Source organism: Azolla caroliniana, unplaced genomic scaffold (assembly GCF_043228905.1).
Source record: "Azolla caroliniana isolate FFs.n. ecotype wild unplaced genomic scaffold, voAzoCaro1.0.p SCAF_6, whole genome shotgun sequence".
Classification (NCBI taxonomy): Eukaryota; Viridiplantae; Streptophyta; class Polypodiopsida; order Salviniales; family Salviniaceae; genus Azolla; species Azolla caroliniana.
Genome location: NW_028230441.1, coordinates 23,616 through 95,704, shown reverse-complemented (window position 1 = coordinate 95,704; position 72,089 = coordinate 23,616).

Here is a 72,089-nt window from a genome sequence, read left to right as displayed (position 1 = left end):
GCAAATCGAAGCTAACAACGCTAGCTATGATATGGAATTAAAAAATCAAGATTCTGAAACTCAGGTCGAGAGACATGACGAAATTACCAAATTTGAGGAGTCAGTTGAGAGGAGTCCTTGAGTAAATTAAAATGTTCATACCTGGCTCGTGTGATATCGGATTTTTGTATTCAAACATGCGAATGGAAGCTAACAATGCTAGCTATCATATAGAATTAAAAAATCAAGATTTTGAAAATCAGCTCGAGAGACATGACGTAATTACCAAATTTGAGGAGTGAGTTGAGAAGAGCTAGTAGGTAAATTAAAATGTTCATACCTGGCTCGTGTGATATCAGATTTTTGTGTACAAACATGCGAATCGAAGCTAACAATGCTAGCTATCATATAGAATTAAAAAATCAAGATTTTGAAACTCAGCTCGAGAGACATGACGTAATTACCAAATTTGAGGAGTGAGTTGAGAGGAGCCCTTAAGTAAATTAAAATGTTCATACCTGGCTCGTGTGATATCGGATTTTTGTGTTCAAACATGCGAATCGAAGCTAACAACGCTAGCTATGATATGGAATAAGAAAATCAACATTTTGAAACTCAGGTCGAGAGACATGACGTAATTACCAAATTTGAGGAGTGAGTTGAGAGGAGCCCTTAAGTAAATTAAAATGTTCATACCTGGCTCGTGTGATATCGGATTTTTGTGTTCAAACATGCGAATCGAAGCTAACAACGCTAGCTATGATATGGAATAAGAAAATCAACATTTTGAAACTCAGGTCGAGAGACATGAAGAAATTACCAAATTTGAGGAGTGAGTTGAGAAGAGCTAGTAGGTAAATTAAAATGTTCATACCTGGCTCGTGTGATATCGGATTTTTGTGTTCAAACATGCGAATCGAAGCTAACAACGCTAGCTATCATATAGAATTAAAAAATCAAGATTTTGAAACTCAGGTCGAGAGACATGACGTAATTACCAAATTTGAGGAGTCAGTTGAGAGGAGTCCTTGAGTAAATTAAAATGTTCATACCTGGCTCGTGTGATATCGGATTTTTGTATTCAAACATGCGATTCGAAGCTAACAATGCTAGCTATCATATAGAATTAAAAAATCAAGATTTTGAAACTCAGCTCGAGAGACATGACGTAATTACCAAATTTGAGGACTGAGTTGAGAAGAGCTAGTAGGTAAATAAAAATGTTCATACCTGGCTCGTGTGATATCGGATTTTTGTGTTCAAACATGCGAATCGAAGCTAACAACGCTAGCTATCATATAGAATTAAAAAATCAAGATTTTGAAACTCAGGTCGAGAGACATGACGTAATTACCAAATTTGAGGACTGAGTTGAGAGGAGCGCTTGAGTAAATTAAAATGTTCATACCTGGCTCGTGTGATATCGGATTTTTGTGTACAAACATGCGAATCGAAGCTAACAACGCTAGCTATGATATGGAATTAAAAAATCAAGATTTTGAAACTCAGGTCGATAGACATGACGAAATTACCAAATTTGAGGAGTTAGTTGAGAAGAGCTAGTAGGTAAATTAAAATGTTCATACCTGGCTCGTGTGATATCGGATTTTTGTGTTTAAACATGCGAATCGAAGCTAACAACGCTAGCTATCATATAGAATTAAAAAATCAAGATTTTGAAACTCAGGTCGAGAGACATGACGTAATTACCAAATTTGAGGAGTGAGTTGAGAGGAGCGCTTGAGTAAATTAAAATGTTCATACCTGGCTCGTGTGATATCGGATATTTGTGTTCAAACATGCAAATCGAAGCTAACAACGCTAGCTATGATATGGAATTAAAAAATCAAGATTTTGAAACTCAGGTCGAGAGACATGACGTAATTACCAAATTTGAGGAGTCAGTTGAGAGGAGTCCTTGAGTAAATTAAAATGTTCATACCTGGCTCGTGTGATATCGGATTTTTGTATTCAAACATGCGATTCGAAGCTAACAATGCTAGCTATCATATAGAATTAAAAAATCAAGATTTTGAAACTCAGCTCGAGAGACATGACGTAATTACCAAATTTGAGGAGTGAGTTGAGAGGAGCCCTTAAGTAAATTAAAATGTTCATACCTGGCTCGTGTGATATCGGATTTTTGTGTTCAAACATGCGAATCGAAGCTAACAACGCTAGCTATGATATGGAATAAGAAAATCAAGATTTTGAAACTCAGGTCGAGAGACATGACGTAATTACCAAATTTGAGGAGTGAGTTGAGAGGAGCCCTTAAGTAAATTAAAATGTTCATACCTGGCTCGTGTGATATCGGATTTTTGTGTTCAAACATGCGAATCGAAGCTAACAACGCTAGCTATGATATGGAATAAGAAAATCAACATTTTGAAACTAAGGTCGAGAGACATGAAGAAATTACCAAATTTGAGGAGTGAGTTGAGAAGAGCTAGTAGGTAAATTAAAATGTTCATACCTGGCTCGTGTGATATCGGATTTTTGTGTTCAAACATGCGAATCGAAGCTAACAACGCTAGCTATGATATGGAATTAAAAAATCAAGATTCTGAAACTCAGGTCGAGAGACATGACAAAATTACCAAATTTGAGGAGTGAGTTGAGAAGAGCTAGTAGGTAAATTAAAATGTTCATACCTGGCTCGTGTGACATCGGATTTTTATATTCAAACATGCGAATCGAAGCTAACAACGCTAGCTATCATATAGAATTAAAAAATCAAGATTTTGAAACTCAGGTCGAGAGACATGACGTAATTACCAAATTTGAGGAGTGAGTTGAGAGGAGCGCTTGACTAAATTAAAATGTTCATACCTGGCTCGTGTGATATCGGGTTTTTGTGTTCAAACATGCAAATCGAAGCTAACAACGCTAGCTATGATATGGAATTAAAAAATCAAGATTCTGAAACTCAGGTCGAGAGACATGACGAAATTACCAAATTTGAGGAGTCAGTTGAGAGGAGTCCTTGAGTAAATTAAAATGTTCATACCTGGCTCGTGTGATATCGGATTTTTGTATTCAAACATGCGAATGGAAGCTAACAATGCTAGCTATCATATAGAATTAAAAAATCAAGATTTTGAAAATCAGCTCGAGAGACATGACGTAATTACCAAATTTGAGGAGTGAGTTGAGAAGAGCTAGTAGGTAAATAAAAATGTTCATACCTGGCTCGTGTGATATCTGATTTTTGTGTACAAACATGCGAATCGAAGCTAACAACGCTAGCTATGATATGGAATTAAAAAATCAAGATTTTGAAACTCAGGTCGAGAGACATGACGAAATTACCAAATTTGAGGATTGAGTTGAGAAGAGCTAGTAGGTAAATTAAAATGTTCATACCTGGCTCGTGTGATATCGGATTTTTGTGTTCAAACATGCGAATCGAAGCTAACAACGCTAGCTATCATATAGAATTAAAAAATCAAGATTTTGAAACTCAGGTCGAGAGACATGACGTAATTACCAAATTTGAGGAGTGAGTTGAGAGGAGCCCTTAAGTAAATTAAAATGTTCATACCTGGCTCGTGTGATATCGGATTTTTGTGTTCAAACATGCGAATCGAAGCTAACAACAATAGCTATGATATGGAATAAAAAAATCAACATTTTGAAACTCATGTCGAGAGACATGAAGAAATTACCAAATTTGAGTAGTGAGTTAAGAAGAGCTAGTAGGTAAATAAAAATGTTCATACCTGGCTCGTGTGATATCGGATTTTTGTGTACAAACATGCGAATCGAAGCTAACAACGCTAGCTATGATATGGAATTAAAAAATCAAGATTTTGAAACTCAGGTCGATAGACATGACGAAATTACCAAATTTGAGGAGTTAGTTGAGAAGAGCTAGTAGGTAAATTAAAATGTTCATACCTGGCTCGTGTGATATCGGTTTTTTGTGTTTAAACATGCGAATCGAAGCTAACAACGCTAGCTATGATATAGAATTAAAAAATCAAGATTTTGAAACTCAGGTCGAGAGACATGACGTAATTACCAAATTTGAGGAGTGAGTTGAGAGGAGCGCTTGAGTAAATTAAAATGTTCATACCTGGCTCGTGTGATATCGGATTTTTGTATTCAAACATGCGAATGGAAGCTTACAATGCTAGCTATCATATAGAATTAAAAAATCAAGATTTTGAAAATCAGCTCGAGAGACATGACGTAATTACCAAATTTGAGGAGTGAGTTGAGAAGAGCTAGTAGGTAAATTAAAATGTTCATACCTGGCTCGTGTGATATCAGATTTTTGTGTACAAACATGCGAATCGAAGCTAACAACGCTAGCTATGATATGGAATTAAAAAATCAAGATTTTGAAACTCAGGTCGAGAGACATGACGAAATTACCAAATTTGAGGATTGAGTTGAGAAGAGCTAGTAGGTAAATTAAAATGTTCATACCTGGCTCGTGTGATATCGGATTTTTGTGTTCAAACATGCGAATCGAAGCTAACAACGCTAGCTATCATATAGAATTAAAAAATCAAGATTTTGAAACTCAGGTCGAGAGACATGACGTAATTACCAAATTTGAGGAGTGAGTTGAGAGGAGCCCTTAAGTAAATTAAAATGTTCATACCTGGCTCGTGTGATATCGGATTTTTGTGTTCAAACATGCGAATCGAAGCTAACAACGCTAGCTATGATATGGAATAAGAAAATCAACATTTTGAAACTCAGGTCGAGAGACATGAAGAAATTACCAAATTTGAGGAGTGAGTTGAGAAGAGCTAGTAGGTAAATTAAAATGTTCATACCTGGCTCGTGTGATATCGGATTTTTGTGTTCAAACATGCGAATCGAAGCTAACAACGCTAGCTATGATATGGAATTAAAAAATCAAGATTCTGAAACTCAGGTCGAGAGACATGACAAAATTACCAAATTTGAGGAGTGAGTTGAGAAGAGCTAGTAGGTAAATTAAAATGTTCATACCTGGCTCGTGTGACATCGGATTTTTATATTCAAACATGCGAATCGAAGCTAACAACGCTAGCTATCATATAGAATTAAAAAATCAAGATTTTGAAACTCAGGTCGAGAGACATGACGTAATTACCAAATTTGAGGAGTGAGTTGAGAGGAGCGCTTGACTAAATTAAAATGTTCATACCTGGCTCGTGTGATATCGGGTTTTTGTGTTCAAACATGCAAATCGAAGCTAACAACGCTAGCTATGATATGGAATTAAAAAATCAAGATTCTGAAACTCAGGTCGAGAGACATGACGAAATTACCAAATTTGAGGAGTCAGTTGAGAGGAGTCCTTGAGTAAATTAAAATGTTCATACCTGGCTCGTGTGATATCGGATTTTTGTATTCAAACATGCGAATGGAAGCTAACAATGCTAGCTATCATATAGAATTAAAAAATCAAGATTTTGAAAATCAGCTCGAGAGACATGACGTAATTACCAAATTTGAGGAGTGAGTTGAGAAGAGCTAGTAGGTAAATTAAAATGTTCATACCTGGCTCGTGTGATATCAGATTTTTGTGTACAAACATGCGAATCGAAGCTAACAATGCTAGCTATCATATAGAATTAAAAAATCAAGATTTTGAAACTCAGCTCGAGAGACATGACGTAATTACCAAATTTGAGGAGTGAGTTGAGAGGAGCCCTTAAGTAAATTAAAATGTTCATACCTGGCTCGTGTGATATCGGATTTTTGTGTTCAAACATGCGAATCGAAGCTAACAACGCTAGCTATGATATGGAATAAGAAAATCAACATTTTGAAACTCAGGTCGAGAGACATGACGTAATTACCAAATTTGAGGAGTGAGTTGAGAGGAGCCCTTAAGTAAATTAAAATGTTCATACCTGGCTCGTGTGATATCGGATTTTTGTGTTCAAACATGCGAATCGAAGCTAACAACGCTAGCTATGATATGGAATAAGAAAATCAACATTTTGAAACTCAGGTCGAGAGACATGAAGAAATTACCAAATTTGAGGAGTGAGTTGAGAAGAGCTAGTAGGTAAATTAAAATGTTCATACCTGGCTCGTGTGATATCGGATTTTTGTGTTCAAACATGCGAATCGAAGCTAACAACGCTAGCTATCATATAGAATTAAAAAATCAAGATTTTGAAACTCAGGTCGAGAGACATGACGTAATTACCAAATTTGAGGAGTCAGTTGAGAGGAGTCCTTGAGTAAATTAAAATGTTCATACCTGGCTCGTGTGATATCGGATTTTTGTATTCAAACATGCGATTCGAAGCTAACAATGCTAGCTATCATATAGAATTAAAAAATCAAGATTTTGAAACTCAGCTCGAGAGACATGACGTAATTACCAAATTTGAGGACTGAGTTGAGAAGAGCTAGTAGGTAAATAAAAATGTTCATACCTGGCTCGTGTGATATCGGATTTTTGTGTTCAAACATGCGAATCGAAGCTAACAACGCTAGCTATCATATAGAATTAAAAAATCAAGATTTTGAAACTCAGGTCGAGAGACATGACGTAATTACCAAATTTGAGGACTGAGTTGAGAGGAGCGCTTGAGTAAATTAAAATGTTCATACCTGGCTCGTGTGATATCGGATTTTTGTGTACAAACATGCGAATCGAAGCTAACAACGCTAGCTATGATATGGAATTAAAAAATCAAGATTTTGAAACTCAGGTCGATAGACATGACGAAATTACCAAATTTGAGGAGTTAGTTGAGAAGAGCTAGTAGGTAAATTAAAATGTTCATACCTGGCTCGTGTGATATCGGATTTTTGTGTTTAAACATGCGAATCGAAGCTAACAACGCTAGCTATCATATAGAATTAAAAAATCAAGATTTTGAAACTCAGGTCGAGAGACATGACGTAATTACCAAATTTGAGGAGTGAGTTGAGAGGAGCGCTTGAGTAAATTAAAATGTTCATACCTGGCTCGTGTGATATCGGATATTTGTGTTCAAACATGCAAATCGAAGCTAACAACGCTAGCTATGATATGGAATTAAAAAATCAAGATTTTGAAACTCAGGTCGAGAGACATGACGTAATTACCAAATTTGAGGAGTCAGTTGAGAGGAGTCCTTGAGTAAATTAAAATGTTCATACCTGGCTCGTGTGATATCGGATTTTTGTATTCAAACATGCGATTCGAAGCTAACAATGCTAGCTATCATATAGAATTAAAAAATCAAGATTTTGAAACTCAGCTCGAGAGACATGACGTAATTACCAAATTTGAGGAGTGAGTTGAGAGGAGCCCTTAAGTAAATTAAAATGTTCATACCTGGCTCGTGTGATATCGGATTTTTGTGTTCAAACATGCGAATCGAAGCTAACAACGCTAGCTATGATATGGAATAAGAAAATCAAGATTTTGAAACTCAGGTCGAGAGACATGACGTAATTACCAAATTTGAGGAGTGAGTTGAGAGGAGCCCTTAAGTAAATTAAAATGTTCATACCTGGCTCGTGTGATATCGGATTTTTGTGTTCAAACATGCGAATCGAAGCTAACAACGCTAGCTATGATATGGAATAAGAAAATCAACATTTTGAAACTAAGGTCGAGAGACATGAAGAAATTACCAAATTTGAGGAGTGAGTTGAGAAGAGCTAGTAGGTAAATTAAAATGTTCATACCTGGCTCGTGTGATATCGGATTTTTGTGTTCAAACATGCGAATCGAAGCTAACAACGCTAGCTATGATATGGAATTAAAAAATCAAGATTCTGAAACTCAGGTCGAGAGACATGACAAAATTACCAAATTTGAGGAGTGAGTTGAGAAGAGCTAGTAGGTAAATTAAAATGTTCATACCTGGCTCGTGTGACATCGGATTTTTATATTCAAACATGCGAATCGAAGCTAACAACGCTAGCTATCATATAGAATTAAAAAATCAAGATTTTGAAACTCAGGTCGAGAGACATGACGTAATTACCAAATTTGAGGAGTGAGTTGAGAGGAGCGCTTGACTAAATTAAAATGTTCATACCTGGCTCGTGTGATATCGGGTTTTTGTGTTCAAACATGCAAATCGAAGCTAACAACGCTAGCTATGATATGGAATTAAAAAATCAAGATTCTGAAACTCAGGTCGAGAGACATGACGAAATTACCAAATTTGAGGAGTCAGTTGAGAGGAGTCCTTGAGTAAATTAAAATGTTCATACCTGGCTCGTGTGATATCGGATTTTTGTATTCAAACATGCGAATGGAAGCTAACAATGCTAGCTATCATATAGAATTAAAAAATCAAGATTTTGAAAATCAGCTCGAGAGACATGACGTAATTACCAAATTTGAGGAGTGAGTTGAGAAGAGCTAGTAGGTAAATAAAAATGTTCATACCTGGCTCGTGTGATATCTGATTTTTGTGTACAAACATGCGAATCGAAGCTAACAACGCTAGCTATGATATGGAATTAAAAAATCAAGATTTTGAAACTCAGGTCGAGAGACATGACGAAATTACCAAATTTGAGGATTGAGTTGAGAAGAGCTAGTAGGTAAATTAAAATGTTCATACCTGGCTCGTGTGATATCGGATTTTTGTGTTCAAACATGCGAATCGAAGCTAACAACGCTAGCTATCATATAGAATTAAAAAATCAAGATTTTGAAACTCAGGTCGAGAGACATGACGTAATTACCAAATTTGAGGAGTGAGTTGAGAGGAGCCCTTAAGTAAATTAAAATGTTCATACCTGGCTCGTGTGATATCGGATTTTTGTGTTCAAACATGCGAATCGAAGCTAACAACAATAGCTATGATATGGAATAAAAAAATCAACATTTTGAAACTCATGTCGAGAGACATGAAGAAATTACCAAATTTGAGTAGTGAGTTAAGAAGAGCTAGTAGGTAAATAAAAATGTTCATACCTGGCTCGTGTGATATCGGATTTTTGTGTACAAACATGCGAATCGAAGCTAACAACGCTAGCTATGATATGGAATTAAAAAATCAAGATTTTGAAACTCAGGTCGATAGACATGACGAAATTACCAAATTTGAGGAGTTAGTTGAGAAGAGCTAGTAGGTAAATTAAAATGTTCATACCTGGCTCGTGTGATATCGGTTTTTTGTGTTTAAACATGCGAATCGAAGCTAACAACGCTAGCTATCATATAGAATTAAAAAATCAAGATTTTGAAACTCAGGTCGAGAGACATGACGTAATTACCAAATTTGAGGAGTGAGTTGAGAGGAGCGCTTGAGTAAATTAAAATGTTCATACCTGGCTCGTGTGATATCGGATTTTTGTATTCAAACATGCGAATGGAAGCTTACAATGCTAGCTATCATATAGAATTAAAAAATCAAGATTTTGAAAATCAGCTCGAGAGACATGACGTAATTACCAAATTTGAGGAGTGAGTTGAGAAGAGCTAGTAGGTAAATTAAAATGTTCATACCTGGCTCGTGTGATATCAGATTTTTGTGTACAAACATGCGAATCGAAGCTAACAACGCTAGCTATGATATGGAATTAAAAAATCAAGATTTTGAAACTCAGGTCGAGAGACATGACGAAATTACCAAATTTGAGGATTGAGTTGAGAAGAGCTAGTAGGTAAATTAAAATGTTCATACCTGGCTCGTGTGATATCGGATTTTTGTGTTCAAACATGCGAATCGAAGCTAACAACGCTAGCTATCATATAGAATTAAAAAATCAAGATTTTGAAACTCAGGTCGAGAGACATGACGTAATTACCAAATTTGAGGAGTGAGTTGAGAGGAGCCCTTAAGTAAATTAAAATGTTCATACCTGGCTCGTGTGATATCGGATTTTTGTGTTCAAACATGCGAATCGAAGCTAACAACAATAGCTATGATATGGAATAAAAAAATCAACATTTTGAAACTCATGTCGAGAGACATGAAGAAATTACCAAATTTGAGGAGTGAGTTAAGAAGAGCTAGTAGGTAAATAAAAATGTTCATACCTGGCTCGTGTGATATCGGATTTTTGTGTACAAACATGCGAATCGAAGCTAACAACGCTAGCTATGATATGGAATTAAAAAATCAAGATTTTGAAACTCAGGTCGATAGACATGACGAAATTACCAAATTTGAGGAGTTAGTTGAGAAGAGCTAGTAGGTAAATTAAAATGTTCATACCTGGCTCGTGTGATATCGGATTTTTGTGTTTAAACATGCGAATCGAAGCTAACAACGCTAGCTATGATATAGAATTAAAAAATCAAGATTTTGAAACTCAGGTCGAGAGACATGACGTAATTACCAAATTTGAGGAGTGAGTTGAGAGGAGCGCTTGAGTAAATTAAAATGTTCATACCTGGCTCGTGTGATATCGGATATTTGTGTTCAAACATGCAAATCGAAGCTAACAACGCTAGCTATGATATGGAATTAAAAAATCAAGATTTTGAAACTCAGGTCGAGAGACATGACGTAATTACCAAATTTGAGGAGTCAGTTGAGAGGAGTCCTTGAGTAAATTAAAATGTTCATACCTGGCTCGTGTGATATCGGATTTTTGTATTCAAACATGCGAATCGAAGCTAACAATGCTAGCTATCATATAGAATTAAAAAATCAAGATTTTGAAACTCAGCTCGAGAGACATGATGTAATTACCAAATTTGAGGAGTGAGTTGAGAAGAGCTAGTAGGTAAATAAAAATGGTCATACCTGGCTCGTGTGATATCAGATTTTTGTGTACAAACATGCTAATCGAAGCTAACAACGCTAGCTATGATATGGAATTAAAAAATCAAGATTTTGAAACTCAGGTCGAGAGACATGACGAAATTTCCAAATTTGAGGATTGAGTTGAGAAGAGCTAGTAGGTAAATTAAAATGTTCATACCTGGCTCGTGTGATATCGGATTTTTGTGTTCAAACATGCGAATCGAAGCTAACAACGCTAGCTATCATATAGAATTAAAAAATCAAGATTTTGAAACTCAGGTCGAGAGACATGACGTAATTACCAAATTTGAGGAGTGAGTTGAGAGGAGCCCTTAAGTAAATTAAAATGTTCATACCTGGCTCGTGTGATATCGGATTTTTGTGTTCAAACATGCGAATCGAAGCTAACAACGCTAGCTATGATATGGAATAAGAAAATCAACATTTTGAAACTCATGTCGAGAGACATGAAGAAATTACCAAATTTGAATAGTGAGTTAAGAAGAGCTAGTAGGTAAATAAAAATGTTCATACCTGGCTCGTGTGATATCGGATTTTTGTGTACAAACATGCGAATCGAAGCTAACAACGCTAGCTATGATATGGAATTAAAAAATCAAGATTTTGAAACTCAGGTCGATAGACATGACGAAATTACCAAATTTGAGGAGTTAGTTGAGAAGAGCTAGTAGGTAAATTAAAATGTTCATACCTGGCTCGTGTGATATCGGTTTTTTGTGTTTAAACATGCGAATCGAAGCTAACAACGCTAGCTATGATATAGAATTAAAAAATCAAGATTTTGAAACTCAGGTCGAGAGACATGACGTAATTACCAAATTTGAGGAGTGAGTTGAGAGGAGCGCTTGAGTAAATTAAAATGTTCATACCTGGCTCGTGTGATATCGGATTTTTGTATTCAAACATGCGAATGGAAGCTTACAATGCTAGCTATCATATAGAATTAAAAAATCAAGATTTTGAAAATCAGCTCGAGAGACATGACGTAATTACCAAATTTGAGGAGTGAGTTGAGAAGAGCTAGTAGGTAAATTAAAATGTTCATACCTGGCTCGTGTGATATCAGATTTTTGTGTACAAACATGCGAATCGAAGCTAACAACGCTAGCTATGATATGGAATTAAAAAATCAAGATTTTGAAACTCAGGTCGAGAGACATGACGAAATTACCAAATTTGAGGATTGAGTTGAGAAGAGCTAGTAGGTAAATTAAAATGTTCATACCTGGCTCGTGTGATATCGGATTTTTGTGTTCAAACATGCGAATCGAAGCTAACAACGCTAGCTATCATATAGAATTAAAAAATCAAGATTTTGAAACTCAGGTCGAGAGACATGACGTAATTACCAAATTTGAGGAGTGAGTTGAGAGGAGCCCTTAAGTAAATTAAAATGTTCATACCTGGCTCGTGTGATATCGGATTTTTGTGTTCAAACATGCGAATCGAAGCTAACAACAATAGCTATGATATGGAATAAAAAAATCAACATTTTGAAACTCATGTCGAGAGACATGAAGAAATTACCAAATTTGAGGAGTGAGTTAAGAAGAGCTAGTAGGTAAATAAAAATGTTCATACCTGGCTCGTGTGATATCGGATTTTTGTGTACAAACATGCGAATCGAAGCTAACAACGCTAGCTATGATATGGAATTAAAAAATCAAGATTTTGAAACTCAGGTCGATAGACATGACGAAATTACCAAATTTGAGGAGTTAGTTGAGAAGAGCTAGTAGGTAAATTAAAATGTTCATACCTGGCTCGTGTGATATCGGATTTTTGTGTTTAAACATGCGAATCGAAGCTAACAACGCTAGCTATGATATAGAATTAAAAAATCAAGATTTTGAAACTCAGGTCGAGAGACATGACGTAATTACCAAATTTGAGGAGTGAGTTGAGAGGAGCGCTTGAGTAAATTAAAATGTTCATACCTGGCTCGTGTGATATCGGATATTTGTGTTCAAACATGCAAATCGAAGCTAACAACGCTAGCTATGATATGGAATTAAAAAATCAAGATTTTGAAACTCAGGTCGAGAGACATGACGTAATTACCAAATTTGAGGAGTCAGTTGAGAGGAGTCCTTGAGTAAATTAAAATGTTCATACCTGGCTCGTGTGATATCGGATTTTTGTATTCAAACATGCGAATCGAAGCTAACAATGCTAGCTATCATATAGAATTAAAAAATCAAGATTTTGAAACTCAGCTCGAGAGACATGATGTAATTACCAAATTTGAGGAGTGAGTTGAGAAGAGCTAGTAGGTAAATAAAAATGGTCATACCTGGCTCGTGTGATATCAGATTTTTGTGTACAAACATGCTAATCGAAGCTAACAACGCTAGCTATGATATGGAATTAAAAAATCAAGATTTTGAAACTCAGGTCGAGAGACATGACGAAATTTCCAAATTTGAGGATTGAGTTGAGAAGAGCTAGTAGGTAAATTAAAATGTTCATACCTGGCTCGTGTGATATCGGATTTTTGTGTTCAAACATGCGAATCGAAGCTAACAACGCTAGCTATCATATAGAATTAAAAAATCAAGATTTTGAAACTCAGGTCGAGAGACATGACGTAATTACCAAATTTGAGGAGTGAGTTGAGAGGAGCCCTTAAGTAAATTAAAATGTTCATACCTGGCTCGTGTGATATCGGATTTTTGTGTTCAAACATGCGAATCGAAGCTAACAACGCTAGCTATGATATGGAATAAGAAAATCAACATTTTGAAACTCAGGTCGAGAGACATGAAGAAATTACCAAATTTGAGGAGTGAGTTGAGAAGAGCTAGTAGGTAAATTAAAATGTTCATACCTGGCTCGTGTGATATCGGATTTTTGTGTTCAAACATGCGAATCGAAGCTAACAACGCTAGCTATGATATGGAATTAAAAAATCAAGATTCTGAAACTCAGGTCGAGAGACATGACAAAATTACCAAATTTGAGGAGTGAGTTGAGAAGAGCTAGTAGGTAAATTAAAATGTTCATACCTGGCTCGTGTGACATCGGATTTTTATATTCAAACATGCGAATCGAAGCTAACAACGCTAGCTATCATATAGAATTAAAAAATCAAGATTTTGAAACTCAGGTCGAGAGACATGACGTAATTACCAAATTTGAGGAGTGAGTTGAGAGGAGCGCTTGACTAAATTAAAATGTTCATACCTGGCTCGTGTGATATCGGGTTTTTGTGTTCAAACATGCAAATCGAAGCTAACAACGCTAGCTATGATATGGAATTAAAAAATCAAGATTCTGAAACTCAGGTCGAGAGACATGACGAAATTACCAAATTTGAGGAGTCAGTTGAGAGGAGTCCTTGAGTAAATTAAAATGTTCATACCTGGCTCGTGTGATATCGGATTTTTGTATTCAAACATGCGAATGGAAGCTAACAATGCTAGCTATCATATAGAATTAAAAAATCAAGATTTTGAAAATCAGCTCGAGAGACATGACGTAATTACCAAATTTGAGGAGTGAGTTGAGAAGAGCTAGTAGGTAAATTAAAATGTTCATACCTGGCTCGTGTGATATCAGATTTTTGTGTACAAACATGCGAATCGAAGCTAACAACGCTAGCTATGATATGGAATTAAAAAATCAAGATTTTGAAACTCAGGTCGAGAGACATGACGAAATTACCAAATTTGAGGATTGAGTTGAGAAGAGCTAGTAGGTAAATTAAAATGTTCATACCTGGCTCGTGTGATATCGGATTTTTGTGTTCAAACATGCGAATCGAAGCTAACAACGCTAGCTATCATATAGAATTAAAAAATCAAGATTTTGAAACTCAGGTCGAGAGACATGACGTAATTACCAAATTTGAGGAGTGAGTTGAGAGGAGCCCTTAAGTAAATTAAAATGTTCATACCTGGCTCGTGTGATATCGGATTTTTGTGTTCAAACATGCGAATCGAAGCTAACAACAATAGCTATGATATGGAATAAAAAAATCAACATTTTGAAACTCATGTCGAGAGACATGATGAAATTACCAAATTTGAGGAGTGAGTTAAGAAGAGCTAGTAGGTAAATAAAAATGTTCATACCTGGCTCGTGTGATATCGGATTTTTGTGTTCAAACATGAGAATCGAAGCTAACAACGCTAGCTATCATATAGAATTAAAAAATCAAGATTTTGAAACTCAGGTCGAGAGACATGACGTAATTACCAAATTTGAGGAGTCAGTTGAGAGGAGTCCTTGAGTAAATTAAAATGTTCATACCTGGCTCGTGTGATATCGGATTTTTGTATTCAAACATGCGATTCGAAGCTAACAATGCTAGCTATCATATAGAATTAAAAAATCAAGATTTTGAAACTCACCTCGAGAGACATGACGTAATTACCAAATTTGAGCATTGAGTTGAGAAGAGCTAGTAGGTAAATAAAAATGTTCATACCTGGCTCGTGTGATATCGGATTTTTGTGTTCAAACATGCGAATCGAAGCTAACAACGCTAGCTATCATATAGAATTAAAAAATCAAGATTTTGAAACTCAGGTCGAGAGACATGACGTAATTACCAAATTTGAGGACTGAGTTGAGAGGAGCGCTTGAGTAAATTAAAATGTTCATACCTGGCTCGTGTGATATCGGATTTTTGTGTACAAACATGCGAATCGAAGCTAACAACGCTAGCTATGATATGGAATTAAAAAATCAAGATTTTGAAACTCAGGTCGATAGACATGACGAAATTACCAAATTTGAGGAGTTAGTTGAGAAGAGCTAGTAGGTAAATTAAAATGTTCATACCTGGCTCGTGTGATATCGGATTTTTGTGTTTAAACATGCGAATCGAAGCTAACAACGCTAGCTATCATATAGAATTAAAAAATCAAGATTTTGAAACTCAGGTCGAGAGACATGACGTAATTACCAAATTTGAGGAGTGAGTTGAGAGGAGCGCTTGAGTAAATTAAAATGTTCATACCTGGCTCGTGTGATATCGGATATTTGTGTTCAAACATGCAAATCGAAGCTAACAACGCTAGCTATGATATGGAATTAAAAAATCAAGATTTTGAAACTCAGGTCGAGAGACATGACGTAATTACCAAATTTGAGGAGTCAGTTGAGAGGAGTCTTTGAGTAAATTAAAATGTTCATACCTGGCTCGTGTGATATCGGATTTTTGTATTCAAACATGCGATTCGAAGCTAACAATGCTAGCTATCATATAGAATTAAAAAATCAAGATTTTGAAACTCAGCTCGAGAGACATGACGTAATTACCAAATTTGAGCATTGAGTTGAGAAGAGCTAGTAGGTAAATAAAAATGTTCATACCTGGCTCGTGTGATCTCGGATTTTTATGTTCAAACATGCGAATCGAAGCTAACAACGCTAGCTATGATATGGAATTAAAAAATCAAGATTTTGAAACTCAGGTCGAGAGACATGACGAAATTTCCAAATTTGAGGATTGAGTTGAGAAGAGCTAGTAGGTAAATTAAAATGTTCATACCTGGCTCGTGTGATATCGGATTTTTGTGTTCAAACATGCGAATCGAAGCTAACAACGCTAGCTATGATATGGAATTAAAAAATCAAGATTTTGAAACTCAGGTCGAGAGACATGACGTAATTACCAAATTTGAGGAGTGAGTTGAGAGGAGTCCTTAAGTAAATTAAAATGTTCATACCTGGCTCGTGTGATATCGGATTTTTGTATTCAAACATGCGAATCGAAGCTAACAATGCTAGCTATCATATAGAATTAAAAAATCAAGATTTTGAAACTCAGCTCGAGAGACATGATGTAATTACCAAATTTGAGGAGTGAGTTGAGAAGAGCTAGTAGGTAAATAAAAATGGTCATACCTGGCTCGTGTGATATCAGATTTTTGTGTACAAACATGCTAATCGAAGCTAACAACGCTAGCTATGATATGGAATTAAAAAATCAAGATTTTGAAACTCAGGTCGAGAGACATGACGAAATTTCCAAATTTGAGGATTGAGTTGAGAAGAGCTAGTAGGTAAATTAAAATGTTCATACCTGGCTCGTGTGATATCGGATTTTTGTGTTCAAACATGCGAATCGAAGCTAACAACGCTAGCTATCATATAGAATTAAAAAATTAAGATTTTGAAACTCAGGTCGAGAGACATGACGTAATTACCAAATTTGAGGAGTGAGTTGAGAGGAGCCCTTAAGTAAATTAAAATGTTCATACCTGGCTCGTGTGATATCGGATTTTTGTGTTCAAACATGCGAATCGAAGCTAACAACGCTAGCTATGATATGGAATAAGAAAATCAACATTTTGAAACTCAGGTCGAGAGACATGAAGAAATTACCAAATTTGAGGAGTGAGTTGAGAAGAGCTAGTAGGTAAATTAAAATGTTCATACCTGGCTCGTGTGATATCGGATTTTTGTGTTCAAACATGCGAATCGAAGCTAACAACGCTAGCTATGATATGGAATTAAAAAATCAAGATTCTGAAACTCAGGTCGAGAGACATGACAAAATTACCAAATTTGAGGAGTGAGTTGAGAAGAGCTAGTAGGTAAATTAAAATGTTCATACCTGGCTCGTGTGACATCGGATTTTTATATTCAAACATGCGAATCGAAGCTAACAACGCTAGCTATCATATAGAATTAAAAAATCAAGATTTTGAAACTCAGGTCGAGAGACATGACGTAATTACCAAATTTGAGGAGTGAGTTGAGAGGAGCGCTTGACTAAATTAAAATGTTCATACCTGGCTCGTGTGATATCGGGTTTTTGTGTTCAAACATGCAAATCGAAGCTAACAACGCTAGCTATGATATGGAATTAAAAAATCAAGATTCTGAAACTCAGGTCGAGAGACATGACGAAATTACCAAATTTGAGGAGTCAGTTGAGAGGAGTCCTTGAGTAAATTAAAATGTTCATACCTGGCTCGTGTGATATCGGATTTTTGTATTCAAACATGCGAATGGAAGCTAACAATGCTAGCTATCATATAGAATTAAAAAATCAAGATTTTGAAAATCAGCTCGAGAGACATGACGTAATTACCAAATTTGAGGAGTGAGTTGAGAAGAGCTAGTAGGTAAATTAAAATGTTCATACCTGGCTCGTGTGATATCAGATTTTTGTGTACAAACATGCGAATCGAAGCTAACAACGCTAGCTATGATATGGAATTAAAAAATCAAGATTTTGAAACTCAGGTCGAGAGACATGACGAAATTACCAAATTTGAGGATTGAGTTGAGAAGAGCTAGTAGGTAAATTAAAATGTTCATACCTGGCTCGTGTGATATCGGATTTTTGTGTTCAAACATGCGAATCGAAGCTAACAACGCTAGCTATCATATAGAATTAAAAAATCAAGATTTTGAAACTCAGGTCGAGAGACATGACGTAATTACCAAATTTGAGGAGTGAGTTGAGAGGAGCCCTTAAGTAAATTAAAATGTTCATACCTGGCTCGTGTGATATCGGATTTTTGTGTTCAAACATGCGAATCGAAGCTAACAACAATAGCTATGATATGGAATAAAAAAATCAACATTTTGAAACTCATGTCGAGAGACATGATGAAATTACCAAATTTGAGGAGTGAGTTAAGAAGAGCTAGTAGGTAAATAAAAATGTTCATACCTGGCTCGTGTGATATCGGATTTTTGTGTTCAAACATGAGAATCGAAGCTAACAACGCTAGCTATCATATAGAATTAAAAAATCAAGATTTTGAAACTCAGGTCGAGAGACATGACGTAATTACCAAATTTGAGGAGTCAGTTGAGAGGAGTCCTTGAGTAAATTAAAATGTTCATACCTGGCTCGTGTGATATCGGATTTTTGTATTCAAACATGCGATTCGAAGCTAACAATGCTAGCTATCATATAGAATTAAAAAATCAAGATTTTGAAACTCACCTCGAGAGACATGACGTAATTACCAAATTTGAGCATTGAGTTGAGAAGAGCTAGTAGGTAAATAAAAATGTTCATACCTGGCTCGTGTGATATCGGATTTTTGTGTTCAAACATGCGAATCGAAGCTAACAACGCTAGCTATCATATAGAATTAAAAAATCAAGATTTTGAAACTCAGGTCGAGAGACATGACGTAATTACCAAATTTGAGGACTGAGTTGAGAGGAGCGCTTGAGTAAATTAAAATGTTCATACCTGGCTCGTGTGATATCGGATTTTTGTGTACAAACATGCGAATCGAAGCTAACAACGCTAGCTATGATATGGAATTAAAAAATCAAGATTTTGAAACTCAGGTCGATAGACATGACGAAATTACCAAATTTGAGGAGTTAGTTGAGAAGAGCTAGTAGGTAAATTAAAATGTTCATACCTGGCTCGTGTGATATCGGATTTTTGTGTTTAAACATGCGAATCGAAGCTAACAACGCTAGCTATCATATAGAATTAAAAAATCAAGATTTTGAAACTCAGGTCGAGAGACATGACGTAATTACCAAATTTGAGGAGTGAGTTGAGAGGAGCGCTTGAGTAAATTAAAATGTTCATACCTGGCTCGTGTGATATCGGATATTTGTGTTCAAACATGCAAATCGAAGCTAACAACGCTAGCTATGATATGGAATTAAAAAATCAAGATTTTGAAACTCAGGTCGAGAGACATGACGTAATTACCAAATTTGAGGAGTCAGTTGAGAGGAGTCTTTGAGTAAATTAAAATGTTCATACCTGGCTCGTGTGATATCGGATTTTTGTATTCAAACATGCGATTCGAAGCTAACAATGCTAGCTATCATATAGAATTAAAAAATCAAGATTTTGAAACTCAGCTCGAGAGACATGACGTAATTACCAAATTTGAGCATTGAGTTGAGAAGAGCTAGTAGGTAAATAAAAATGTTCATACCTGGCTCGTGTGATCTCGGATTTTTATGTTCAAACATGCGAATCGAAGCTAACAACGCTAGCTATGATATGGAATTAAAAAATCAAGATTTTGAAACTCAGGTCGAGAGACATGACGAAATTTCCAAATTTGAGGATTGAGTTGAGAAGAGCTAGTAGGTAAATTAAAATGTTCATACCTGGCTCGTGTGATATCGGATTTTTGTGTTCAAACATGCGAATCGAAGCTAACAACGCTAGCTATGATATGGAATTAAAAAATCAAGATTTTGAAACTCAGGTCGAGAGACATGACGTAATTACCAAATTTGAGGAGTGAGTTGAGAGGAGTCCTTAAGTAAATTAAAATGTTCATACCTGGCTCGTGTGATATCGGATTTTTGTGTTCAAACATGCGAATCGAAGCTAACAACGCTAGCTATGATATGGAATAACAAAATCGACATTTTGAAACTCAGGTCGAGAGACATGAAGAAATTACCAAATTTGAGGAGTGAGTTGAGAAGAGCTAGTAGGTAAATAAAAATGTTCATACCTGGCTCGTGTGATATCGGATTTTTGTGTTCAAACATGCGAATCGAAGCTAACAACGCTAGCTATCATATAGAATTAATAAATCAAGATTTTGAAACTCAGGTCGAGAGACATGACGTAATTACCAAATTTGAGGAGTCAGTTGAGAGGAGTCCTTGAGAAAATTAAAATGTTCATACCTGGCTCGTGTGATATCGGATTTTTGTATTCAAACATGCGATTCGAAGCTAACAATGCTAGCTATCATATAGAATTAAAAAATCAAGATTTTGAAACTCAGCTCGAGAGACATGACGTAATTACCAAATTTGAGGAGTGAGTTGAGAAGAGCTAGTAGGTAAATAAAAATGTTCATACCTGGCTCGTGTGATATCAGATTTCTGTGTACAAACATGCGAATCGAAGCTAACAATGCTAGCTATGATATGGAATTAAAAAATCAAGATTTTGAAACTCAGGTCGAGAGACATGACGAAATTTCCAAATTTGAGGATTGAGTTGAGAAGAGCTAGTAGGTAAATAAAAATGTTCATACCTGGCTCGTGTGATATCGGATTTTTGTGTTCAAACATGCGAATCGAAGCTAACAACGCTAGCTATCATATAGAATTAAAAAATCAAGATTCTGAAACTCAGGTCGAGAGACATGACGAAATTACCAAATTTGAGGAGTCAGTTGAGAGGAGTCCTTGAGTAAATTAAAATGTTCATACCTGGCTCGTGTGATATCGGATTTTTGTATTCAAACATGCGAATGGAAGCTAACAATGCTAGCTATCATATAGAATTAAAAAATCAAGATTTTGAAAATCAGCTCGAGAGACATGACGTAATTACCAAATTTGAGGAGTGAGTTGAGAAGAGCTAGTAGGTAAATAAAAATGTTCATACCTGGCATGTGTGATATCAGATTTTTGTGTACAAACATGCGAATCGAAGCTAACAACGCTAGCTATGATATGGAATTAAAAAATCAAGATTTTGAAACTCAGGTCGAGAGACATGACGAAATTACCAAATTTGAGGATTGAGTTGAGAAGAGCTAGTAGGTAAATTAAAATGTTCATACCTGGCTCGTGTGATATCTGATTTTTGTGTTCAAACATGCGAATCGAAGCTAACAACGCTAGCTATCATATAGAATTAAAAAATCAAGATTTTGAAACTCAGGTCGAGAGACATGACGTAATTACCAAATTTGAGGAGTGAGTTGAGAGGAGCCCTTAAGTAAATTAAAATGTTCATACCTGGCTCGTGTGATATCGGATTTTTGTGTTCAAACATGCGAATCGAAGCTAACAACACTAGCTATGATATGGAATAAAAAAATCAACATTTTGAAACTCATGTCGAGAGACATGAAGAAATTACCAAATTTGAGGAGTGAGTTAAGAAGAGCTAGTAGGTAAATAAAAATGTTTATACCTGGCTCGTGTGATATCGGATTTTTGTGTACAAACATGCGAATCGAAGCTAACAACGCTAGCTATGATATGGAATTAAAAAATCAAGATTTTGAAACTCAGGTCGATAGACATGACGAAATTACCAAATTTGAGGAGTTAGTTGAGAAGAGCTAGTAGGTAAATTAAAATGTTCATACCTGGCTCGTGTGATATCGGATTTTTGTGTTCAAACATGCGAATCGAAGCTAACAACAATAGCTATGATATGGAATAAAAAAATCAACATTTTGAAACTCATGTCGAGAGACATGAAGAAATTACCAAATTTGAGTAGTGAGTTAAGAAGAGCTAGTAGGTAAATAAAAATGTTCATACCTGGCTCGTGTGATATCGGATTTTTGTGTACAAACATGCGAATCGAAGCTAACAACGCTAGCTATGATATGGAATTAAAAAATCAAGATTTTGAAACTCAGGTCGAGAGACATGACGTAATTACCAAATTTGAGGAGTCAGTTGAGAGGAGTCCTTGAGTAAATTAAAATGTTCATACCTGGCTCGTGTGATATCGGATTTTTGTATTCAAACCTGCGAATCGAAGCTAACAATGCTAGCTATCATATAGAATTAAAAAATCAAGATTTTGAAACTCAGCTCGAGAGACATGACGTAATTACCAAATTTGAGGAGTGAGTTGAGAAGAGCTAGTAGGTAAATAAAAATGTTCATACCTGGCTCGTGTGATATCAGATTTTTGTGTACAAACATGCGAATCGAAGCTAACAACGCTAGCTATGATATGGAATTAAAAAATCAAGATTTTGAAACTCAGGTCGAGAGACATGACGAAATTACCAAATTTGAGGATTGAGTTGAGAAGAGCTAGTAGGTAAATTAAAATGTTCATACCTGGCTCGTGTGATATCGGATTTTTGTGTTCAAACATGCGAATCGAAGCTAACAACGCTAGCTATCATATAGAATTAAAAAATCAAGATTTTGAAACTCAGGTCGAGAGACATGACGTAATTACCAAATTTGAGGAGTGAGTTGAGAGGAGTCCTTAAGTAAATTAAAATGTTCATACCTGGCTCGTGTGATATCGGATTTTTGTGTTCAAACATGCGAATCGAAGCTAACAACGCTAGCTATGATATGGAATAAGAAAATCAACATTTTGAAACTCAGGTCGAGAGACATGAAGAAATTACCAAATTTGAGGAGTGAGTTGAGAAGAGCTAGTAGGTAAATTAAAATGTTCATACCTGGCTCGTGTGATATCGGATTTTTGTGTTCAAACATGCGAATCGAAGCTAACAACGCTAGCTATCATATAGAATTAAAAAATCAAGATTTTGAAACTCAGGTCGAGAGACATGACGTAATTACCAAATTTGAGGAGTCAGTTGAGAGGAGTCCTTGAGTAAATTAAAATGTTCATACCTGGCTCGTGTGATATCGGATTTTTGTATTCAAACATGCGATTCGAAGCTAACAATGCTAGCTATCATATAGAATTAAAAAATCAAGATTTTGAAACTCAGCTCGAGAGACATGACGTAATTACCAAATTTGAGGAGTGAGTTGAGAAGAGCTAGTAGGTAAATAAAAATGTTCATACCTGGCTCGTGTGATATCAGATTTCTGTGTACAAACATGCGAATCGAAGCTAACAACGCTAGCTATGATATGGAATTAAAAAATCAAGATTTTGAAACTCAGGTCGAGAGACATGACGAAATTTCCAAATTTGAGGATTGAGTTGAGAAGAGCTAGTAGGTAAATAAAAATGTTCATACCTGGCTCGTGTGATATCGGATTTTTGTGTTCAAACATGCGAATCAAAGCTAACAACGCTAGCTATCATATAGAATTAAAAAATCAAGATTTTGAAACTCAGGTCGAGAGACATGACGAAATTACCAAATTTGAGGAGTCAGTTGAGAAGAGCTAGTAGGTAAATAAAAATTTTCATACCTGGCTCGTGTGATATTGGATTTTTGTGTTCAAACATGCGAATCGAAGCTAACAACGCTAGCTATGATATGGAATTAAAAAATCAAGATTCTGAAACTCAGGTCGAGAGACATGACGAAATTACCAAATTTGAGGAGTCAGTTGAGAGGAGTCCTTGAGTAAATTAAAATGTTCATACCTGGCTCGTGTGATATCGGATTTTTGTATTCAAACATGCGAATGGAAGCTAACAATGCTAGCTATCATATAGAATTAAAAAATCAAGATTTTGAAAACCAGCTCGAGAGACATGACGTAATTACCAAATTTGAGGAGTGAGTTGAGAAGAGCTAGTAGGTAAATTAAAATGTTCATACCTGGCTCGTGTGATATCGGATTTTTGTGTTCAAACATGCGAATCAAAGCTAACAACGCTAGCTATCATATAGAATTAAAAAATCAAGATTTTGAAACTCAGGTCGAGAGACATGACGAAATTACCAAATTTGAGGAGTCAGTTGAGAAGAGCTAGTAGGTAAATAAAAATTTTCATACCTGGCTCGTGTGATATTGGATTTTTGTGTTCAAACATGCGAATCGAAGCTAACAACGCTAGCTATGATATGGAATTAAAAAATCAAGATTCTGAAACTCAGGTCGAGAGACATGACGAAATTACCAAATTTGAGGAGTCAGTTGAGAGGAGTCCTTGAGTAAATTAAAATGTTCATACCTGGCTCGTGTGATATCGGATTTTTGTATTCAAACATGCGAATGGAAGCTAACAATGCTAGCTATCATATAGAATTAAAAAATCAAGATTTTGAAAATCAGCTCGAGAGACATGACGTAATTACCAAATTTGAGGAGTGAGTTGAGAAGAGCTAGTAGGTAAATTAAAATGTTCATACCTGGCTCGTGTGATATCAGATTTTTGTGTACAAACATGCGAATCGAAGCTAACAACGCTAGCTATGATATGGAATTAAAAAATCAAGATTTTGAAACTCAGGTCGAGAGACATGACGAAATTACCAAATTTGAGGATTGAGTTGAGAAGAGCTAGTAGGTAAATTAAAATGTTCATACCTGGCTCGTGTGATATCGGATTTTTGTGTTCAAACATGCGAATCGAAGCTAACAACGCTAGCTATCATATAGAATTAAAAAATCAAGATTTTGAAACTCAGGTCGAGAGACATGACGTAATTACCAAATTTGAGGAGTGAGTTGAGAGGAGCCCTTAAGTAAATTAAAATGTTCATACCTGGCTCGTGTGATATCGGATTTTTGTGTTCAAACATGCGAATCGAAGCTAACAACAATAGCTATGATATGGAATTAAAAAATCAACATTTTGAAACTCATGTCGAGAGACATGAAGAAATTACCAAATTTGAGGAGTGAGTTAAGAAGAGCTAGTAGGTAAATAAAAATGTTCATACCTGGCTCGTGTGATATCGGATTTTTGTGTACAAACATGCGAATCGAAGCTAACAACGCTAGCTATGATATGGAATTAAAAAATCAAGATTTTGAAACTCAGGTCGAGAGACATGACGAAATTACCAAATTTGAGGATTGAGTTGAGAAGAGCTAGTAGGTAAATAAAAATGTTCATACGTGGCTCGTGTGACATCGGATTTTTGAGTACAAACATGCGAATCGAAGCTAACAACGCTAGCTATGATATGGAATTAAAAAATCAAGATTTTGAAACTCAGGTCGAGAGACATGACGAAATTTCCAAATTTGAGGATTGAGTTGAGAAGAGCTAGTAGGTAAATAAAAATGTTCATACCTGGCTCGTGTGATATCGGATTTTTGTGTTCAAACATGCGAATCGAAGCTAACAACGCTAGCTATCATATAGAATTAAAAAATCAAGATTTTGAAACTCAGGTCGAGAGACATGACAAAATTACCAAATTTGAGGAGTGAGTTGAGAAGAGCTAGTAGGTAAATTAAAATGTTCATACCTGGCTCGTGTGACATCGGATTTTTATATTCAAACATGCGAATCGAAGCTAACAACGCTAGCTATGATATGGAATTAAAAAATCAAGATTCTGAAACTCAGGTCGAGAGACATGACGAAATTACCAAATTTGAGGAGTCAGTTGAGAGGAGTCCTTGAGTAAATTAAAATGTTCATACCTGGCTCGTGTGATATCGGATTTTTGTATTCAAACATGCGAATGGAAGCTAACAATGCTAGCTATCATATAGAATTAAAAAATCAAGATTTTGAAAATCAGCTCGAGAGACATGACGTAATTACCAAATTTGAGGAGTGAGTTGAGAAGAGCTAGTAGGTAAATTAAAATGTTCATACCTGGCTCGTGTGATATCATATTTTTGTGTACAAACATGCGAATCGAAGCTAACAACGCTAGCTATGATATGGAATTAAAAAATCAAGATTTTGAAACTCAGGTCGAGAGACATGACGAAATTACCAAATTTGAGGATTGAGTTGAGAAGAGCTAGTAGGTAAATTAAAATGTTCATACCTGGCTCGTGTGATATCGGATTTTTGTGTTCAAACATGCGAATCGAAGCTAACAACGCTAGCTATCATATAGAATTAAAAAATCAAGATTTTGAAACTCAGGTCGAGAGACATGACGTAATTACCAAATTTGAGGAGTGAGTTGAGAGGAGCCCTTAAGTAAATTAAAATGTTCATACCTGGCTCGTGTGATATCGGATTTTTGTGTTCAAACATGCGAATCGAAGCTAACAACAATAGCTATGATATGGAATAAAAAAATCAACATTTTGAAACTCATGTCGAGAGACATGATGAAATTACCAAATTTGAGGAGTGAGTTAAGAAGAGCTAGTAGGTAAATAAAAATGTTCATACCTGGCTCGTGTGATATCGGATATTTGTGTTCAAACATGCGAATCGAAGCTAACAACGCTAGCTATGATATGGAATTAAAAAATCAAGATTTTGAAACTCAGGTCGATAGACATGACGAAATTACCAAATTTGAGGAGTTAGTTGAGAAGAGCTAGTAGGTAAATAAAAATGTTCATACCTGGCTCGTGTGATATCGGATTTTTGTGTTTAAACATGCGAATCGAAGCTAACAACGCTAGCTATGATATGGAATTAAAACATCAAGATTTTGAAACTCAGGTCGAGAGACATGACGTAATTACCAAATTTGAGGAGTGAGTTGAGAGGAGCGCTTGAGTAAATTAAAATGTTCATACCTGGCTCGTGTGATATCGGATATTTGTGTTCAAACATGCAAATCGAAGCTAACAACGCTAGCTATGATATGGAATTAAAAAATCAAGATTTTGAAACTCAAGTCGAGAGACATGACGTAATTACCAAATTTGAGGAGTCAGTTGAGAGGAGTCCTTGAGTAAATTAAAATGTTCATACCTGGCTCGTGTGATATCGGATTTTTGTATTCAAACATGCGAATCGAAGCTACCAATGCTAGCTATCATATAGAATTAAAAAATCAAGATTTTGAAACTCAGCTCGAGAGACATGATGTAATTACCAAATTTGAGGAGTGAGTTGAGAAGAGCTAGTAGGTAAATAAAAATGGTCATACCTGGCTCGTGTGATATCAGATTTTTGTGTACAAACATGCTAATCGAAGCTAACAACGCTAGCTATGATATGGAATTAAAAAATCAAGATTTTGAAACTCAGGTCGAGAGACATGACGAAATTTCCAAATTTGAGGATTGAGTTGAGAAGAGCTAGTAGGTAAATTAAAATGTTCATACCTGGCTCGTGTGATATCGGATTTTTGTGTTCAAACATGCGAATCGAAGCTAACAACGCTAGCTATCATATAGAATTAAAAAATCAAGATTTTGAAACTCAGGTCGAGAGACATGACGTAATTACCAAATTTGAGGAGTGAGTTGAGAGGAGCCCTTAAGTAAATTCAATTGTTCATACCTGGCTCGTGTGATATCGGATTTTTGTGTTCAAACATGCGAATCGAAGCTAACAACGCTAGCTATGATATGGAATAAGAAAATCAACATTTTGAAACTCAGGTCGAGAGACATGAAGAAATTACCAAATTTGAGGAGTGAGTTGAGAAGAGCTAGTAGGTAAATTAAAATGTTCATACCTGGCTCGTGTGATATCGGATTTTTGTGTTCAAACATGCGAATCGAAGCTAACAACGCTAGCTATGATATGGAATTAAAAAATCAAGATTCTGAAACTCAGGTCGAGAGACATGACAAAATTACCAAATTTGAGGAGTGAGTTGAGAAGAGCTAGTAGGTAAATTAAAATGTTCATACCTGGCTCGTGTGACATCGGATTTTTATATTCAAACATGCGAATCGAAGCTAACAACGCTAGCTATGATATGGAATTAAAAAATCAAGATTCTGAAACTCAGGTCGAGAGACATGACGAAATTACCAAATTTGAGGAGTCAGTTGAGAGGAGTCCTTGAGTAAATTAAAATGTTCATACCTGGCTCGTGCGATATCGGATTTTTGTATTCAAACATGCGAATGGAAGCTAACAATGCTAGCTATCATATAGAATTAAAAAATCAAGATTTTGAAAATCAGCTCGAGAGACATGACGTAATTACCAAATTTGAGGAGTGAGTTGAGAAGAGCTAGTAGGTAAATTAAAATGTTCATACCTGGCTCGTGTGATATCAGATTTTTGTGTACAAACATGCGAATCGAAGCTAACAACGCTAGCTATGATATGGAATTAAAAAATCAAGATTTTGAAACTCAGGTCGAGAGACATGACGAAATTACCAAATTTGAGGATTGAGTTGAGAAGAGCTAGTAGGTAAATTAAAATGTTCATACCTGGCTCGTGTGATATCGGATTTTTGTGTTCAAACATGCGAATCGAAGCTAACAACGCTAGCTATCATATAGAATTAAAAAATCAAGATTTTGAAACTCAGGTCGAGAGACATGACGTAATTACCAAATTTGAGGAGTGAGTTGAGAGGAGCCCTTAAGTAAATTAAAATGTTCATACCTGGCTCGTGTGATATCGGATTTTTGTGTTCAAACATGCGAATCGAAGCTAACAACAATAGCTATGATATGGAATAAAAAAATCAACATTTTGAAACTCATGTCGAGAGACATGAAGAAATTACCAAATTTGAGGAGTGAGTTAAGAAGAGCTAGTAGGTAAATAAAAATGTTCATACCTGGCTCGTGTGATATCGGATTTTTGTGTACAAACATGCGAATCGAAGCTAACAACGCTAGCTATGATATGGAATTAAAAAATCAAGATTTTGAAACTCAGGTCGAGAGACATGACGAAATTACCAAATTTGAGGATTGAGTTGAGAAGAGCTAGTAGGTAAATAAAAATGTTCATACCTGGCTCGTGTGACATCGGATTTTTGAGTACAAACATGCGAATCGAAGCTAACAACGCTAGCTATGATATGGAATTAAAAAATCAAGATTTTGAAACTCAGGTCGAGAGACATGACGAAATTTCCAAATTTGAGGATTGAGTTGAGAAGAGCTAGTAGGTAAATAAAAATGTTCATACCTGGCTCGTGTGATATCGGATTTTTGTGTTCAAACATGCGAATCGAAGCTAACAACGCTAGCTATCATATAGAATTAAAAAATCAAGATTTTGAAACTCAGGTCGAGAGACATGACAAAATTACCAAATTTGAGGAGTGAGTTGAGAAGAGCTAGTAGGTAAATTAAAATGTTCATACCTGGCTCGTGTGACATCGGATTTTTATATTCAAACATGCGAATCGAAGCTAACAACGCTAGCTATGATATGGAATTAAAAAATCAAGATTCTGAAACTCAGGTCGAGAGACATGACGAAATTACCAAATTTGAGGAGTCAGTTGAGAGGAGTCCTTGAGTAAATTAAAATGTTCATACCTGGCTCGTGTGATATCGGATTTTTGTATTCAAACATGCGAATGGAAGCTAACAATGCTAGCTATCATATAGAATTAAAAAATCAAGATTTTGAAAATCAGCTCGAGAGACATGACGTAATTACCAAATTTGAGGAGTGAGTTGAGAAGAGCTAGTAGGTAAATTAAAATGTTCATACCTGGCTCGTGTGATATCATATTTTTGTGTACAAACATGCGAATCGAAGCTAACAACGCTAGCTATGATATGGAATTAAAAAATCAAGATTTTGAAACTCAGGTCGAGAGACATGACGAAATTACCAAATTTGAGGATTGAGTTGAGAAGAGCTAGTAGGTAAATTAAAATGTTCATACCTGGCTCGTGTGATATCGGATTTTTGTGTTCAAACATGCGAATCGAAGCTAACAACGCTAGCTATCATATAGAATTAAAAAATCAAGATTTTGAAACTCAGGTCGAGAGACATGACGTAATTACCAAATTTGAGGAGTGAGTTGAGAGGAGCCCTTAAGTAAATTAAAATGTTCATACCTGGCTCGTGTGATATCGGATTTTTGTGTTCAAACATGCGAATCGAAGCTAACAACAATAGCTATGATATGGAATAAAAAAATCAACATTTTGAAACTCATGTCGAGAGACATGATGAAATTACCAAATTTGAGGAGTGAGTTAAGAAGAGCTAGTAGGTAAATAAAAATGTTCATACCTGGCTCGTGTGATATCGGATATTTGTGTTCAAACATGCGAATCGAAGCTAACAACGCTAGCTATGATATGGAATTAAAAAATCAAGATTTTGAAACTCAGGTCGATAGACATGACGAAATTACCAAATTTGAGGAGTTAGTTGAGAAGAGCTAGTAGGTAAATTAAAATGTTCATACCTGGCTCGTGTGATATCGGATTTTTGTGTTTAAATATGCGAATCGAAGCTAACAACGCTAGCTATGATATGGAATTAAAACATCAAGATTTTGAAACTCAGGTCGAGAGACATGACGTAATTACCAAATTTGAGGAGTGAGTTGAGAGGAGCGCTTGAGTAAATTAAAATGTTCATACCTGGCTCGTGTGATATCGGATATTTGTGTCCAAACATGCAAATCGAAGCTAACAACGCTAGCTATGATATGGAATTAAAAAATCAAGATTTTGAAACTCAAGTCGAGAGACATGACGTAATTACCAAATTTGAGGAGTCAGTTGAGAGGAGTCCTTGAGTAAATTAAAATGTTCATACCTGGCTCGTGTGATATCGGATTTTTGTATTCAAACATGCGAATCGAAGCTAACAATGCTAGCTATCATATAGAATTAAAAAATCAAGATTTTGAAACTCAGCTCGAGAGACATGATGTAATTACCAAATTTGAGGAGTGAGTTGAGAAGAGCTAGTAGGTAAATAAAAATGGTCATACCTGGCTCGTGTGATATCAGATTTTTGTGTACAAACATGCTAATCGAAGCTAACAACGCTAGCTATGATATGGAATTAAAAAATCAAGATTCTGAAACTCAGGTCGAGAGACATGACAAAATTACCAAATTTGAGGAGTGAGTTGAGAAGAGCTAGTAGGTAAATTAAAATGTTCATACCTGGCTCGTGTGACATCGGATTTTTATATTCAAACATGCGAATCGAAGCTAACAACGCTAGCTATGATATGGAATTAAAAAATCAAGATTCTGAAACTCAGGTCGAGAGACATGACAAAATTACCAAATTTGAGGAGTGAGTTGAGAAGAGCTAGTAGCTATGATATGGAATTAAAAAATCAAGATTTTGAAACTCAGCTCGAGAGACATGACGTAATTACCAAATTTGAGGAGTGAGTTGAGAGGAGCCCTTAAGTAAATTCAATTGTTCATACCTGGCTCGTGTGATATCGGATTTTTGTGTTCAAACATGCGAATCGAAGCTAACAACGCTAGCTATGATATGGAATAAGAAAATCAACATTTTGAAACTCAGGTCGAGAGACATGAAGAAATTACCAAATTTGAGGAGTGAGTTGAGAAGAGCTAGTAGGTAAATTAAAATGTTCATACCTGGCTCGTGTGATATCGGATTTTTGTGTTCAAACATGCGAATCGAAGCTAACAACGCTAGCTATGATATGGAATTAAAAAATCAAGATTCTGAAACTCAGGTCGAGAGACATGACAAAATTACCAAATTTGAGGAGTGAGTTGAGAAGAGCTAGTAGGTAAATTAAAATGTTCATACCTGGCTCGTGTGACATCGGATTTTTATATTCAAACATGCGAATCGAAGCTAACAACGCTAGCTATGATATGGAATTAAAAAATCAAGATTTTGAAACTCAAGTCGAGAGACATGACGTAATTACCAAATTTGAGGAGTCAGTTGAGAGGAGTCCTTGAGTAAATTAAAATGTTCATACCTGGCTCGTGTGATATCGGATTTTTGTATTCAAACATGCGAATCGAAGCTAACAATGCTAGCTATCATATAGAATTAAAAAATCAACATTTTGAAACTCAGCTCGAGAGACATGACGTAATTACCAAATTTGTGGAGTGAGTTCAGAAGAGCTAGTAGGTAAATAAAAATGTTCATACCTGGCTCGTGTGATATCGGATTTCTGTGTACAAACATGCGAATCGAAGCTAACAACGCTAGCTATGACATGGAATTAAAAAATCAAGATTTTGAAACTCAGGCCGAGAGACATGACGAAATTACCAAATTTGAGGATTGAGTTAAGAAGAGCTAGTAGGTAAATTAAAATGTTCATACCTGGCTCGTATGATATCGGATTCTTATGTTCAAACATGCGAATCGAAGCTAACAACGCTAGCTATCATATAGAATTAAAAAATCAAGATTTTGAAACTCAGGTCGAGAGACATGACGTAATTACCAAATTTGAGGAGTGAGTTGAGAGGAGCGCTTGACTAAATTAAAATGTTCATACCTGGCTCGTGTGATATCGGGTTTTTGTGTTCAAACATGCAAATCGAATCTAACAACGCTAGCTATCATATAGAATTAAAAAATCAAGATTTTGAAACTCAGGTCGAGAGACATGACGTAATTACCAAATTTGAGCAGTGAGTTGAGAGGAGCGCTTGACTAAATTAAAATGTTCATACCTGGCTCGTGTGATATCGGGTTTTTGTGTTCAAACATGCAAATCGAAGCTAACAACGCTAGCTATGATATGGAATTAAAAAATCAAGATTTTGAAACTCAGGTCGAGAGACATGACGTAATTACCAAATTTGAGGAGTGAGTTGAGAGGAGCGCTTGACTAAATTAAAATGTTCATACCTGGCTCGTGTGATATCGGGTTTTTGTGTTCAAACATGCAAATCGAATCTAACAACGCTAGCTATCATATAGAATTAAAAAATCAAGATTTTGAAACTCAGGTCGAGAGACATGACGTAATTACCAAATTTGAGCAGTGAGTTGAGAGGAGCGCTTGACTAAATTAAAATGTTCATACCTGGCTCGTGTGATATCGGATTTTTGTGTACAAACATGCGAATCGAAGCTAACAACGCTAGCTATGATATGGAATAAGAAAATCAACATTTTGAAACTCAGGTCGAGAGACATGAAGAAATTACCAAATTTGAGGAGTGAGTTGAGAAGAGCTAGTAGGTAAATTAAAATGTTCATACCTGGCTCGTGTGATATCGGATATTTGTGTTCAAACATGCGAATCGAAGCTAACAACGCTAGCTATGATATGGAATTAAAAAATCAAGATTTTGAAACTCAGGTCGAGAGACATGACGAAATTATCAAATTTGAGGATTGAGTTGAGAAGAGCTAGTAGGTAAATTAAAATGTTTATACCTGGCTCGTGTGATATCGGATTTTTGTGTTCAAACATGCGAATCGAAGCTAACAACGCTAGCTATCATATAGAATTAAAAAATCAAGATTTTGAAACTCAGGTCGAGAGACATGACGAAATTACCAAATTTGAGGATTGAGTTGAGAAGAGCTAGTAGGTAAATAAAAATGTTCATACCTGGCTCGTGTGATATCGGATTTTTATGTTCAAACATGCAAATCGAAGCTAACAACGCTAGCTATCATATAGAATTAAAAAATCAAGATTTTGAAACTCAGGTTGAGAGACATGACGTAATTACCAAATTTCAGGAGTGAGTTGAGAGGAGCCCTTGAGTAAATTAAAATGTTCGTACCTGGCTCGTGTGATATCGGATTTTTGTATTCAAACATGCGAATCGAAGCTAACAATACTAGCTATCATATAGAATTAAAAAATCAAGATTTTGAAACTCAGCTCGAGAGACATGACGTAATTACCAAATTTGTGGAGTGAGTTCAGAAGAGCTAGTAGGTAAATAAAAATGTTCATACCTGGCTCGTGTGATATCGGATTTCTGTGTACAAACATGCGAATCGAAGCTAACAACGCTAGCTATGACATGGAATTAAAAAATCAAGATTTTGAAAGTCAGGCCGAGAGACATGACGAAATTACCAAATTTGAGGATTGAGTTAAGAAGACCTAGTAGGTAAATTAAAATGTTCATACCTGGCTCGTGTGATATCGGATTTTTGTGTTCAAACATGCGAATCGAAGCTAACAACGCTAGCTATGATATGGAATAAGAAAATCAACATTTTGAAACTCAGGTCGAGAGACATGAAGAAATTACCAAATTTGAGGAGTGAGTTGAGAAGAGCTAGTAGGTAAATTAAAATGTTCATACCTGGCTCGTGTGATATCGGATTTTTGTGTTCAAACATGCGAATCGAAGCTAACAACGCTAGCTATGATATGGAATTAAAAAATCAAGATTCTGAAACTCAGGTCGAGAGACATGACAAAATTACCAAATTTGAGGAGTGAGTTGAGAAGAGCTAGTAGGTAAATTAAAATGTTCATACCTGGCTCGTGTGACATCGGATTTTTATATTCAAACATGCGAATCGAAGCTAACAACGCTAGCTATCATATAGAATTAAAAAATCAAGATTTTGAAACTCAGGTCGAGAGACATGACGTAATTACCAAATTTGAGGAGTGAGTTGAGAGGAGCGCTTGACTAAATTAAAATGTTCATACCTGGCTCGTGTGATATCGGGTTTTTGTGTTCAAACATGCAAATCGAAGCTAACAACGCTAGCTATGATATGGAATTAAAAAATCAAGATTCTGAAACTCAGGTCGAGAGACATGACGAAATTACCAAATTTGAGGAGTCAGTTGAGAGGAGTCCTTGAGTAAATTAAAATGTTCATACCTGGCTCGTGTGATATCGGATTTTTGTATTCAAACATGCGAATGGAAGCTAACAATGCTAGCTATCATATAGAATTAAAAAATCAAGATTTTGAAAATCAGCTCGAGAGACATGACGTAATTACCAAATTTGAGGAGTGAGTTGAGAAGAGCTAGTAGGTAAATTAAAATGTTCATACCTGGCTCGTGTGATATCAGATTTTTGTGTACAAACATGCGAATCGAAGCTAACAACGCTAGCTATGATATGGAATTAAAAAATCAAGATTTTGAAACTCAGGTCGAGAGACATGACGAAATTACCAAATTTGAGGATTGAGTTGAGAAGAGCTAGTAGGTAAATTAAAATGTTCATACCTGGCTCGTGTGATATCGGATTTTTGTGTTCAAACATGCGAATCGAAGCTAACAACGCTAGCTATCATATAGAATTAAAAAATCAAGATTTTGAAACTCAGGTCGAGAGACATGACGTAATTACCAAATTTGAGGAGTGAGTTGAGAGGAGCCCTTAAGTAAATTAAAATGTTCATACCTGGCTCGTGTGATATCGGATTTTTGTGTTCAAACATGCGAATCGAAGCTAACAACAATAGCTATGATATGGAATAAAAAAATCAACATTTTGAAACTCATGTCGAGAGACATGATGAAATTACCAAATTTGAGGAGTGAGTTAAGAAGAGCTAGTAGGTAAATAAAAATGTTCATACCTGGCTCGTGTGATATCGGATTTTTGTGTTCAAACATGAGAATCGAAGCTAACAACGCTAGCTATCATATAGAATTAAAAAATCAAGATTTTGAAACTCAGGTCGAGAGACATGACGTAATTACCAAATTTGAGGAGTCAGTTGAGAGGAGTCCTTGAGTAAATTAAAATGTTCATACCTGGCTCGTGTGATATCGGATTTTTGTATTCAAACATGCGATTCGAAGCTAACAATGCTAGCTATCATATAGAATTAAAAAATCAAGATTTTGAAACTCACCTCGAGAGACATGACGTAATTACCAAATTTGAGCATTGAGTTGAGAAGAGCTAGTAGGTAAATAAAAATGTTCATACCTGGCTCGTGTGATATCGGATTTTTGTGTTCAAACATGCGAATCGAAGCTAACAACGCTAGCTATCATATAGAATTAAAAAATCAAGATTTTGAAACTCAGGTCGAGAGACATGACGTAATTACCAAATTTGAGGACTGAGTTGAGAGGAGCGCTTGAGTAAATTAAAATGTTCATACCTGGCTCGTGTGATATCGGATTTTTGTGTACAAACATGCGAATCGAAGCTAACAACGCTAGCTATGATATGGAATTAAAAAATCAAGATTTTGAAACTCAGGTCGATAGACATGACGAAATTACCAAATTTGAGGAGTTAGTTGAGAAGAGCTAGTAGGTAAATTAAAATGTTCATACCTGGCTCGTGTGATATCGGATTTTTGTGTTTAAACATGCGAATCGAAGCTAACAACGCTAGCTATCATATAGAATTAAAAAATCAAGATTTTGAAACTCAGGTCGAGAGACATGACGTAATTACCAAATTTGAGGAGTGAGTTGAGAGGAGCGCTTGAGTAAATTAAAATGTTCATACCTGGCTCGTGTGATATCGGATATTTGTGTTCAAACATGCAAATCGAAGCTAACAACGCTAGCTATGATATGGAATTAAAAAATCAAGATTTTGAAACTCAGGTCGAGAGACATGACGTAATTACCAAATTTGAGGAGTCAGTTGAGAGGAGTCTTTGAGTAAATTAAAATGTTCATACCTGGCTCGTGTGATATCGGATTTTTGTATTCAAACATGCGATTCGAAGCTAACAATGCTAGCTATCATATAGAATTAAAAAATCAAGATTTTGAAACTCAGCTCGAGAGACATGACGTAATTACCAAATTTGAGCATTGAGTTGAGAAGAGCTAGTAGGTAAATAAAAATGTTCATACCTGGCTCGTGTGATCTCGGATTTTTATGTTCAAACATGCGAATCGAAGCTAACAACGCTAGCTATGATATGGAATTAAAAAATCAAGATTTTGAAACTCAGGTCGAGAGACATGACGAAATTTCCAAATTTGAGGATTGAGTTGAGAAGAGCTAGTAGGTAAATTAAAATGTTCATACCTGGCTCGTGTGATATCGGATTTTTGTGTTCAAACATGCGAATCGAAGCTAACAACGCTAGCTATGATATGGAATTAAAAAATCAAGATTTTGAAACTCAGGTCGAGAGACATGACGTAATTACCAAATTTGAGGAGTGAGTTGAGAGGAGTCCTTAAGTAAATTAAAATGTTCATACCTGGCTCGTGTGATATCGGATTTTTGTGTTCAAACATGCGAATCGAAGCTAACAACGCTAGCTATGATATGGAATAACAAAATCGACATTTTGAAACTCAGGTCGAGAGACATGAAGAAATTACCAAATTTGAGGAGTGAGTTGAGAAGAGCTAGTAGGTAAATAAAAATGTTCATACCTGGCTCGTGTGATATCGGATTTTTGTGTTCAAACATGCGAATCGAAGCTAACAACGCTAGCTATCATATAGAATTAATAAATCAAGATTTTGAAACTCAGGTCGAGAGACATGACGTAATTACCAAATTTGAGGAGTCAGTTGAGAGGAGTCCTTGAGAAAATTAAAATGTTCATACCTGGCTCGTGTGATATCGGATTTTTGTATTCAAACATGCGATTCGAAGCTAACAATGCTAGCTATCATATAGAATTAAAAAATCAAGATTTTGAAACTCAGCTCGAGAGACATGACGTAATTACCAAATTTGAGGAGTGAGTTGAGAAGAGCTAGTAGGTAAATAAAAATGTTCATACCTGGCTCGTGTGATATCAGATTTCTGTGTACAAACATGCGAATCGAAGCTAACAATGCTAGCTATGATATGGAATTAAAAAATCAAGATTTTGAAACTCAGGTCGAGAGACATGACGAAATTTCCAAATTTGAGGATTGAGTTGAGAAGAGCTAGTAGGTAAATAAAAATGTTCATACCTGGCTCGTGTGATATCGGATTTTTGTGTTCAAACATGCGAATCGAAGCTAACAACGCTAGCTATCATATAGAATTAAAAAATCAAGATTCTGAAACTCAGGTCGAGAGACATGACGAAATTACCAAATTTGAGGAGTCAGTTGAGAGGAGTCCTTGAGTAAATTAAAATGTTCATACCTGGCTCGTGTGATATCGGATTTTTGTATTCAAACATGCGAATGGAAGCTAACAATGCTAGCTATCATATAGAATTAAAAAATCAAGATTTTGAAAATCAGCTCGAGAGACATGACGTAATTACCAAATTTGAGGAGTGAGTTGAGAAGAGCTAGTAGGTAAATAAAAATGTTCATACCTGGCATGTGTGATATCAGATTTTTGTGTACAAACATGCGAATCGAAGCTAACAACGCTAGCTATGATATGGAATTAAAAAATCAAGATTTTGAAACTCAGGTCGAGAGACATGACGAAATTACCAAATTTGAGGATTGAGTTGAGAAGAGCTAGTAGGTAAATTAAAATGTTCATACCTGGCTCGTGTGATATCTGATTTTTGTGTTCAAACATGCGAATCGAAGCTAACAACGCTAGCTATCATATAGAATTAAAAAATCAAGATTTTGAAACTCAGGTCGAGAGACATGACGTAATTACCAAATTTGAGGAGTGAGTTGAGAGGAGCCCTTAAGTAAATTAAAATGTTCATACCTGGCTCGTGTGATATCGGATTTTTGTGTTCAAACATGCGAATCGAAGCTAACAACACTAGCTATGATATGGAATAAAAAAATCAACATTTTGAAACTCATGTCGAGAGACATGAAGAAATTACCAAATTTGAGGAGTGAGTTAAGAAGAGCTAGTAGGTAAATAAAAATGTTTATACCTGGCTCGTGTGATATCGGATTTTTGTGTACAAACATGCGAATCGAAGCTAACAACGCTAGCTATGATATGGAATTAAAAAATCAAGATTTTGAAACTCAGGTCGATAGACATGACGAAATTACCAAATTTGAGGAGTTAGTTGAGAAGAGCTAGTAGGTAAATTAAAATGTTCATACCTGGCTCGTGTGATATCGGATTTTTGTGTTCAAACATGCGAATCGAAGCTAACAACAATAGCTATGATATGGAATAAAAAAATCAACATTTTGAAACTCATGTCGAGAGACATGAAGAAATTACCAAATTTGAGTAGTGAGTTAAGAAGAGCTAGTAGGTAAATAAAAATGTTCATACCTGGCTCGTGTGATATCGGATTTTTGTGTACAAACATGCGAATCGAAGCTAACAACGCTAGCTATGATATGGAATTAAAAAATCAAGATTTTGAAACTCAGGTCGAGAGACATGACGTAATTACCAAATTTGAGGAGTCAGTTGAGAGGAGTCCTTGAGTAAATTAAAATGTTCATACCTGGCTCGTGTGATATCGGATTTTTGTATTCAAACCTGCGAATCGAAGCTAACAATGCTAGCTATCATATAGAATTAAAAAATCAAGATTTTGAAACTCAGCTCGAGAGACATGACGTAATTACCAAATTTGAGGAGTGAGTTGAGAAGAGCTAGTAGGTAAATAAAAATGTTCATACCTGGCTCGTGTGATATCAGATTTTTGTGTACAAACATGCGAATCGAAGCTAACAACGCTAGCTATGATATGGAATTAAAAAATCAAGATTTTGAAACTCAGGTCGAGAGACATGACGAAATTACCAAATTTGAGGATTGAGTTGAGAAGAGCTAGTAGGTAAATTAAAATGTTCATACCTGGCTCGTGTGATATCGGATTTTTGTGTTCAAACATGCGAATCGAAGCTAACAACGCTAGCTATCATATAGAATTAAAAAATCAAGATTTTGAAACTCAGGTCGAGAGACATGACGTAATTACCAAATTTGAGGAGTGAGTTGAGAGGAGTCCTTAAGTAAATTAAAATGTTCATACCTGGCTCGTGTGATATCGGATTTTTGTGTTCAAACATGCGAATCGAAGCTAACAACGCTAGCTATGATATGGAATAAGAAAATCAACATTTTGAAACTCAGGTCGAGAGACATGAAGAAATTACCAAATTTGAGGAGTGAGTTGAGAAGAGCTAGTAGGTAAATTAAAATGTTCATACCTGGCTCGTGTGATATCGGATTTTTGTGTTCAAACATGCGAATCGAAGCTAACAACGCTAGCTATCATATAGAATTAAAAAATCAAGATTTTGAAACTCAGGTCGAGAGACATGACGTAATTACCAAATTTGAGGAGTCAGTTGAGAGGAGTCCTTGAGTAAATTAAAATGTTCATACCTGGCTCGTGTGATATCGGATTTTTGTATTCAAACATGCGATTCGAAGCTAACAATGCTAGCTATCATATAGAATTAAAAAATCAAGATTTTGAAACTCAGCTCGAGAGACATGACGTAATTACCAAATTTGAGGAGTGAGTTGAGAAGAGCTAGTAGGTAAATAAAAATGTTCATACCTGGCTCGTGTGATATCAGATTTCTGTGTACAAACATGCGAATCGAAGCTAACAACGCTAGCTATGATATGGAATTAAAAAATCAAGATTTTGAAACTCAGGTCGAGAGACATGACGAAATTTCCAAATTTGAGGATTGAGTTGAGAAGAGCTAGTAGGTAAATAAAAATGTTCATACCTGGCTCGTGTGATATCGGATTTTTGTGTTCAAACATGCGAATCAAAGCTAACAACGCTAGCTATCATATAGAATTAAAAAATCAAGATTTTGAAACTCAGGTCGAGAGACATGACGAAATTACCAAATTTGAGGAGTCAGTTGAGAAGAGCTAGTAGGTAAATAAAAATTTTCATACCTGGCTCGTGTGATATTGGATTTTTGTGTTCAAACATGCGAATCGAAGCTAACAACGCTAGCTATGATATGGAATTAAAAAATCAAGATTCTGAAACTCAGGTCGAGAGACATGACGAAATTACCAAATTTGAGGAGTCAGTTGAGAGGAGTCCTTGAGTAAATTAAAATGTTCATACCTGGCTCGTGTGATATCGGATTTTTGTATTCAAACATGCGAATGGAAGCTAACAATGCTAGCTATCATATAGAATTAAAAAATCAAGATTTTGAAAACCAGCTCGAGAGACATGACGTAATTACCAAATTTGAGGAGTGAGTTGAGAAGAGCTAGTAGGTAAATTAAAATGTTCATACCTGGCTCGTGTGATATCGGATTTTTGTGTTCAAACATGCGAATCAAAGCTAACAACGCTAGCTATCATATAGAATTAAAAAATCAAGATTTTGAAACTCAGGTCGAGAGACATGACGAAATTACCAAATTTGAGGAGTCAGTTGAGAAGAGCTAGTAGGTAAATAAAAATTTTCATACCTGGCTCGTGTGATATTGGATTTTTGTGTTCAAACATGCGAATCGAAGCTAACAACGCTAGCTATGATATGGAATTAAAAAATCAAGATTCTGAAACTCAGGTCGAGAGACATGACGAAATTACCAAATTTGAGGAGTCAGTTGAGAGGAGTCCTTGAGTAAATTAAAATGTTCATACCTGGCTCGTGTGATATCGGATTTTTGTATTCAAACATGCGAATGGAAGCTAACAATGCTAGCTATCATATAGAATTAAAAAATCAAGATTTTGAAAATCAGCTCGAGAGACATGACGTAATTACCAAATTTGAGGAGTGAGTTGAGAAGAGCTAGTAGGTAAATTAAAATGTTCATACCTGGCTCGTGTGATATCAGATTTTTGTGTACAAACATGCGAATCGAAGCTAACAACGCTAGCTATGATATGGAATTAAAAAATCAAGATTTTGAAACTCAGGTCGAGAGACATGACGAAATTACCAAATTTGAGGATTGAGTTGAGAAGAGCTTGTAGGTAAATTAAAATGTTCATACCTGGCTCGTGTGATATCGGATTTTTGTGTTCAAACATGCGAATCGAAGCTAACAACGCTAGCTATCATATAGAATTAAAAAATCAAGATTTTGAAACTCAGGTCGAGAGACATGACGTAATTACCAAATTTGAGGAGTGAGTTGAGAGGAGCCCTTAAGTAAATTAAAATGTTCATACCTGGCTCGTGTGATATCGGATTTTTGTGTTCAAACATGCGAATCGAAGCTAACAACAATAGCTATGATATGGAATTAAAAAATCAACATTTTGAAACTCATGTCGAGAGACATGAAGAAATTACCAAATTTGAGGAGTGAGTTAAGAAGAGCTAGTAGGTAAATAAAAATGTTCATACCTGGCTCGTGTGATATCGGATTTTTGTGTACAAACATGCGAATCGAAGCTAACAACGCTAGCTATGATATGGAATTAAAAAATCAAGATTTTGAAACTCAGGTCGAGAGACATGACGAAATTACCAAATTTGAGGATTGAGTTGAGAAGAGCTAGTAGGTAAATAAAAATGTTCATACGTGGCTCGTGTGACATCGGATTTTTGAGTACAAACATGCGAATCGAAGCTAACAACGCTAGCTATGATATGGAATTAAAAAATCAAGATTTTGAAACTCAGGTCGAGAGACATGACGAAATTTCCAAATTTGAGGATTGAGTTGAGAAGAGCTAGTAGGTAAATAAAAATGTTCATACCTGGCTCGTGTGATATCGGATTTTTGTGTTCAAACATGCGAATCGAAGCTAACAACGCTAGCTATCATATAGAATTAAAAAATCAAGATTTTGAAACTCAGGTCGAGAGACATGACAAAATTACCAAATTTGAGGAGTGAGTTGAGAAGAGCTAGTAGGTAAATTAAAATGTTCATACCTGGCTCGTGTGACATCGGATTTTTATATTCAAACATGCGAATCGAAGCTAACAACGCTAGCTATGATATGGAATTAAAAAATCAAGATTCTGAAACTCAGGTCGAGAGACATGACGAAATTACCAAATTTGAGGAGTCAGTTGAGAGGAGTCCTTGAGTAAATTAAAATGTTCATACCTGGCTCGTGTGATATCGGATTTTTGTATTCAAACATGCGAATGGAAGCTAACAATGCTAGCTATCATATAGAATTAAAAAATCAAGATTTTGAAAATCAGCTCGAGAGACATGACGTAATTACCAAATTTGAGGAGTGAGTTGAGAAGAGCTAGTAGGTAAATTAAAATGTTCATACCTGGCTCGTGTGATATCATATTTTTGTGTACAAACATGCGAATCGAAGCTAACAACGCTAGCTATGATATGGAATTAAAAAATCAAGATTTTGAAACTCAGGTCGAGAGACATGACGAAATTACCAAATTTGAGGATTGAGTTGAGAAGAGCTAGTAGGTAAATTAAAATGTTCATACCTGGCTCGTGTGATATCGGATTTTTGTGTTCAAACATGCGAATCGAAGCTAACAACGCTAGCTATCATATAGAATTAAAAAATCAAGATTTTGAAACTCAGGTCGAGAGACATGACGTAATTACCAAATTTGAGGAGTGAGTTGAGAGGAGCCCTTAAGTAAATTAAAATGTTCATACCTGGCTCGTGTGATATCGGATTTTTGTGTTCAAACATGCGAATCGAAGCTAACAACAATAGCTATGATATGGAATAAAAAAATCAACATTTTGAAACTCATGTCGAGAGACATGATGAAATTACCAAATTTGAGGAGTGAGTTAAGAAGAGCTAGTAGGTAAATAAAAATGTTCATACCTGGCTCGTGTGATATCGGATATTTGTGTTCAAACATGCGAATCGAAGCTAACAACGCTAGCTATGATATGGAATTAAAAAATCAAGATTTTGAAACTCAGGTCGATAGACATGACGAAATTACCAAATTTGAGGAGTTAGTTGAGAAGAGCTAGTAGGTAAATAAAAATGTTCATACCTGGCTCGTGTGATATCGGATTTTTGTGTTTAAACATGCGAATCGAAGCTAACAACGCTAGCTATGATATGGAATTAAAACATCAAGATTTTGAAACTCAGGTCGAGAGACATGACGTAATTACCAAATTTGAGGAGTGAGTTGAGAGGAGCGCTTGAGTAAATTAAAATGTTCATACCTGGCTCGTGTGATATCGGATATTTGTGTTCAAACATGCAAATCGAAGCTAACAACGCTAGCTATGATATGGAATTAAAAAATCAAGATTTTGAAACTCAAGTCGAGAGACATGACGTAATTACCAAATTTGAGGAGTCAGTTGAGAGGAGTCCTTGAGTAAATTAAAATGTTCATACCTGGCTCGTGTGATATCGGATTTTTGTATTCAAACATGCGAATCGAAGCTACCAATGCTAGCTATCATATAGAATTAAAAAATCAAGATTTTGAAACTCAGCTCGAGAGACATGATGTAATTACCAAATTTGAGGAGTGAGTTGAGAAGAGCTAGTAGGTAAATAAAAATGGTCATACCTGGCTCGTGTGATATCAGATTTTTGTGTACAAACATGCTAATCGAAGCTAACAACGCTAGCTATGATATGGAATTAAAAAATCAAGATTTTGAAACTCAGGTCGAGAGACATGACGAAATTTCCAAATTTGAGGATTGAGTTGAGAAGAGCTAGTAGGTAAATAAAAATGTTCATACCTGGCTCGTGTGATATCGGATTTTTGTGTTCAAACATGCGAATCGAAGCTAACAACGCTAGCTATCATATAGAATTAAAAAATCAAGATTTTGAAACTCAGGTCGAGAGACATGACGTAATTACCAAATTTGAGGAGTGAGTTGAGAGGAGCCCTTAAGTAAATTCAATTGTTCATACCTGGCTCGTGTGATATCGGATTTTTGTGTTCAAACATGCGAATCGAAGCTAACAACGCTAGCTATGATATGGAATAAGAAAATCAACATTTTGAAACTCAGGTCGAGAGACATGAAGAAATTACCAAATTTGAGGAGTGAGTTGAGAAGAGCTAGTAGGTAAATTAAAATGTTCATACCTGGCTCGTGTGATATCGGATTTTTGTGTTCAAACATGCGAATCGAAGCTAACAACGCTAGCTATGATATGGAATTAAAAAATCAAGATTCTGAAACTCAGGTCGAGAGACATGACAAAATTACCAAATTTGAGGAGTGAGTTGAGAAGAGCTAGTAGGTAAATTAAAATGTTCATACCTGGCTCGTGTGACATCGGATTTTTATATTCAAACATGCGAATCGAAGCTAACAACGCTAGCTATGATATGGAATTAAAAAATCAAGATTCTGAAACTCAGGTCGAGAGACATGACGAAATTACCAAATTTGAGGAGTCAGTTGAGAGGAGTCCTTGAGTAAATTAAAATGTTCATACCTGGCTCGTGCGATATCGGATTTTTGTATTCAAACATGCGAATGGAAGCTAACAATGCTAGCTATCATATAGAATTAAAAAATCAAGATTTTGAAAATCAGCTCGAGAGACATGACGTAATTACCAAATTTGAGGAGTGAGTTGAGAAGAGCTAGTAGGTAAATTAAAATGTTCATACCTGGCTCGTGTGATATCAGATTTTTGTGTACAAACATGCGAATCGAAGCTAACAACGCTAGCTATGATATGGAATTAAAAAATCAAGATTTTGAAACTCAGGTCGAGAGACATGACGAAATTACCAAATTTGAGGATTGAGTTGAGAAGAGCTAGTAGGTAAATTAAAATGTTCATACCTGGCTCGTGTGATATCGGATTTTTGTGTTCAAACATGCGAATCGAAGCTAACAACGCTAGCTATCATATAGAATTAAAAAATCAAGATTTTGAAACTCAGGTCGAGAGACATGACGTAATTACCAAATTTGAGGAGTGAGTTGAGAGGAGCCCTTAAGTAAATTAAAATGTTCATACCTGGCTCGTGTGATATCGGATTTTTGTGTTCAAACATGCGAATCGAAGCTAACAACAATAGCTATGATATGGAATAAAAAAATCAACATTTTGAAACTCATGTCGAGAGACATGAAGAAATTACCAAATTTGAGGAGTGAGTTAAGAAGAGCTAGTAGGTAAATAAAAATGTTCATACCTGGCTCGTGTGATATCGGATTTTTGTGTACAAACATGCGAATCGAAGCTAACAACGCTAGCTATGATATGGAATTAAAAAATCAAGATTTTGAAACTCAGGTCGAGAGACATGACGAAATTACCAAATTTGAGGATTGAGTTGAGAAGAGCTAGTAGGTAAATAAAAATGTTCATACCTGGCTCGTGTGACATCGGATTTTTGAGTACAAACATGCGAATCGAAGCTAACAACGCTAGCTATGATATGGAATTAAAAAATCAAGATTTTGAAACTCAGGTCGAGAGACATGACGAAATTTCCAAATTGAGGATTGAGTTGAGAAGAGCTAGTAGGTAAATAAAAATGTTCATACCTGGCTCGTGTGATATCGGATTTTTGTGTTCAAACATGCGAATCGAAGCTAACAACGCTAGCTATCATATAGAATTAAAAAATCAAGATTTTGAAACTCAGGTCGAGAGACATGACAAAATTACCAAATTTGAGGAGTGAGTTGAGAAGAGCTAGTAGGTAAATTAAAATGTTCATACCTGGCTCGTGTGACATCGGATTTTTATATTCAAACATGCGAATCGAAGCTAACAACGCTAGCTATGATATGGAATTAAAAAATCAAGATTCTGAAACTCAGGTCGAGAGACATGACGAAATTACCAAATTTGAGGAGTCAGTTGAGAGGAGTCCTTGAGTAAATTAAAATGTTCATACCTGGCTCGTGTGATATCGGATTTTTGTATTCAAACATGCGAATGGAAGCTAACAATGCTAGCTATCATATAGAATTAAAAAATCAAGATTTTGAAAATCAGCTCGAGAGACATGACGTAATTACCAAATTTGAGGAGTGAGTTGAGAAGAGCTAGTAGGTAAATTAAAATGTTCATACCTGGCTCGTGTGATATCATATTTTTGTGTACAAACATGCGAATCGAAGCTAACAACGCTAGCTATGATATGGAATTAAAAAATCAAGATTTTGAAACTCAGGTCGAGAGACATGACGAAATTACCAAATTTGAGGATTGAGTTGAGAAGAGCTAGTAGGTAAATTAAAATGTTCATACCTGGCTCGTGTGATATCGGATTTTTGTGTTCAAACATGCGAATCGAAGCTAACAACGCTAGCTATCATATAGAATTAAAAAATCAAGATTTTGAAACTCAGGTCGAGAGACATGACGTAATTACCAAATTTGAGGAGTGAGTTGAGAGGAGCCCTTAAGTAAATTAAAATGTTCATACCTGGCTCGTGTGATATCGGATTTTTGTGTTCAAACATGCGAATCGAAGCTAACAACAATAGCTATGATATGGAATAAAAAAATCAACATTTTGAAACTCATGTCGAGAGACATGATGAAATTACCAAATTTGAGGAGTGAGTTAAGAAGAGCTAGTAGGTAAATAAAAATGTTCATACCTGGCTCGTGTGATATCGGATATTTGTGTTCAAACATGCGAATCGAAGCTAACAACGCTAGCTATGATATGGAATTAAAAAATCAAGATTTTGAAACTCAGGTCGATAGACATGACGAAATTACCAAATTTGAGGAGTTAGTTGAGAAGAGCTAGTAGGTAAATTAAAATGTTCATACCTGGCTCGTGTGATATCGGATTTTTGTGTTTAAACATGCGAATCGAAGCTAACAACGCTAGCTATGATATGGAATTAAAACATCAAGATTTTGAAACTCAGGTCGAGAGACATGACGTAATTACCAAATTTGAGGAGTGAGTTGAGAGGAGCGCTTGAGTAAATTAAAATGTTCATACCTGGCTCGTGTGATATCGGATATTTGTGTCCAAACATGCAAATCGAAGCTAACAACGCTAGCTATGATATGGAATTAAAAAATCAAGATTTTGAAACTCAAGTCGAGAGACATGACGTAATTACCAAATTTGAGGAGTCAGTTGAGAGGAGTCCTTGAGTAAATTAAAATGTTCATACCTGGCTCGTGTGATATCGGATTTTTGTATTCAAACATGCGAATCGAAGCTAACAATGCTAGCTATCATATAGAATTAAAAAATCAAGATTTTGAAACTCAGCTCGAGAGACATGATGTAATTACCAAATTTGAGGAGTGAGTTGAGAAGAGCTAGTAGGTAAATAAAAATGGTCATACCTGGCTCGTGTGATATCAGATTTTTGTGTACAAACATGCTAATCGAAGCTAACAACGCTAGCTATGATATGGAATTAAAAAATCAAGATTCTGAAACTCAGGTCGAGAGACATGACAAAATTACCAAATTTGAGGAGTGAGTTGAGAAGAGCTAGTAGGTAAATTAAAATGTTCATACCTGGCTCGTGTGACATCGGATTTTTATATTCAAACATGCGAATCGAAGCTAACAACGCTAGCTATGATATGGAATTAAAAAATCAAGATTCTGAAACTCAGGTCGAGAGACATGACAAAATTACCAAATTTGAGGAGTGAGTTGAGAAGAGCTAGTAGCTATGATATGGAATTAAAAAATCAAGATTTTGAAACTCAGCTCGAGAGACATGACGTAATTACCAAATTTGAGGAGTGAGTTGAGAGGAGCCCTTAAGTAAATTCAATTGTTCATACCTGGCTCGTGTGATATCGGATTTTTGTGTTCAAACATGCGAATCGAAGCTAACAACGCTAGCTATGATATGGAATAAGAAAATCAACATTTTGAAACTCAGGTCGAGAGACATGAAGAAATTACCAAATTTGAGGAGTGAGTTGAGAAGAGCTAGTAGGTAAATTAAAATGTTCATACCTGGCTCGTGTGATATCGGATTTTTGTGTTCAAACATGCGAATCGAAGCTAACAACGCTAGCTATGATATGGAATTAAAAAATCAAGATTCTGAAACTCAGGTCGAGAGACATGACAAAATTACCAAATTTGAGGAGTGAGTTGAGAAGAGCTAGTAGGTAAATTAAAATGTTCATACCTGGCTCGTGTGACATCGGATTTTTATATTCAAACATGCGAATCGAAGCTAACAACGCTAGCTATGATATGGAATTAAAAAATCAAGATTTTGAAACTCAAGTCGAGAGACATGACGTAATTACCAAATTTGAGGAGTCAGTTGAGAGGAGTCCTTGAGTAAATTAAAATGTTCATACCTGGCTCGTGTGATATCGGATTTTTGTATTCAAACATGCGAATCGAAGCTAACAATGCTAGCTATCATATAGAATTAAAAAATCAACATTTTGAAACTCAGCTCGAGAGACATGACGTAATTACCAAATTTGTGGAGTGAGTTCAGAAGAGCTAGTAGGTAAATAAAAATGTTCATACCTGGCTCGTGTGATATCGGATTTCTGTGTACAAACATGCGAATCGAAGCTAACAACGCTAGCTATGACATGGAATTAAAAAATCAAGATTTTGAAACTCAGGCCGAGAGACATGACGAAATTACCAAATTTGAGGATTGAGTTAAGAAGAGCTAGTAGGTAAATTAAAATGTTCATACCTGGCTCGTATGATATCGGATTCTTATGTTCAAACATGCGAATCGAAGCTAACAACGCTAGCTATCATATAGAATTAAAAAATCAAGATTTTGAAACTCAGGTCGAGAGACATGACGTAATTACCAAATTTGAGGAGTGAGTTGAGAGGAGCGCTTGACTAAATTAAAATGTTCATACCTGGCTCGTGTGATATCGGGTTTTTGTGTTCAAACATGCAAATCGAATCTAACAACGCTAGCTATCATATAGAATTAAAAAATCAAGATTTTGAAACTCAGGTCGAGAGACATGACGTAATTACCAAATTTGAGCAGTGAGTTGAGAGGAGCGCTTGACTAAATTAAAATGTTCATACCTGGCTCGTGTGATATCGGGTTTTTGTGTTCAAACATGCAAATCGAAGCTAACAACGCTAGCTATGATATGGAATTAAAAAATCAAGATTTTGAAACTCAGGTCGAGAGACATGACGTAATTACCAAATTTGAGGAGTGAGTTGAGAGGAGCGCTTGACTAAATTAAAATGTTCATACCTGGCTCGTGTGATATCGGGTTTTTGTGTTCAAACATGCAAATCGAATCTAACAACGCTAGCTATCATATAGAATTAAAAAATCAAGATTTTGAAACTCAGGTCGAGAGACATGACGTAATTACCAAATTTGAGCAGTGAGTTGAGAGGAGCGCTTGACTAAATTAAAATGTTCATACCTGGCTCGTGTGATATCGGATTTTTGTGTACAAACATGCGAATCGAAGCTAACAACGCTAGCTATGATATGGAATAAGAAAATCAACATTTTGAAACTCAGGTCGAGAGACATGAAGAAATTACCAAATTTGAGGAGTGAGTTGAGAAGAGCTAGTAGGTAAATTAAAATGTTCATACCTGGCTCGTGTGATATCGGATATTTGTGTTCAAACATGCGAATCGAAGCTAACAACGCTAGCTATGATATGGAATTAAAAAATCAAGATTTTGAAACTCAGGTCGAGAGACATGACGAAATTATCAAATTTGAGGATTGAGTTGAGAAGAGCTAGTAGGTAAATTAAAATGTTTATACCTGGCTCGTGTGATATCGGATTTTTGTGTTCAAACATGCGAATCGAAGCTAACAACGCTAGCTATCATATAGAATTAAAAAATCAAGATTTTGAAACTCAGGTCGAGAGACATGACGAAATTACCAAATTTGAGGATTGAGTTGAGAAGAGCTAGTAGGTAAATAAAAATGTTCATACCTGGCTCGTGTGATATCGGATTTTTATGTTCAAACATGCAAATCGAAGCTAACAACGCTAGCTATCATATAGAATTAAAAAATCAAGATTTTGAAACTCAGGTTGAGAGACATGACGTAATTACCAAATTTCAGGAGTGAGTTGAGAGGAGCCCTTGAGTAAATTAAAATGTTCGTACCTGGCTCGTGTGATATCGGATTTTTGTATTCAAACATGCGAATCGAAGCTAACAATACTAGCTATCATATAGAATTAAAAAATCAAGATTTTGAAACTCAGCTCGAGAGACATGACGTAATTACCAAATTTGTGGAGTGAGTTCAGAAGAGCTAGTAGGTAAATAAAAATGTTCATACCTGGCTCGTGTGATATCGGATTTCTGTGTACAAACATGCGAATCGAAGCTAACAACGCTAGCTATGACATGGAATTAAAAAATCAAGATTTTGAAAGTCAGGCCGAGAGACATGACGAAATTACCAAATTTGAGGATTGAGTTAAGAAGACCTAGTAGGTAAATTAAAATGTTCATATCTGGCTCGTGTGATATCGGATTTTTGTGTTCAAACATGCGAATCGAAGCTAACAACGCTAGCTATGATATGGAATTAAAAAATCAAGATTTTGAAACTCAGGTCGAGAGACATGACGAAATTACCAAATTTGAGGATTGAGTTGAGAAGAGCTAGTAGGTAAATTAAAATGTTCATACCTGGCTCGTGTGATATCGGATTTTTATGTTCAAACATGCAAATCGAAGCTAACAACGCTAGCTATCATATAGAATTAAAAAATCAAGATTTTGAAACTCAGGTCGAGAGACATGACGTAATTACCAAATTTGAGGAGTGAGTTGAGAGGAGCCCTTAAGTAAATTCAATTGTTCATACCTGGCTCGTGTGATATCGGATTTTTGTGTTCAAACATGCGAATCGAAGCTAACAACGCTAGCTATGATATGGAATAAGAAAATCAACATTTTGAAACTCAGGTCGAGAGACATGAAGAAATTACCAAATTTGAGGAGTGAGTTGAGAAGAGCTAGTAGGTAAATTAAAATGTTCATACCTGGCTCGTGTGATATCGGATTTTTGTGTTCAAACATGCGAATCGAAGCTAACAACGCTAGCTATGATATGGAATTAAAAAATCAAGATTCTGAAACTCAGGTCGAGAGACATGACAAAATTACCAAATTTGAGGAGTGAGTTGAGAAGAGCTAGTAGGTAAATTAAAATGTTCATACCTGGCTCGTGTGACATCGGATTTTTATATTCAAACATGCGAATCGAAGCTAACAACGCTAGCTATGATATGGAATTAAAAAATCAAGATTCTGAAACTCAGGTCGAGAGACATGACGAAATTACCAAATTTGAGGAGTCAGTTGAGAGGAGTCCTTGAGTAAATTAAAATGTTCATACCTGGCTCGTGTGATATCGGATTTTTGTATTCAAACATGCGAATGGAAGCTAACAATGCTAGCTATCATATAGAATTAAAAAATCAAGATTTTGAAAATCAGCTCGAGAGACATGACGTAATTACCAAATTTGAGGAGTGAGTTGAGAAGAGCTAGTAGGTAAATTAAAATGTTCATACCTGGCTCGTGTGATATCAGATTTTTGTGTACAAACATGCGAATCGAAGCTAACAACGCTAGCTATGATATGGAATTAAAAAATCAAGATTTTGAAACTCAGGTCGAGAGACATGACGAAATTACCAAATTTGAGGATTGAGTTGAGAAGAGCTAGTAGGTAAATTAAAATGTTCATACCTGGCTCGTGTGATATCGGATTTTTGTGTTCAAACATGCGAATCGAAGCTAACAACGCTAGCTATCATATAGAATTAAAAAATCAAGATTTTGAAACTCAGGTCGAGAGACATGACGTAATTACCAAATTTGAGGAGTGAGTTGAGAGGAGCCCTTAAGTAAATTAAAATGTTCATACCTGGCTCGTGTGATATCGGATTTTTGTGTTCAAACATGCGAATCGAAGCTAACAACAATAGCTATGATATAGAATTAAAAAATCAAGATTTTGAAACTCAGGTTGAGAGACATGACGTAATTACCAAATTTCAGGAGTGAGTTGAGAGGAGCCCTTGAGTAAATTAAAATGTTCGTACCTGGCTCGTGTGATATCGGATTTTTGTATTCAAACATGCGAATCGAAGCTAACAACGCTAGCTATGATATGGAATTAAAAAATCAAGATTTTGAAACTCAGGTCGAGAGACATGACGTAATTACCAAATTTGAGGAGTGAGTTGAGAGGAGCCCTTAAGTAAATTCAATTGTTCATACCTGGCTCGTGTGATATCGGATTTTTGTGTTCAAACATGCGAATCGAAGCTAACAACGCTAGCTATGATATGGAATAAGAAAATCAACATTTTGAAACTCAGGTCGAGAGACATGAAGAAATTACCAAATTTGAGGAGTGAGTTGAGAAGAGCTAGTAGGTAAATTAAAATGTTCATACCTGGCTCGTGTGATATCGGATTTTTGTGTTCAAACATGCGAATCGAAGCTAACAACGCTAGCTATGATATGGAATTAAAAAATCAAGATTCTGAAACTCAGGTCGAGAGACATGACAAAATTACCAAATTTGAGGAGTGAGTTGAGAAGAGCTAGTAGGTAAATTAAAATGTTCATACCTGGCTCGTGTGACATCGGATTTTTATATTCAAACATGCGAATCGAAGCTAACAACGCTAGCTATGATATGGAATTAAAAAATCAAGATTCTGAAACTCAGGTCGAGAGACATGACGAAATTACCAAATTTGAGGAGTCAGTTGAGAGGAGTCCTTGAGTAAATTAAAATGTTCATACCTGGCTCGTGTGATATCGGATTTTTGTATTCAAACATGCGAATGGAAGCTAACAATGCTAGCTATCATATAGAATTAAAAAATCAAGATTTTGAAAATCAGCTCGAGAGACATGACGTAATTACCAAATTTGAGGAGTGAGTTGAGAAGAGCTAGTAGGTAAATTAAAATGTTCATACCTGGCTCGTGTGATATCAGATTTTTGTGTACAAACATGCGAATCGAAGCTAACAACGCTAGCTATGATATGGAATTAAAAAATCAAGATTTTGAAACTCAGGTCGAGAGACATGACGAAATTACCAAATTTGAGGATTGAGTTGAGAAGAGCTAGTAGGTAAATTAAAATGTTCATACCTGGCTCGTGTGATATCGGATTTTTGTGTTCAAACATGCGAATCGAAGCTAACAACGCTAGCTATCATATAGAATTAAAAAATCAAGATTTTGAAACTCAGGTCGAGAGACATGACGTAATTACCAAATTTGAGGAGTGAGTTGAGAGGAGCCCTTAAGTAAATTAAAATGTTCATACCTGGCTCGTGTGATATCGGATTTTTGTGTTCAAACATGCGAATCGAAGCTAACAACAATAGCTATGATATGGAATAAAAAAATCAACATTTTGAAACTCATGTCGAGAGACATGAAGAAATTACCAAATTTGAGTAGTGAGTTAAGAAGAGCTAGTAGGTAAATAAAAATGTTCATACCTGGCTCGTGTGATATCGGATTTTTGTGTACAAACATGCGAATCGAAGCTAACAACGCTAGCTATGATATGGAATTAAAAAATCAAGATTTTGAAACTCAGGTCGATAGACATGACGAAATTACCAAATTTGAGGAGTTAGTTGAGAAGAGCTAGTAGGTAAATTAAAATGTTCATACCTGGCTCGTGTGATATCGGATTTTTGTGTTTAAACATGCGAATCAAAGCTAACAACGCTAGCTATGATATAGAATTAAAAAATCAAGATTTTGAAACTCAGGTCGAGAGACATGACGTAATTACCAAATTTGAGGAGTCAGTTGAGAGGAGCGCTTGAGTAAATTAAAATGTTCATACCTGGCTCGTGTGATATCGGATATTTGTGTTCAAACATGCAAATCGAAGCTAACAACGCTAGCTATGATATGGAATTAAAGAATCAAGATTTTGAAACTCAGGTCGAGAGACATGACGTAATTACCAAATTTGAGGAGTCAGTTGAGAGGAGTCCTTGAGTAAATTAAAATGTTCATACCTGGCTCGTGTGATATCGGATTTTTGTATTCAAACATGCGAATCGAAGCTAACAATGCTAGCTATCATATAGAATTAAAAAATCAAGATTTTGAAACTCAGGTCGAGAGACATGACGTAATTACCAAATTTGAGGAGTGAGTTGAGAAGAGCTAGTAGGTAAATAAAAATGTTCATACCTGGCTCGTGTGATATCGGATATTTGTGTTCAAACATGCGAATCGAAGCTAACAACGCTAGCTATGATATGGAATTAAAAAATCAAGATTTTGAAACTCAGGTCGAGAGACATGACGTAATTACCAAATTTGAGGAGTGAGTTGAGAGGAGCGCTTGACTAAATTAAAATGTTCATACCTGGCTCGTGTGATATCGGGTTTTTGTGTTCAAACATGCAAATCGAATCTAACAACGCTAGCTATCATATAGAATTAAAAAATCAAGATTTTGAAACTCAGGTCGAGAGACATGACGTAATTACCAAATTTGAGCAGTGAGTTGAGAGGAGCGCTTGACTAAATTAAAATGTTCATACCTGGCTCGTGTGATATCGGATTTTTGTGTACAAACATGCGAATCGAAGCTAACAACGCTAGCTATGATATGGAATAAGAAAATCAACATTTTGAAACTCAGGTCGAGAGACATGAAGAAATTACCAAATTTGAGGAGTGAGTTGAGAAGAGCTAGTAGGTAAATTAAAATGTTCATACCTGGCTCGTGTGATATCGGATATTTGTGTTCAAACATGCGAATCGAAGCTAACAACGCTAGCTATGATATGGAATTAAAAAATCAAGATTTTGAAACTCAGGTCGAGAGACATGACGAAATTATCAAATTTGAGGATTGAGTTGAGAAGAGCTAGTAGGTAAATTAAAATGTTTATACCTGGCTCGTGTGATATCGGATTTTTGTGTTCAAACATGCGAATCGAAGCTAACAACGCTAGCTATCATATAGAATTAAAAAATCAAGATTTTGAAACTCAGGTCGAGAGACATGACGAAATTACCAAATTTGAGGATTGAGTTGAGAAGAGCTAGTAGGTAAATAAAAATGTTCATACCTGGCTCGTGTGATATCGGATTTTTATGTTCAAACATGCAAATCGAAGCTAACAACGCTAGCTATCATATAGAATTAAAAAATCAAGATTTTGAAACTCAGGTTGAGAGACATGACGTAATTACCAAATTTCAGGAGTGAGTTGAGAGGAGCCCTTGAGTAAATTAAAATGTTCGTACCTGGCTCGTGTGATATCGGATTTTTGTATTCAAACATGCGAATCGAAGCTAACAATACTAGCTATCATATAGAATTAAAAAATCAAGATTTTGAAACTCAGCTCGAGAGACATGACGTAATTACCAAATTTGTGGAGTGAGTTCAGAAGAGCTAGTAGGTAAATAAAAATGTTCATACCTGGCTCGTGTGATATCGGATTTCTGTGTACAAACATGCGAATCGAAGCTAACAACGCTAGCTATGACATGGAATTAAAAAATCAAGATTTTGAAAGTCAGGCCGAGAGACATGACGAAATTACCAAATTTGAGGATTGAGTTAAGAAGACCTAGTAGGTAAATTAAAATGTTCATATCTGGCTCGTGTGATATCGGATTTTTGTGTTCAAACATGCGAATCGAAGCTAACAACGCTAGCTATGATATGGAATTAAAAAATCAAGATTTTGAAACTCAGGTCGAGAGACATGACGAAATTACCAAATTTGAGGATTGAGTTGAGAAGAGCTAGTAGGTAAATTAAAATGTTCATACCTGGCTCGTGTGATATCGGATTTTTATGTTCAAACATGCAAATCGAAGCTAACAACGCTAGCTATCATATAGAATTAAAAAATCAAGATTTTGAAACTCAGGTCGAGAGACATGACGTAATTACCAAATTTGAGGAGTGAGTTGAGAGGAGCCCTTAAGTAAATTCAATTGTTCATACCTGGCTCGTGTGATATCGGATTTTTGTGTTCAAACATGCGAATCGAAGCTAACAACGCTAGCTATGATATGGAATAAGAAAATCAACATTTTGAAACTCAGGTCGAGAGACATGAAGAAATTACCAAATTTGAGGAGTGAGTTGAGAAGAGCTAGTAGGTAAATTAAAATGTTCATACCTGGCTCGTGTGATATCGGATTTTTGTGTTCAAACATGCGAATCGAAGCTAACAACGCTAGCTATGATATGGAATTAAAAAATCAAGATTCTGAAACTCAGGTCGAGAGACATGACAAAATTACCAAATTTGAGGAGTGAGTTGAGAAGAGCTAGTAGGTAAATTAAAATGTTCATACCTGGCTCGTGTGACATCGGATTTTTATATTCAAACATGCGAATCGAAGCTAACAACGCTAGCTATGATATGGAATTAAAAAATCAAGATTCTGAAACTCAGGTCGAGAGACATGACGAAATTACCAAATTTGAGGAGTCAGTTGAGAGGAGTCCTTGAGTAAATTAAAATGTTCATACCTGGCTCGTGTGATATCGGATTTTTGTATTCAAACATGCGAATGGAAGCTAACAATGCTAGCTATCATATAGAATTAAAAAATCAAGATTTTGAAAATCAGCTCGAGAGACATGACGTAATTACCAAATTTGAGGAGTGAGTTGAGAAGAGCTAGTAGGTAAATTAAAATGTTCATACCTGGCTCGTGTGATATCAGATTTTTGTGTACAAACATGCGAATCGAAGCTAACAACGCTAGCTATGATATGGAATTAAAAAATCAAGATTTTGAAACTCAGGTCGAGAGACATGACGAAATTACCAAATTTGAGGATTGAGTTGAGAAGAGCTAGTAGGTAAATTAAAATGTTCATACCTGGCTCGTGTGATATCGGATTTTTGTGTTCAAACATGCGAATCGAAGCTAACAACGCTAGCTATCATATAGAATTAAAAAATCAAGATTTTGAAACTCAGGTCGAGAGACATGACGTAATTACCAAATTTGAGGAGTGAGTTGAGAGGAGCCCTTAAGTAAATTAAAATGTTCATACCTGGCTCGTGTGATATCGGATTTTTGTGTTCAAACATGCGAATCGAAGCTAACAACAATAGCTATGATATAGAATTAAAAAATCAAGATTTTGAAACTCAGGTTGAGAGACATGACGTAATTACCAAATTTCAGGAGTGAGTTGAGAGGAGCCCTTGAGTAAATTAAAATGTTCGTACCTGGCTCGTGTGATATCGGATTTTTGTATTCAAACATGCGAATCGAAGCTAACAACGCTAGCTATGATATGGAATTAAAAAATCAAGATTTTGAAACTCAGGTCGAGAGACATGACGTAATTACCAAATTTGAGGAGTGAGTTGAGAGGAGCCCTTAAGTAAATTCAATTGTTCATACCTGGCTCGTGTGATATCGGATTTTTGTGTTCAAACATGCGAATCGAAGCTAACAACGCTAGCTATGATATGGAATAAGAAAATCAACATTTTGAAACTCAGGTCGAGAGACATGAAGAAATTACCAAATTTGAGGAGTGAGTTGAGAAGAGCTAGTAGGTAAATTAAAATGTTCATACCTGGCTCGTGTGATATCGGATTTTTGTGTTCAAACATGCGAATCGAAGCTAACAACGCTAGCTATGATATGGAATTAAAAAATCAAGATTCTGAAACTCAGGTCGAGAGACATGACAAAATTACCAAATTTGAGGAGTGAGTTGAGAAGAGCTAGTAGGTAAATTAAAATGTTCATACCTGGCTCGTGTGACATCGGATTTTTATATTCAAACATGCGAATCGAAGCTAACAACGCTAGCTATGATATGGAATTAAAAAATCAAGATTCTGAAACTCAGGTCGAGAGACATGACGAAATTACCAAATTTGAGGAGTCAGTTGAGAGGAGTCCTTGAGTAAATTAAAATGTTCATACCTGGCTCGTGTGATATCGGATTTTTGTATTCAAACATGCGAATGGAAGCTAACAATGCTAGCTATCATATAGAATTAAAAAATCAAGATTTTGAAAATCAGCTCGAGAGACATGACGTAATTACCAAATTTGAGGAGTGAGTTGAGAAGAGCTAGTAGGTAAATTAAAATGTTCATACCTGGCTCGTGTGATATCAGATTTTTGTGTACAAACATGCGAATCGAAGCTAACAACGCTAGCTATGATATGGAATTAAAAAATCAAGATTTTGAAACTCAGGTCGAGAGACATGACGAAATTACCAAATTTGAGGATTGAGTTGAGAAGAGCTAGTAGGTAAATTAAAATGTTCATACCTGGCTCGTGTGATATCGGATTTTTGTGTTCAAACATGCGAATCGAAGCTAACAACGCTAGCTATCATATAGAATTAAAAAATCAAGATTTTGAAACTCAGGTCGAGAGACATGACGTAATTACCAAATTTGAGGAGTGAGTTGAGAGGAGCCCTTAAGTAAATTAAAATGTTCATACCTGGCTCGTGTGATATCGGATTTTTGTGTTCAAACATGCGAATCGAAGCTAACAACAATAGCTATGATATGGAATAAAAAAATCAACATTTTGAAACTCATGTCGAGAGACATGAAGAAATTACCAAATTTGAGTAGTGAGTTAAGAAGAGCTAGTAGGTAAATAAAAATGTTCATACCTGGCTCGTGTGATATCGGATTTTTGTGTACAAACATGCGAATCGAAGCTAACAACGCTAGCTATGATATGGAATTAAAAAATCAAGATTTTGAAACTCAGGTCGATAGACATGACGAAATTACCAAATTTGAGGAGTTAGTTGAGAAGAGCTAGTAGGTAAATTAAAATGTTCATACCTGGCTCGTGTGATATCGGATTTTTGTGTTTAAACATGCGAATCAAAGCTAACAACGCTAGCTATGATATAGAATTAAAAAATCAAGATTTTGAAACTCAGGTCGAGAGACATGACGTAATTACCAAATTTGAGGAGTCAGTTGAGAGGAGCGCTTGAGTAAATTAAAATGTTCATACCTGGCTCGTGTGATATCGGATATTTGTGTTCAAACATGCAAATCGAAGCTAACAACGCTAGCTATGATATGGAATTAAAGAATCAAGATTTTGAAACTCAGGTCGAGAGACATGACGTAATTACCAAATTTGAGGAGTCAGTTGAGAGGAGTCCTTGAGTAAATTAAAATGTTCATACCTGGCTCGTGTGATATCGGATTTTTGTATTCAAACATGCGAATCGAAGCTAACAATGCTAGCTATCATATAGAATTAAAAAATCAAGATTTTGAAACTCAGGTCGAGAGACATGACGTAATTACCAAATTTGAGGAGTGAGTTGAGAAGAGCTAGTAGGTAAATAAAAATGTTCATACCTGGCTCGTGTGATATCGGATATTTGTGTTCAAACATGCGAATCGAAGCTAACAACGCTAGCTATGATATGGAATTAAAAAATCAAGATTTTGAAACTCAGGTCGATAGACATGACGAAATTACCAAATTTGAGGAGTTAGTTGAGAAGAGCTAGTAGGTAAATAAAAATGTTCATACCTGGCTCGTGTGATATCGGATTTTTGTGTTTAAACATGCGAATCGAAGCTAACAACGCTAGCTATGATATGGAATTAAAACATCAAGATTTTGAAACTCAGGTCGAGAGACATGACGTAATTACCAAATTTGAGGAGTGAGTTGAGAGGAGCGCTTGAGTAAATTAAAATGTTCATACCTGGCTCGTGTGATATCGGATATTTGTGTTCAAACATGCAAATCGAAGCTAACAACGCTAGCTATGATATGGAATTAAAAAATCAAGATTTTGAAACTCAAGTCGAGAGACATGACGTAATTACCAAATTTGAGGAGTCAGTTGAGAGGAGTCCTTGAGTAAATTAAAATGTTCATACCTGGCTCGTGTGATATCGGATTTTTGTATTCAAACATGCGAATCGAAGCTAACAATGCTAGCTATCATATAGAATTAAAAAATCAACATTTTGAAACTCAGCTCGAGAGACATGACGTAATTACCAAATTTGTGGAGTGAGTTCAGAAGAGCTAGTAGGTAAATAAAAATGTTCATACCTGGCTCGTGTGATATCGGATTTCTGTGTACAAACATGCGAATCGAAGCTAACAACGCTAGCTATGACATGGAATTAAAAAATCAAGATTTTGAAACTCAGGCCGAGAGACATGACGAAATTACCAAATTTGAGGATTGAGTTAAGAAGAGCTAGTAGGTAAACTAAAATGTTCATACCTGGCTCGTATGATATCGGATTCTTATGTTCAAACATGCGAATCGAAGCTAACAACGCTAGCTATCATATAGAATTAAAAAATCAAGATTTTGAAACTCAGGTCGAGAGACATGACGTAATTACCAAATTTGAGGAGTGAGTTGAGAGGAGCGCTTGACTAAATTAAAATGTTCATACCTGGCTCGTGTGATATCGGGTTTTTGTGTTCAAACATGCAAATCGAATCTAACAACGCTAGCTATCATATAGAATTAAAAAATCAAGATTTTGAAACTCAGGTCGAGAGACATGACGTAATTACCAAATTTGAGCAGTGAGTTGAGAGGAGCGCTTGACTAAATTAAAATGTTCATACCTGGCTCGTGTGATATCGGGTTTTTGTGTTCAAACATGCAAATCGAAGCTAACAACGCTAGCTATGATATGGAATTAAAAAATCAAGATTTTGAAACTCAGGTCGAGAGACATGACGTAATTACCAAATTTGAGGAGTGAGTTGAGAGGAGCCCTTGAGTAAATAAAAATGTTCATACCTGGCTCGTGTGATATCGGATTTTTGTGTACAAACATGCGAATCGAAGCTAACAACGCTAGCTATGATATGGAATTAAAAAATCAAGATTTTGAAACTCAGGTCGAGAGACATGACGAAATTATCAAATTTGAGGATTGAGTTGAGAAGAGCTAGTAGGTAAATTAAAATGTTTATACCTGGCTCGTGTGATATCGGATTTTTGTGTTCAAACATGCGAATCGAAGCTAACAACGCTAGCTATCATATAGAATTAAAAAATCAAGATTTTGAAACTCAGGTCGAGAGACATGACGAAATTACCAAATTTGAGGATTGAGTTGAGAAGAGCTAGTAGGTAAATAAAAATGTTCATACCTGGCTCGTGTGATATCGGATTTTTATGTTCAAACATGCAAATCGAAGCTAACAACGCTAGCTATCATATAGAATTAAAAAATCAAGATTTTGAAACTCAGGTTGAGAGACATGACGTAATTACCAAATTTCAGGAGTGAGTTGAGAGGAGCCCTTGAGTAAATTAAAATGTTCGTACCTGGCTCGTGTGATATCGGATTTTTGTATTCAAACATGCGAATCGAAGCTAACAATACTAGCTATCATATAGAATTAAAAAATCAAGATTTTGAAACTCAGCTCGAGAGACATGACGTAATTACCAAATTTGTGGAGTGAGTTCAGAAGAGCTAGTAGGTAAATAAAAATGTTCATACCTGGCTCGTGTGATATCGGATTTCTGTGTACAAACATGCGAATCGAAGCTAACAACGCTAGCTATGACATGGAATTAAAAAATCAAGATTTTGAAAGTCAGGCCGAGAGACATGACGAAATTACCAAATTTGAGGATTGAGTTAAGAAGACCTAGTAGGTAAATTAAAATGTTCATACCTGGCTCGTGTGATATCGGATTTTTGTGTTCAAACATGCGAATCGAAGCTAACAACGCTAGCTATGACATGGAATTAAAAAATCAAGATTTTGAAACTCAGGCCGAGAGACATGACGAAATTACCAAATTTGAGGATTGAGTTAAGAAGAGCTAGTAGGTAAATTAAAATGTTCATACCTGGCTCGTGTGATATCGGATTTTTGTGTTCAAACATGCGAATCGAAGCTAACAACGCTAACTATCATATAGAATTAAAAAATCAAGATTTTGAAACTCAGGTCGAGAGACATGACGTAATTACCAAATTTGAAGAGTGAGTTGAGAGGAGCCCTTGAGTAAATTAAAATGTTCATACCTGGCTCGTGTGATATCGGATATTTGTGTTCAAACATGCGAATCGAAGCTAACAACGCTAGCTATGATATGGAATTAAAAAATCAAGATTTTGAAACTAAGGTCGAGAGACATGACGAAATTACCAAATTTGAGCATTGAGTTGAGAAGAGCTAGTAGGTAAATAAAAATGTTCATACCTGGCTCGTGTGATATCGGATTCTTATGTTCAAACATGCGAATCGAAGCTAACAACGCTAGCTATCATATAGAATGAAAAAATCAAGATTTTGAAACTCAGGTCGAGAGACATGACGTAATTACCAAATTTGAGGAGTGAGTTGAGAGGAGCGCTTGACTAAATTCAAATGTTCATACCTGGCTCGTGTGATATCGGGTTTTTGTGTTCAAACATGCAAATCGAAGCTAACAACGCTAGCTATGATATGGAATTAAAAAATCAAGATTTTGAAACTCAGGTCGAGAGACATGACGTAATTACCAAATTTGAGGAGTGAGTTGAGAGGAGCGCTTGACTAAATTAAAATGTTCATACCTGGCTCGTGTGATATCGGGTTTTTGTGTTCAAACATGCAAATCGAAGCTAACAACGCTAGCTATGATATGGAATTAAAAAATCAAGATTTTGAAACTCAGGTCGAGAGACATGACGAAATTACCAAATTTGAGCATTGAGTTGAGAGGAGCCCTTGAGTAAATAATAATGTTCATACCTGGCTCGTGTGATATCGGATTTTTGTGTACAAACATGCGAATCGAAGCTAACAACGCTAGCTATGATATGGAATTAAAAAATCAAGATTTTGAAACTCAGGTCGAGAGACATGACGAAATTACCAAATTTGAGGATTGAGTTGAGAAGAGCTAGTAGGTAAATTAAAATGTTTATACCTGGCTCGTGTGATATCGGATTTTTGTGTTCAAACATGCGAATCGAAGCTAACAACGCTAGCTATCATATAGAATTAAAAAATCAAGATTTTGAAACTCAGGTCGAGAGACATGACGTAATTACCAAATTTGTGGAGTGAGTTCAGAAGAGCTAGTAGGTAAATAAAAATATTCATACCTGGCTCGTGTGATATCGGATTTTTGTGTTCAAACATGCGAATCGAAGCTAACAACGCTAGCTATCATATAGAATTAAAAAATCAAGATTTTGAAACTCAGGTTGAGAGACATGACGTAATTACCAAATTTCAGGAGTGAGTTGAGAGGAGCCCTTGAGTAAATTAAAATGTTCGTACCTGGCTCGTGTGATATCGGATTTTTGTATTCAAACATGCGAATCGAAGCTAACAATGCTAGCTATCATATAGAATTAAAAAATCAAGATTTTGAAACTCAGCTCGAGAGACATGACGTAATTACCAAATTTGAGGAGTGAGTTGAGAAGAGCTACTAGGTAAATAAAAATGTTCATACCTGGCTCGTGTGATATCGGATTTCTGTGTACAAACATGCGAATCGAAGCTAACAACGCTAGCTATGACATGGAATTAAAAAATCAAGATTTTGAAAGTCAGGCCGAGAGACATGACGAAATTACCAAATTTGAGCATTGAGTTGAGAAGAGCTAGTAGGTAAATAAAAATGTTCATACCTGGCTCGTGTGATATCGGATTTTTGTGTACAAACATGCGAATCGAAGCTAACAACGCTAGCTATGATATGGAATTAAAAAATCAAGATTTTGAAACTCAGGTCGAGAGACATGACGAAATTACGAGATTTGAGGATTGAGTTGAGAAGAGCTAGTAGGTAAATTAAAATGTTCATACCTGGCTCGTGTGATATCGGATTTTTGTGTTCAAACATGCGAATCGAAGCTAACAATGCTAGCTATCATATAGAATTAAAAAATCAAGATTTTGAAACTCAGGTCGAGAGACATGACGAAATTACCAAATTTGAGCATTGAGTTGAGAAGAGCTAGTAGGTAAATAAAAATGTTCATACCTGGCTCGTGTGATATCGGATTTTTATGTTCAAACATGCGAATCGAAGCTAACAACGCTAGCTATGATATGGAATTAAAAAATCAAGATTTTGAAACTCAGGTCGAGAGACATGACGAAATTACCAAATTTGAGGATTGAGTTGAGAAGAGCTAGTAGGTAAATTAAAATGTTTATACCTGGCTCGTGTGATATCGGATTTTTGTGTTCAAACATGCGAATCGAAGCTAACAACGCTAGCTATCATATAGAATTAAAAAATCAAGATTTTGAAACTCAGGTCGAGAGACATGACGTAATTACCAAATTTGAGGAGTGAGTTGAGAAGAGCTAGTAGGTAAATTAAAATGTTCATACCTGGCTCGTGTGATATCGGATTTTTGTGTTCAAACATGCGAATCGAAGCTAACAACGCTAACTATCATATAGAATTAAAAAATCAAGATTTTGAAACTCAGGTCGAGAGACATGACGTAATTACCAAATTTGAAGAGTGAGTTGAGAGGAGCCCTTGAGTAAATTAAAATGTTCATACCTGGCTCGTGTGATATCGGATATTTGTGTTCAAACATGCGAATCGAAGCTAACAACGCTAGCTATGATATGGAATTAAAAAATCAAGATTTTGAAACTAAGGTCGAGAGACATGACGAAATTACCAAATTTGAGCATTGAGTTGAGAAGAGCTAGTAGGTAAATAAAAATGTTCATACCTGGCTCGTGTGATATCGGATTCTTATGTTCAAACATGCGAATCGAAGCTAACAACGCTAGCTATCATATAGAATGAAAAAATCAAGATTTTGAAACTCAGGTCGAGAGACATGACGTAATTACCAAATTTGAGGAGTGAGTTGAGAGGAGCGCTTGACTAAATTCAAATGTTCATACCTGGCTCGTGTGATATCGGGTTTTTGTGTTCAAACATGCAAATCGAAGCTAACAACGCTAGCTATGATATGGAATTAAAAAATCAAGATTTTGAAACTCAGGTCGAGAGACATGACGTAATTACCAAATTTGAGGAGTGAGTTGAGAGGAGCGCTTGACTAAATTAAAATGTTCATACCTGGCTCGTGTGATATCGGGTTTTTGTGTTCAAACATGCAAATCGAAGCTAACAACGCTAGCTATGATATGGAATTAAAAAATCAAGATTTTGAAACTCAGGTCGAGAGACATGACGAAATTACCAAATTTGAGCATTGAGTTGAGAGGAGCCCTTGAGTAAATAATAATGTTCATACCTGGCTCGTGTGATATCGGATTTTTGTGTACAAACATGCGAATCGAAGCTAACAACGCTAGCTATGATATGGAATTAAAAAATCAAGATTTTGAAACTCAGGTCGAGAGACATGACGAAATTACCAAATTTGAGGATTGAGTTGAGAAGAGCTAGTAGGTAAATTAAAATGTTTATACCTGGCTCGTGTGATATCGGATTTTTGTGTTCAAACATGCGAATCGAAGCTAACAACGCTAGCTATCATATAGAATTAAAAAATCAAGATTTTGAAACTCAGGTCGAGAGACATGACGTAATTACCAAATTTGTGGAGTGAGTTCAGAAGAGCTAGTAGGTAAATAAAAATATTCATACCTGGCTCGTGTGATATCGGATTTTTGTGTTCAAACATGCGAATCGAAGCTAACAACGCTAGCTATCATATAGAATTAAAAAATCAAGATTTTGAAACTCAGGTTGAGAGACATGACGTAATTACCAAATTTCAGGAGTGAGTTGAGAGGAGCCCTTGAGTAAATTAAAATGTTCGTACCTGGCTCGTGTGATATCGGATTTTTGTATTCAAACATGCGAATCGAAGCTAACAATGCTAGCTATCATATAGAATTAAAAAATCAAGATTTTGAAACTCAGCTCGAGAGACATGACGTAATTACCAAATTTGAGGAGTGAGTTGAGAAGAGCTACTAGGTAAATAAAAATGTTCATACCTGGCTCGTGTGATATCGGATTTCTGTGTACAAACATGCGAATCGAAGCTAACAACGCTAGCTATGACATGGAATTAAAAAATCAAGATTTTGAAAGTCAGGCCGAGAGACATGACGAAATTACCAAATTTGAGCATTGAGTTGAGAAGAGCTAGTAGGTAAATAAAAATGTTCATACCTGGCTCGTGTGATATCGGATTTTTGTGTACAAACATGCGAATCGAAGCTAACAACGCTAGCTATGATATGGAATTAAAAAATCAAGATTTTGAAACTCAGGTCGAGAGACATGACGAAATTACGAGATTTGAGGATTGAGTTGAGAAGAGCTAGTAGGTAAATTAAAATGTTCATACCTGGCTCGTGTGATATCGGATTTTTGTGTTCAAACATGCGAATCGAAGCTAACAATGCTAGCTATCATATAGAATTAAAAAATCAAGATTTTGAAACTCAGGTCGAGAGACATGACGAAATTACCAAATTTGAGCATTGAGTTGAGAAGAGCTAGTAGGTAAATAAAAATGTTCATACCTGGCTCGTGTGATATCGGATTTTTATGTTCAAACATGCGAATCGAAGCTAACAACGCTAGCTATGATATGGAATTAAAAAATCAAGATTTTGAAACTCAGGTCGAGAGACATGACGAAATTACCAAATTTGAGGATTGAGTTGAGAAGAGCTAGTAGGTAAATTAAAATGTTTATACCTGGCTCGTGTGATATCGGATTTTTGTGTTCAAACATGCGAATCGAAGCTAACAACGCTAGCTATCATATAGAATTAAAAAATCAAGATTTTGAAACTCAGGTCGAGAGACATGACGTAATTACCAAATTTGAGGAGTGAGTTGAGAAGAGCTAGTAGGTAAATTAAAATGTTCATACCTGGCTCGTGTGATATCGGATTTTTGTGTTCAAACATGCGAATCGAAGCTAACAACGCTAACTATCATATAGAATTAAAAAATCAAGATTTTGAAACTCAGGTCGAGAGACATGACGTAATTACCAAATTTGAAGAGTGAGTTGAGAGGAGCCCTTGAGTAAATTAAAATGTTCATACCTGGCTCGTGTGATATCGGATATTTGTGTTCAAACATGCGAATCGAAGCTAACAACGCTAGCTATGATATGGAATTAAAAAATCAAGATTTTGAAACTAAGGTCGAGAGACATGACGAAATTACCAAATTTGAGCATTGAGTTGAGAAGAGCTAGTAGGTAAATAAAAATGTTCATACCTGGCTCGTGTGATATCGGATTCTTATGTTCAAACATGCGAATCGAAGCTAACAACGCTAGCTATCATATAGAATGAAAAAATCAAGATTTTGAAACTCAGGTCGAGAGACATGACGTAATTACCAAATTTGAGGAGTGAGTTGAGAGGAGCGCTTGACTAAATTCAAATGTTCATACCTGGCTCGTGTGATATCGGGTTTTTGTGTTCAAACATGCAAATCGAAGCTAACAACGCTAGCTATGATATGGAATTAAAAAATCAAGATTTTGAAACTCAGGTCGAGAGACATGACGTAATTACCAAATTTGAGGAGTGAGTTGAGAGGAGCGCTTGACTAAATTAAAATGTTCATACCTGGCTCGTGTGATATCGGGTTTTTGTGTTCAAACATGCAAATCGAAGCTAACAACGCTAGCTATGATATGGAATTAAAAAATCAAGATTTTGAAACTCAGGTCGAGAGACATGACGAAATTACCAAATTTGAGCATTGAGTTGAGAGGAGCCCTTGAGTAAATAATAATGTTCATACCTGGCTCGTGTGATATCGGATTTTTGTGTACAAACATGCGAATCGAAGCTAACAACGCTAGCTATGATATGGAATTAAAAAATCAAGATTTTGAAACTCAGGTCGAGAGACATGACGAAATTACCAAATTTGAGGATTGAGTTGAGAAGAGCTAGTAGGTAAATTAAAATGTTTATACCTGGCTCGTGTGATATCGGATTTTTGTGTTCAAACATGCGAATCGAAGCTAACAACGCTAGCTATCATATAGAATTAAAAAATCAAGATTTTGAAACTCAGGTCGAGAGACATGACGTAATTACCAAATTTGTGGAGTGAGTTCAGAAGAGCTAGTAGGTAAATAAAAATATTCATACCTGGCTCGTGTGATATCGGATTTTTGTGTTCAAACATGCGAATCGAAGCTAACAACGCTAGCTATCATATAGAATTAAAAAATCAAGATTTTGAAACTCAGGTTGAGAGACATGACGTAATTACCAAATTTCAGGAGTGAGTTGAGAGGAGCCCTTGAGTAAATTAAAATGTTCGTACCTGGCTCGTGTGATATCGGATTTTTGTATTCAAACATGCGAATCGAAGCTAACAATGCTAGCTATCATATAGAATTAAAAAATCAAGATTTTGAAACTCAGCTCGAGAGACATGACGTAATTACCAAATTTGAGGAGTGAGTTGAGAAGAGCTACTAGGTAAATAAAAATGTTCATACCTGGCTCGTGTGATATCGGATTTCTGTGTACAAACATGCGAATCGAAGCTAACAACGCTAGCTATGACATGGAATTAAAAAATCAAGATTTTGAAAGTCAGGCCGAGAGACATGACGAAATTACCAAATTTGAGCATTGAGTTGAGAAGAGCTAGTAGGTAAATAAAAATGTTCATACCTGGCTCGTGTGATATCGGATTTTTGTGTACAAACATGCGAATCGAAGCTAACAACGCTAGCTATGATATGGAATTAAAAAATCAAGATTTTGAAACTCAGGTCGAGAGACATGACGAAATTACGAGATTTGAGGATTGAGTTGAGAAGAGCTAGTAGGTAAATTAAAATGTTCATACCTGGCTCGTGTGATATCGGATTTTTGTGTTCAAACATGCGAATCGAAGCTAACAATGCTAGCTATCATATAGAATTAAAAAATCAAGATTTTGAAACTCAGGTCGAGAGACATGACGAAATTACCAAATTTGAGCATTGAGTTGAGAAGAGCTAGTAGGTAAATAAAAATGTTCATACCTGGCTCGTGTGATATCGGATATTTATGTTCAAACATGCGAATCGAAGCTAACAACGCTAGCTATGATATGGAATTAAAAAATCAAGATTTTGAAACTCAGGTCGAGAGACATGACGAAATTACCAAATTTGAGGATTGAGTTGAGAAGAGCTAGTAGGTAAATTAAAATGTTTATACCTGGCTCGTGTGATATCGGATTTTTGTGTTCAAACATGCGAATCGAAGCTAACAACGCTAGCTATGATATGGAATTAAAAAATCAAGATTTTCAAACTCAGGTCGAGAGACATGACGAAATTACCAAATTTGAGCATTGAGTTGAGAAGAGCTAGTAGGTAAATAAAAATGTTCATACCTGGCTCGTGTGATATCGGATTCTTATGTTCAAACATGCGAATCGAAGCTAACAACGCTAGCTATCATATAGAATGAAAAAATCAAGATTTTGAAACTCAGGTCGAGAGACATGACGTAATTACCAAATTTGAGGAGTGAGTTGAGAGGAGCGCTTGACTAAATTCAAATGTTCATACCTGGCTCGTGTGATATCGGGTTTTTGTGTTCAAACATGCAAATCGAAGCTAACAACGCTAGCTATGATATGGAATTAAAAAATCAAGATTTTGAAACTCAGGTCGAGAGACATGACGTAATTACCAAATTTGAGGAGTGAGTTGAGAGGAGCGCTTGACTAAATTAAAATGTTCATACCTGGCTCGTGTGATATCGGGTTTTTGTGTTCAAACATGCAAATCGAAGCTAACAACGCTAGCTATGATATGGAATTAAAAAATCAAGATTTTGAAACTCAGGTCGAGAGACATGACGAAATTACCAAATTTGAGCATTGAGTTGAGAGGAGCCCTTGAGTAAATAATAATGTTCATACCTGGCTCGTGTGATATCGGATTTTTGTGTACAAACATGCGAATCGAAGCTAACAACGCTAGCTATGATATGGAATTAAAAAATCAAGATTTTGAAACTCAGGTCGAGAGACATGACGAAATTACCAAATTTGAGGATTTAGTTGAGAAGAGCTAGTAGGTAAATTAAAATGTTTATACCTGGCTCGTGTGATATCGGATTTTTGTGTTCAAACATGCGAATCGAAGCTAACAACGCTAGCTATCATATAGAATTAAAAAATCAAGATTTTGAAACTCAGGTCGAGAGACATGACGAAATTACCAAATTTGAGGATTGAGTTGAGAAGAGCTAGTAGGTAAATAAAAATGTTCATACCTGGCTCGTGTGATATCGGATTTTTATGTTCAAACATGCGAATCGAAGCTAACAACGCTAGCTATCATATAGAATTAAAAAATCAAGATTTTGAAACTCAGGTTGAGAGACATGACGTAATTACCAAATTTCAGGAGTGAGTTGAGAGGAGCCCTTGAGTAAATTAAAATGTTCGTACCTGGCTCGTGTGATATCGGATTTTTGTATTCAAACATGCGAATCGAAGCTAACAATGCTAGCTATCATATAGAATTAAAAAATCAAGATTTTGAAACTCAGCTCGAGAGACATGACGTAATTACCAAATTTGAGGAGTGAGTTGAGAAGAGCTACTAGGTAAATAAAAATGTTCATACCTGGCTCGTGTGATATCGGATTTCTGTGTACAAACATGCGAATCGAAGCTAACAACGCTAGCTATGACATGGAATTAAAAAATCAAGATTTTGAAAGTCAGGCCGAGAGACATGACGAAATTACGAGATTTGAGGATTGAGTTGAGAAGAGCTAGTAGGTAAATAAAAATGTTCATACCTGGCTCGTGTGATATCGGATTTTTGTGTACAAACATGCGAATCGAAGCTAACAACGCTAGCTATGATATGGAATTAAAAAATCAAGATTTTGAAACTCAGGTCGAGAGACATGACGAAATTACGAGATTTGAGGATTGAGTTGAGAAGAGCTAGTAGGTAAATTAAAATGTTCATACCTGGCTCGTGTGATATCGGATTTTTGTGTTCGAACATGCGAATCGAAGCTAACAATGCTAGCTATCATATAGAATTAAAAAATCAAGATTTTGAAACTCAGGTCGAGAGACATGACGAAATTACCAAATTTGAGCATTGAGTTGAGAAGAGCTAGTAGGTAAATAAAAATGTTCATACCTGGCTCGTGTGATATCGGATTTTTATGTTCAAACATGCGAATCGAAGCTAACAACGCTAGCTATGATATGGAATTAAAAAATCAAGATTTTGAAACTCAGGTCGAGAGACATGACGAAATTACCAAATTTGAGGATTGAGTTGAGAAGAGCTAGTAGGTAAATTAAAATGTTTATACCTGGCTCGTGTGATATCGGATTTTTGTGTTCAAACATGCGAATCGAAGCTAACAACGCTAGCTATGATATGGAATTAAAAAATCAAGATTTTCAAACTCAGGTCGAGAGACATGACGTAATTACCAAATTTGAAGAGTGAGTTGAGAGGAGCCCTTGAGTAAATTAAAATGTTCATACCTAGCTCGTGTGATATCGGATTTTTGTGTACAAACATTGGAATCGAAGCTAACAACGCTAGCTATGATATGGAATAAAAAAATCAAGATTTTGAAACTCAGGTCGAGAGACATGACGTAATTACCAAATTTCACGAGTGAGTTGAGAGGAGCCCTTGAGTAAATTAAAATGTTCATACCTGGCTCGTGTGATATCGGAT